At 40.9% G+C, this 53,368-nt stretch overlaps 1 protein-coding gene across 1 annotated transcript; it reads left to right on the top strand.

Annotated features, from left to right (window-relative positions):
* The first annotated feature begins 14,632 nt into the window (after positions 1-14,632).
* On the top strand, positions 14,633-47,040 carry TXNDC8 (thioredoxin domain containing 8 (spermatozoa)). The gene is made up of 5 exons (XM_010843559.1): positions 14,633-14,724; positions 18,010-18,114; positions 25,214-25,273; positions 29,008-29,073; positions 46,937-47,040. The coding sequence occupies exons 1-5, from the start codon at positions 14,701-14,703 to the stop codon at positions 46,997-46,999; spliced, it is 318 nt and encodes a 105-aa protein (XP_010841861.1). The 5' UTR covers positions 14,633-14,700; the 3' UTR covers positions 47,000-47,040.
* The last annotated feature ends 6,328 nt before the right edge of the window (positions 47,041-53,368 follow it).

Genomic DNA, 53,368 nt, shown 5'->3' with positions numbered 1-53,368 from the left:
AGAAATCTGAGCACTGAGGAATTGATGCTTTTGAACTGTGGTGTTGGAGAAGACTCTTGAGAGTCCCTTGGACTGCAAGGAGATCCAACCTGTCCATCCTAAAGGAAATCAGTCCTGAATATTCACTGGAAGGACTGATGCTGAAACTAAAGCTCAATACTTTGGCCACCTATTGAGAATAACTGACTCATTAGAAAAGACCCTGATGCTGGGAAAGATTGAAGGCAGGAGGGGAGAAGGGGATGACAGAAAATGAGATGGTTGGATGGCATCACCTACTTAATGCACATGAGTTTGAGCAAGCTCTGGGAGTTGGTGAAGGACAGGGAAGCCTGGCTTGCTGCAGTTCATGGGGTCACAAAGAGTCGGGCATGACTGAGTGACTGAAGTGAAAGGAGATAAAATCCCTTCCCTGGTGGCTCAGATGATAAAGAATCTGCCCACAATGCGGGCAGTGCCATTGTTGCAATAATCTAGCATAATGATTGCCAAAGGGCACTGCCCGCATTTCCAACATATTATGAAATTTGTGTAAGAGATCCAGCTCTTTTGTGACAAAATTCCCCTGAGACTCTGCTCCCCAAATCCTCCTGAATGTTTGGACCATGAACAGGGCTGGAGCCTCTGGGTTCCTGCTAGTTTTGTGATGGTCAAACAGAGAACCAAAATTAGCCCAAAATTCAAGACTGAATACTGAAGTAAGGTCAGTAGCCATCACCTTATACTCTGATGAGATGGGCTAGATCACCCTGGAGGGGTTGTCTCCAAGACCTAGAAAGGATGAGGGCAATTTGACCCTTTTCCTCCTCCTACATAAACTGATGATAGGGACCTCCCAGGTGGAAAACCCCCATTGGAGTTTGTCCTGCATGGGACTTGGGGAGAGTGGAGGGAAGCGAAGATCACCTGTAAGTCAGAGCACATGACCAGTAATCACAACTGGATTCTCCATCCACGGATTGATGGACCAAAAAAAAAAAAAATGTTTGGGTTCTCCTTGGGAATTATTGTAGAGAAAAATGATGAGGACAGTCTTTTGGGTTTAGTTATGGTGAGTTGAGTGGAAAAGGGGTATTCCTGTAGCCCACACAGTAGGAGAAAATGTTCCCATTTTGATCAGTGATATTAGTAGCTCAGACGGTAAAGCATCTGACTGCAATGCAGGAGACCTGGGTTCGATCCCTGAGTCAGGAAGATTCCCTGGAGAAAGAAATGGCAACCCACTCCAGTATCTTTGCCAGGAAAATCCCATGGACAGAAGAGCCTGGCAGGCTGTACAGTCCATGGGGTCACAGAGTCGGACACGACTGAGCAACTAACACACATTACTAGTATAAGGCTCATAACAGTGGCATCCTCTCTTTCTTGTCCCTTGTAGACCTAGAGTATATAGAAACAGTAAATATCTGTTGAGCCAGTGCCATCATATTTATTTTACATATGGAGGACACATTGCCTTCTGCTCCATCGCACTCTTATAAAATTTCTAATTCTACTATAGATGAATTTCTATAATTCCCAACATGCTCCTCTGAATCAGTGTCTCTGCCTTTAGCCTGTATAGGATGCATGCTCTGTCACTTCCAACTCTTTGTGACCCCATGGACTGTGGCCTGCCATGGAGGGCCATGGGATTTTTCAGGCAAAAATACTGGAGTGGGTTGCCATTTCCTCCTCCAGGGGATTTTCCTGACCCGGGGATTGAATCCCTGTCTCCTGCACTGGCAAGTGATTCTTTACCACTGAGCCACATAACATTAGTATAAAAATCCTCCCTAAAGTATGCTTTTCCACCATCGCTGTTTCTTCTCAAGAACCTGTAATGTTCTTCTTAGCTGCTTATTAACATCAGACTCTTCTCTGTGAAGTCCCTTTGTAATCTGACCACAGTCTACCTATCCAGTCACTTTTCTTACAACTCATCTCCAAGTTGCTCTACATAGAGGGATACAGTGGTCAAACATCTTTTATACAACTTTTATACAACTCACATTTCCACTTCATGTATTAACACTCTATTGTCCTTCATGTGCAAAAACTATTTTTTTTTGCTTTCTTTTTATTTAATGTAAGTATAGCTGATTACAATGTTGTATAAGTTTCAGCTACCAGCAAAGTAATTCAGTTATACATATTTTCTGAAGATTCTTTTCTATTATATTTTATTACAAGACACTGAATATAGTTCACTGTGTTCTACAGTAGGTCCTTGTTGGTTATCTACTTTATATGTAGTAGCATGTTTATCGGAGAAGGCGATGGCACCCCACTCCAGTACTCTTGCCTGGAAAATCCCATGGACGGAGGAGCCCGGTAGGCTGCAGTCCATGGGGTGGCAAAGAGTCGGACACGACTGAGCGACTTTACTTTCACTTTTCACTTTCATGCACTGGAGAAGGAAATGGCAACCCACTCCAGTGTTCTTGCCTGGAGAATCCAGGGACAGGGGAGCCTGGTGGGCTGCCGTCTATGGGGTCGCACAGGGTTGGACACGACTGAAGCGACTTAGCAGCAGCAGCAGCAGCAGCATGTTTATGTTAATCTCAAACTCCTAATTTATCCCTCCCCCACCTCTTTCCCCTTTGATAAAGGTAAGTTTGTTATGTTTGTGGGTCTGTTTCTGTTTTGTATATAAGTTCATTTGTATCATTTTTCTTTAGATTGCACGTATAAGTGATAATGTATATTTGTCTCTGACTTATTTCACTTGGTATGATAATGTCTAGGTCCATTGGTATTGCTGCAGATGACATTATTTCATTCTTTTTTATGGCTGAATCATAGTCCTTGTAGAAATATACCATGCCTTTCTTATTCCTATTTATCCTTTTTCTGTTGGTGGACATTCAAGTGACTTCCGTGTTTTAGCTATTGTAAATAGTGCTTCAGAGAACATTGATGTGGCTGTATTTTTCATTATAGTTTCCTTTATATGTATTCCCAGGAGTAGGATTGCTGGATCATATGGTGGCTCTATTTTTACTTTTTTAAGGAGCTATTTTTTTATATAACTTAACAGCACAAATTTTTTTCCAGACCTCTTTTTCTTTTCTTTTTCTTTCTCATTGATTTACAGTAGTTGATTTACAATATTGTGTTAGTTTCAAGTGAACAGCAAAGTGATTTATTGATATATACATACATACATATATATTCTTTTTCAGATTCTTTGTCATTGTAGGTTATTATAAGATATTTAATGTGGTTCCCTGTTCTATACACTGGGTCCTTGTTGTATATCTGTTTCATATGTAGCAGTGTGTATCTGTTAATCCCAAATTCCTAATCTATCCCTACCCCACCCTTTTATTCATATCTAAGAAAAGTTTACAGTGGAAAAGTAATACGAGTTTTTGTATTTTAATTAAATGTGTGATGAACACATGTGGGTCTGGTACAAGAATAAATACATAAAGCAGTGGTAGAAAAATAGAAATGCTTAAACGTGCCCTGTCAGATATTATCCCAATAATATATATATATAACCAATAGGTTATATAGGAAACATCATATAGCAAGGGAGAAAGATGGACATTCCATAAATCAGATCAAGGAAAATGTAAATATATCCTCATCTGTTCCTCAGCAGCAAAAGAAATGGTGAAAGTATTAAAAAGCAAAGTGTACATGGACACGATGGGGGAGGAATATATGTGATATTCTGTTCGTTGAAGGATGGGTACATCCTTTGTCCTTTATGTATTATGATTGTCATGGGTTTTTATAATTAGTGTTTTCATCATTTTTGTTATCAGGAAAATTATGAGTATTCACTAATAACCACAAAAAGAGGGTATCTTTCCTAGTATACAATCAGTGGAGCAATGGCAAAATACACGATCGACAGATTTGACTAAAAATTTAATTTCTATGCCTAAAAAAAATATTAATTACCAAAAAACCTAAAACATAAAGAGACTCTCACAAATTAAAAATCAGACATCCTAATAAAAAATTAAATACTGAATGCTGCTAAGTCACTTCAGTTGTGTCCGACTCTGTGCGACCCCATAGATGGCAGCCCACCAGGCTCCGCCATCCCTGGGATTCTCTAGGCAAGAAGACTGGAGTGGGTTGCCATTTCCTTCTCCAGTGCATGAAAGGGAAAAGTGAAAGTAAAGTCGCTCAGCCGTGTCCGACTCTTTGCGACCCCATGGACTGCAGCCCACCAACCTCCTCTGTCCATGGCATTTTCCAGGCAAGAGTACTGGAGTGGGTGGCCATTGCCTTCTCCAAAATACTGAGTAAGTTTATATAAAAAATAGAAATATGTTCAACCACATTAGTAATCAAGGAAATACAACTTTAAACTATAATGAAATAACATCTTATCTATCAATTTACCAGAAAGTAAAGTCATAAAAATCAGTACTGATAATTAAAAAATGGTGAGATGAGCAAATTCATGGACATGGTGATGTAAGTTACTTACTGGCACAAGCACTCAAGAAGGAAGTTTTGCATAACAAATCGAGATTCCTTAAAATAGTACATTCCTAGGAAATTACTCTCAGAAAATAAAGAGTTTTCACAATTACTTATTGGAAAGACACTCATCACAGTTTTATGTGATGCTTTGTGACTGTGAATTTGTAAAGACCATAAGAAAAAATCAATTAAGATACAGCAGAAACTAGCACAACATTGTAAAGCAAGTATACTCCAAAGTAAATTTTTTTTAAAAAAACAAACCAAAAAACACACAATGCACCCAAATGATAGAATGGTATGCAACAATTGCAAATTATACAGTCTGAGTTCATTAGATAATCAGGAAATGTCCCTAGCATAACATTAAGGGAGAGAGCAGAATGCAGAACCACACAGTAATAAAGTGGTGATTTGATTAAACTAAATCGTGTGTGTGCGTAACATCAAAATATAAACAATGGTGGTAATACAATCTTGGAAATAAAACCTCCATTAATTATTTTTCTAGTTTCCTGTTCTCAGTATTTTGAAATGTTTTTTTTTTTTTAATAAAAAAGCAATCAGAAATAAACAAGTAACTATAGATTTTACAAGAAGCTTTGGGAAGTGTGGGAGGACTGTAAGCCACCTGTGGACATGAGAGAAGTAAATGAAGACTCCAGTGTTCTCTGAAATAAGGAAAACAAAGGGATCTTTCAGTAGGAAAGAAGCTATGGCAACGTTTTGGTCAGTTCTTTTCCTTGGCGATCCCCTGTGCCTCAGTTTATCCAAGAGAACACTGACTTTTCTTTTCTTCTTACAGAACGTTTGCTGATTCAAGCAGATGGTTTGTTTTCTAAACTGACTCCCTTGTAACTTCTCCCTCACTCCAAGTAACAGGCATTTCCTTGACCTCAGCTTGTGTTCCAGCTCTTTCCATGTCTGAAGGAAAATCCAAGGACTTTTAGGATCCAAATCTAAGGAGTTTGGGGTAATGATGTACGTGTTTTCCCTTACTTTTACCACAGTATCACATATCTCACACCCATGTACTGCAGCCACAGCCCACAAAAGTCAGAGGCACGAGTTTGCCCCAAGCTGGCAGAAATTGCCCTGTGATGGTTATATTAATAATTACCCTAATGCTAAACAACTCACCTTTGTGAACACTTTGCCTTTGGCACAGTTTTTGATACCTACAATTTCATTCACTTCCCTGAAGGCTTGTTGTGGGGGGGTTAAGAGATGCTTGAAAATTTTCTGTCTTGGTCTTTCTGTGAGTCCTTGGCCTCTTGCCTTTCTTTTTCTCCCCACTATCTGAGCTCTGTACTATTCACACTACCCGCCATTGTGACTCTGGCCCCATAATCTTGAGCCAGTACCAAGTGCCTCTCAAGTAACACAGCTCCTTCCTGCTCTGTCCCATAGACTAGCCCTCAGCCTAGGGACCTAGCAGAGTTTTGCTTACTTCTAGTAAAGGGATCAGGCTTCCCTGGTGACTCAGATGGTAAAGAATCTGCCTGCAGTGCTGGAGACCGGGGTTTGATTCCTGGGTTGGGAAGATCCCCTGAAGGACGGCATGGCAACCCACTCCAGTATCCTTGCCTGGAGAATCTCCATGGACAGTGGAGCCGGGAGGCTACGGTCCATTGGGTCACAAAGAGTTGGACACATCTGAGCCATTAAGCACAACACAGTTAAGGGATCACAGAAGGTTTTATTCCTTTCTCAATGTGAAAGCTCCAAGCAAATATTCCTCTTGGTAAATAACAACTTCTGAATGTTACAATTGCCCTGGATATCTGGAAAGAGCAGTTGTTGCATTTTTCATCAATATCACGAGGCTGATCCTTAGTTGATAGGTGCAGGAATGGCTAGCTGAACCAGTTGTTAAACTATTGGAATGTGTAGGCTAATAAGCAGCCTCTGCCCTCATGTCCCACTTCATTGAGGTTGCCCCAGTCCCTCCCCTAGGACACCTGGATCTCCCTACAATCCAGCAACTTGGTTAATACAATCCAGTATTAACCAACGGGTTAATACTTGGCCAGGCACCAGCTAAGCTGATACAAATTTTGATTGATCAGTGGCCAAGGCACTCAGGGTGTAAGTTTCGTTTGTTTGTTTCCATTCTTTTCCTTTGTTTTGCTGCCTCTCACAGCTTATGGGATTTTAGTTACCCTGATAGAAGTCCTAACCACTGGATAGGCAGGGAATTCTCAGGGTGTGACTTTGATTGCTGCTGCTTCATCATCGGGCTTCCCTGGTGGCTCAAACCATGATACATCAGATGCATGGTTAGTCACTTGGGTATATCTGACTCTTCGTGACCCCAGGATCTGTAGCCCTCCAGGCTCCTCTGTCCATGGGCTTCTCCAGTCAAGAATACTGCAGTGGGTTGCCATTCCCATCTCCAGAGGATCCTGGATCCTGACCCAGGGATTGAATCTGCATCTCCTGCATTGCAGGCAGACTCTTTACCAGCTGAGCCACCTGGAAAGCCCAATACACCAGATCATATAAATCAATCCCTTTGTTACAAAGAACTTCTAGCCAGCTTGAGCACCCAGCAGAATCACCTGGAGGGCTAGTTAAACCACACATCTGGGCCCTACCCTCAGAGATTCTGATTCATTAGGTCCAGGGTGGGGCCTGAGAATTGGCATTTGTCACAATTCCCAGGCAACCCTGAGGCTGATGCTCCCGGTCCTCTGTTCCACAGACAGCTCCCTGATCGAAAAGGATCTCTAGAGCAGCTTCTCAAACACCAATGTGCATAAGAACCACCTGGGGAATCTTGTAATCCAGATCTTATTCGGAACATCAGGGATGGAGCTTGACATTCTGCTTTTCCTTTAAGCATCCCAGGTGATGATGCCACTGTCTGTATGACCTTGAATAGCAAGGTCTTCTAAAGAGAATTCATACTTCTCATCCACATAATGAAAGTCCTCCCTTACAAATCCTTTATCCTTTCTGTACACAATTCCCTTCCCATCCTTCTTTCATGTATTACTCTTTGTAGTTCCTGCAGCTTCTTTCATTCTTTTCTTCTTTAATGACAAATTCACGGGTGATGCTAATACTGTTAGTCTGAGAGCATCCTGGAGAGTAAGACCCTAAAATGGCTTTAATTCTAGGCCTTGGTTGCAGAGCCCTTCAGAACAACCCCTTCTTCCTCTCATGTTGTTGTTTAGTCGCTAAGTTGTGTCTGACTTTTCTGTGACCTCATGTACTGTAAGCCCACCATGCTCCTCTCTCCATGGGATTTCCCAGGCAAGAATACTGGAGCAGGTTGCCATTTCCTCCTCCAGGGGATCTTCCCAACCTAGGGATTGAGCCCAGGCAAAAAAAAGAAGTCACTCTTGCTTGCAAACGTATCCTTGAACTTCTCCTCACCACTCAACTAAAACCAAAATCAACTCAAAGAAGGTATCACCCACTGGAGTGTTTGGTAAGAGAGAATGTGATCTTTTTTTCCTTAGGATAAAACTAACCATGATCTGAATCTTATATTAATACTAAATAGTCCTTCACATGTTGGCATGTCTCTGTAAGTTCTGAGGTGGATTGCAAGTCATGTATATCAATGATTTATCTCTTTATTCTTATTTTTTAGTTATCCTTTTAAAAATTATTTTCTCTTGGCCCTCTTTTGCTCTTCTTTGCTCCCTTTTCCTCTCACTGACTTTCTTTTCTTTCTTTCTCTCTTTACTTTTCTTCCCACTCTGTTTTTTTTTTTCTTGTTAATATTTTTAAGATTTTAAATTCTCAACCAATGCTTAGGATTCCATCCCTGGATAATTTTTTTTTTTAATTTTAATGCAACCCCAGGTACTCAGAAAGAGACTCCACCCAGACTGTTTTGGAGCTTCATGATTCCAACAATGAGGTCAGACATGGGTCTAGGAAAATACATGTGAGTGTGTGTTGGGGAAACAAAGAAGACAGTCAAGTACAAAAGGCAAAGCTAGAGCGCCCTTTTCCAGAAAGTGCTTGACTGAGAGCTTTTATCCAGGATTAGAAACTTGTACTTCTTACCAACTAAGTACTTTTTCTGCAAAACATAAAAAAGATGTGTTTTTATGAACTTGATCATTCATTTCCTGGACCTTATAATAGTGCTTAATTCCAGTTGGATATAAACAGACTTCTGAGATCCGTCAGCTCCTACTCTCCCTGCCCTTGGGCTGGGCAAGCTGCTTTGCTGCAAATTATATGGAAAAATCTGCAAGCCCTAATTCCAAAAGGCAGAAGTCCTAGCCCAATCTTGCTCCACTTCTGGGAACCCAGGGACATGGCAGGAGTTTGTTGGTTTAGTAGCTGTGCCTAAGAGTTACATCTGTGCCATCTCCTATCCAAGTGCAGTGGAAGGAAGTTCAAGAAGAGCTAATTCCATAAGGAAAAGGATAGTGGAGATGGTAGATACCTTATTGTTGTGGGGAAAAAAAGAAATTCACTGCATTCAGTTCATCCAGTACTAACTAGCTCACTAAGAGACCTGCAGATTCGTCAGCTGACCTTATGTTCCTCCCTGTCTGACAGGTAACCGAGACTTGAATTCAAAATTAATTCTGGCTAAAATAAGTTATCTAAGCTTGCTGCTGCACCTTGATGATCTCATCTGTAGAGTGGACACAATCACCTTAACTAGGAGAGTATTTGTAAAATAACAAAGTGATGCCAAGAACAGAGTCCATACTTTGAAACAGCGTTTCTCAACAGGGGGCTTGGAAGATGTTCAATATGTACCAATATCTATCTTTTCTTCTTGAATAAAAAAGGAAAAAAAGAAGGAGAGATAATGGCAGGATCTTCAGTGGATAACCATGAATAAAATTCTGGGCTGTGATGCTAAAAGCATCAAAATCAGCAGGCTCAAACTCAAATGCCAATAGAAGCCAGGCAAGTAATATTAATAAGCAAACCACCCCCAGAACAACAACAACGAAAAGAATACAGCAGATACTGGACAGGGACATTAGAAATACTTCAACTACCTATTGTCATGGTAGAAGACAAATAGCTGCACCCCTCAACAAAAATGACATCTTTCTACTCCACCTTGGGTTCGTGGAACAATGGAAGATGATGAGGACAGGACCCAGCTGGAAAGAGCATGCTCCTTCTAGCAGGGCAACCACTGCTCTTCGTTTGACAGTCGAGGCCCAGGGTTGCCAGATCTTAGGACTCCTTGCAAGATGAGTAAGAGGCTTTGTTTATTCCTAAAGTATTCCAGTTTGTAAATGTTGGTCAACCCTATGATATGACCAACAGTGGGCCATCAGGGGCTTGTGGACATTAATTTACAACCCACGTTGCTTCTCCTTTTCAGAGATCTGCCAGCTCAGAAGGGAGCATACTGACTTGCAGTTTGCCTTTTGTCCACTAAGAGGTAAGAAAACCCTTTCTGAAGTAGAAACTTGGAAGGCCAGAGTGATACATGCCTTTGCTGACTTGAGATAGGAGCTCTTTTTCATATCTGTTTATATCTGTTAATTATCTTGTATAATTATAAAAGCATATATAATTATAAAGATATAAAGAAATAATCATTTTAAATATACTTCTTTATATCTGTTAATTATCATCATATCCCTAGGAGGTACTCACTAACTCCATTTTGCAGATAAAGAAATAGAAGCTTAGATAAGCTATCATTTGCTCAAGAGCTCAAAGTAGCAGCACTCAGATTTGAAACCAAGTTGTTTCATCCAAGTCTGGTGCCTCTCATGTATTGCAAAGTGGAAAAATAACATTTGTCTGAGTCTAAAGCTTGTTTTCCTTCCACCTTCTCCCTTGATAAATATTAAGCAGTTAGGGAAGCTCAGAAAGAAACTTAGATGACTGGAATGCCAGTTGGTAAATAGTTATTTCAGAGTGGCAATGAATATTTTGAGTCTGGACATATTGCAGGACAGAAATTAGATTCCTCAGTTCTAAAGTTAGATTTTGCTCTACTGTTGTATATCTTGAATGAGAGATTTTTTAAACAGCAGTGGCAATGTTGAGTCACAGTTCTTGCAGTTTGACCCAAATGGAGAAATTTCTATAATACCGTATCTGAGTGGTTCAGATCAGATCAGATCAGTCGCTCAGTCGTGTCCGACTCTTTGCGACCCCATGAATCGCAGCACGCCAGGCCTCCCTGTCCATCACCAACTCCCGGAGTTCACTGAGACTCACGTCCATCGAGTCAGTGATGCCATCCAGCCATCTCATCCTCTGTTGGCCCCTTCTCCTCCTGCCCCCAATCCCTCCCAGCATCAGAGTCTTTTCCAATGAGTTAGCTCTTCTCATGAGGTGGCCAAAGTACTGGAGTTTCAGCTTTAGCATCATTCCTTCCAAAGAAATCCCAGGGCTGATCTCCTTCAGAATGGACTGGTTGGATCTCCTTGCAGTCCAAGGGACTCTCAAGAGTCTTCTCTAACACCATGGTTCAAAAGCATCATTCTTCGGTGCTCAGCCTTCTTCACAGTCCAACTCTCACATCCATACATGACCACAGGAAAAACCATAGCCTTGACTAGATAAACCTTTGTTGGCAAAGTAATGTCTCTGCTTTTGAAAATGCTATCTAGGTTGGTCATAACTTTCCTTCCAAGGAGTAAGCATCTTTTAACTTCATGGCTGCAGTGATTTTGGAGCCCAGAAAAATAAAGTCTGACACTGTTTCCACTGTTTCCCCATCTATTTCCCATGAAGTGATGGGACCGGATGCCATGATCTTCATTTTCTGAATGTTGAGCTTTAAGCCAACTTTTTCACTCTCCTCTTTCACTTTCATCAAGAGGCTTTTGAGTTCCTCTTCACTTTCTGCCATAAGGGTGGTGTCATCTGCATATCTGAGGTTATTGATATTTCTCCCGGCAATCTTGATTCCAGCTTGTGTTTCTTCCAGTCCAGCATTTCTCATGATGTACTCTGCATATAAGTTAAATAAGCAGGGTGACAATATACAGCCTTGACGAACTCCTTTTCCTATTTGGAACCAGTCTGTTGTTCCATGTCCAGTTCTAACTGTTGCTTCCTGACCTGCATACAGGTTTCTCAAGAGGCAGGTCAGGTGGTCTGGTATTCCCATCTCTTTCAGAATTGTCCACAGTTTATTGTGATCCACACAGTCAAAGGCTTTGGCATAGTTAACAAAGCAGAAATAGATGTTTTTCTGGAACTCTCTTGTTTTTTCTATGATCCAGCGGATGTTGGCAATTTGATCTCTGGTTCCTCTGCCTTTTCTAAAACCAGCTTGAACATCTGGAAGTTCATGGTTCCCATATTGCTGAAGCCTGGCTTGGAGAATTTTGAGCATTATTTTACTAGTGTGTGAGATGAGTGCAATTGTGCGGTAGTTTGAGCATTCTTTGGCATTGCCTTTCTTTGGGATTGGAATGAAAACTGACCTTTTCCAGTCCTGTGGCCACTGCTGAGTTTTCCAAATTTGCTGGCATATTGAGTGCAGCACTTTCACAGCATCATCTTTCAGGATTTGGAATAGCTCAACTGGAATTCCATCACCTCCACTAGCTTTGTTTGTAGTGATGCTTTCTAAGGCCCACTTGACTTCACATTCCAGGATATCTGGCTCTATGTCAGTGATCACACCGTCGTGATTATCTGGGTCGTGAAGATCTTTTTTGTACAGTTCTTCTGTGTATTCTTGCCATTTCTTCTTAATATCTTCTGCTTCTGTTAGGTCCATACCATTTCTGTCCTTTATCGAGCTCATCTTTGCATGAAATGTTCCTTTGGTATCTCTGATTTTCTTGAAGAGATCCCTAGTCTTTCCCATTCTGTTGTTTTCCTCTATTTCTTTGCATTGATCGCTGAAGAAGGCTTTCTTATCTCTTCTTGCTATTCTTTGGAACTGTACATTCAGATGTTTATATCTTTCCTTTTCTCCTTTGCTTTTCGCTTCTCTTCTTTTCACAGCTATTTGTAAGGCCTCCCCAGACAGCCATTTTGCTTTTTTTGCATTTCTTTTCTATGGGAATGGTCTTGATCCCTGTCTCCTGTACAATGTCACGAACCTCTGTCCATAGTTCATCAGGCACTCTATTTATCAGATCTAGTCCCTTAAATCTATTTCTCACTTCCACTGTATAATCATAAGGGATTTAATTTAGGTCATACCTGAATGGTCTAGTGGTTTTCCCTACTTTCTTCAATTTAAGTCTGAATTTGGCAATAAGGAGTTCATGGTCGAGCCACAGTCAGTTCCTGGTCTTGTTTTTGCTGACTGTATAGAGCTTCTCCATCTTTGGCTGCAAAGAATATAATCAATCTGATTTCGTAATTATTTGAAATTCCAACTTAATTTAGTTTAAACTATAAAGGGATTTGCTGTCTATGGAAACAAAAATTCCAGGCTTTGATTGAACTTCTGGCAGTATTTCATCCTGGGGACCGAAAAACCAAAAACCCAGGTTTCCTCTCTGCTCTCTGAAACAGTAGTAGTAGTGTTAGTTACTCAGTCATGTCCAACTCTTTGTGACTGCACGGACTATAGACCACCAGGCTCCTCTGTCCATGGGATTCTCCAGGCCAGAATACTGGAGTGGGTAGCCATTCCCTTCTCCAGAGGGTCTTCCCGACCCAGGAATCAAACCCAGGCCTCATACATTGCAAGCAGATTCTTTACCATCTGAGCTACAGGGAAGATCTGAAACATTGGTATTACACAAAGACTGGGTTCCTGCATGTTTTATGGTAACTGCCAATCAGCATCTTGTTTATATCTGGATAAAGAGGAAATTTCAGTAACTGTCACAACCGCTAGGAATTGCTTTCTCTTGTTTTCTTATCTTCTCTTGGGTAACCCTTGGTCTAAATATAGGATTGTTGGTTGGATTAAGATCATTAGGTCAAGGGAGTTCCCTGGTTTCCCAGTGGTTAGAGATCCATGCTTCCATTGCAGGGGCATGAGTTTGATCCATGGCCAGGGAACTAAGATCTCCCAGCCACGTGGTGTGGCCAAAAAATAAAAAATCATCAGGGTTGAACCCTGGATTTAGGGTTAGAGTAATCCCATATAAACTGCATAGCTGCAATAAAATGGGGGAGGGATAAATTTGCCCACAGAAAATCAGGGTATTTTTGGTAGAAAGAGGAAGAAATGGGTACTAGAAAGCAACTGACAAATATCTGCTACAAAAAACAATTTGGCTGAAGCTATACAAGAAATATTCATAGTTTACCATCTAGCATACACACACAGAAGAAAGGCGGATAATTCATTCCTGAGAGGCCTGAATGGAGGAATGGAAAAGCTAGAAAGAATAATTTTGCTGGTATTTCAGCTAGCAGTGGTGGTTGCTGTTGCTCTGAAGAAGGTTTAAGGAGTTGCTGCTGTTTTTATAAAGCCCAGCAGTTAAAATGTATCATATTATATATGAAATGAATCGCCAGTCCAGGTTCGATGCATGATACAGGATGCTTGGGGCTGGTGCACTGGGATGACCCAGAGGGATGGTACAGGGAGGGAGGTGGGAGAGGGGTTCAGGATGGGGAACACATGTATACCCGTGGCGGATTCATGTTGATGTATAGCAAAACCAATACAATATTGTAAAGTAATTAGCCTCCAATTAAAATAAATAAGTTTATATTAAAAAAAATAAGAAGAAAAATTACATTTTAAAAGATTGTGAAAACAAAGAATATGAACCAACAACTGCATGTTGTCCATAAAGCCCCCAATATTATCTGGTTCTTGACAGGAAAAGTATGCCAACCCCTGGTGCAGTCAGTCCATAAGAGTGAAATTTCACTACCTCCTAAATAATTAAGGCAAAATAACAAAGTTTAGGGAATCTGGGACTCAAAAGACCAAATTTACAAGAAGCACTATTTTAGAATTAAGGCTTTAGTATCTTTCTCAACTGCAAAATAATTCCTTCAGAATCCTAAATGAAAATAACTTTCATCTATTTAATACATGAATACCTTGCTTGTTTCTCATTTGGTGGTTGCCAGGACTGGGGGAGGGAAGGAGGTGCATAGAAATAGGTGGTAGGAGATTAAAAAGAGACAGACACATTATTGATTCTGCACACAAGGCCAGCAGTTGTCAGATTCTCACTGACCACATACTGACCAAGTAGTCATGGCATACAAATGAAATTAGCTCCATGTCTTCCAAAGTTCTAGGTTCTAAGATGTCATGTTCAGTGATGTCATAGAGAAGGTACCCTTATACTCCGGCCAGGATGCTATAATTGGTAAGAGACAGCTACAGTCTGCCAACTGAACCAACAGGAGAGCTTTGTCAGCAATTCCCAGGTGTAAATCATGGTGCAGAATATTAGAGACATGGCAAGTATTCATTTGGCTTCAAGAAGTATTTCAAAAGAGACCATCTTGAGAGCAGATTTGATTAGCTCTAAGTAATATTTCCTCCACGCAGTACATCTTTGTTGCTCCGAGGCGAGAAGAGTTTGTTTTTTTTAATGCTTTTTCTTCATGCTGTTTCTTGAGGGATGGCATTCTGTGGAGAATAGCCAAGAGCAAAGTTGATCAAAAAGAGTTTTGCCCCTTCCTGCTTCTCATTTCTTGCTTTTACTCTAGCTAGATCTAGACCAGCTTGTAACATATCTCATCCTATATCTGATCCTACCAATTTTACTTTGATTGTACCTGGAAATTTTTCTGGAAGTAAAACAGTCCACATTTTTCTCTTATCCTAGGAAAGAGAACCCCTGGACAGGGGGCATTAGTAATTGTTGAGGTGGTATTTCATAAAGCCACTTGCCATCCATTGTCCAGTGGTACCGCTGTAACAGACCTCAATACATGTAAAGGCCAGGGATAATTATTTACAAAGAAGAAAATTGCCTTTAAAAGAGTAGAGAGGTGAAGCAGGCATTAGCATCCAGACATTCTGATACCCACTCATTTCAGGGGACCAGGAGCTGGAGGGAAGGGGGAGGCGTAGGGCCTGGGTCTTCCCTCCACTAACACCTTCAGACTTAGACTTTTGACGCTTTCCCAAACATGCTTGTGTTTAAGATCACAAATATGAGACCAACCAGATTGAAAGAAGGTATGGCCAAGTAACTTTGGCTTAAGAAAATGTTTTAAATATAGCATATACTTGCTAATGATTTTACTCATTCTTTTCTTTTCTTTTTGGTTTCCTGGGAATCTCACAGAGAAGCCCTCTCCATCTCCTTCTTAGGTACCTATTCTGAGGACCTACTGTTTCCTTTATGCCTTTATTCAAATATTACATCGAGGTGGTCCTTGGCCACCCAGACTGAAATTGTAATCCAACTCTCATCCTTCCTTTTTATTTTATTCTTCTCCTTTTTTTCTTTGGGCTTCTCTGGTAACTCAGCTGGTAAAGAATCCGCTTGCAATCTGGGAGACCTGGGTTTGATCCCTGGGTTGGAAAAGATCCCCTGGAGAAGGGAACGGCTACCCACTCCAGTATTCTGGCCTGGAGAATTCCATGGACTGTATAGTCCATGGGGTCGCAAAGAGTTGAACACAACTAAGCTGCTTTCACTTTTTTTCTTTATTAACAGTGATCACAAATTTACTATATATTTAACTTATCTCACCGTTGCTGCTGCTGCTACTGCTAAGTCGCTTCCGTCGTGTCTGACTCTTTGCGACCCCAGAGATGGTTACCGTTGACTTTCCCCTAAATGCAGACTTCATGAAGGGAGGGGGTGGAATGTTTTGTCTTTTTGTCCATGCTGCATCCTAGCAGTGTGTCCAGTACCCGGCACAGAGTAGGCCTTAACTGGTACATGTGGGATCACTCTGTACCATGGAGTATTACCTACAGAGAACTTAGCCAAGTCAAGTTCGTGGGACCAACTAGGTCAGTTTATACCCTAATAACTACTGGGAAGTGGAGAGTTGGGGGTTTCTGAAGATGACATCTAACTTACAACTTCAGAAGCAAGTGAGAAGTGGAGGTGGCGTGGCTCTCTGAAAAGTTAATCACTCCTCTCTTGGAGGCATATTATTAAAGGAAGAATGTGTCTTCTTTGAGTTATCAGTTTCACCTCCTGAAAGGAAGTCAAATGACAGTGTAATTGTCAGGACTCCCCTGTTATAGAGTGTATTCCATCTGTATGGAATAAATCCCATCCCTATTTCCAGTGATAGGCCCCAATTGACTTAACTCAATTACTGATCCCAGCCCTCCATCTTAATTAGTGGTCCAGGGATGAGTGAATGATGGCATTTGGGCTAGAGAGAGAGAGAGAGAGTAAGCTCCATTACCATAAAGAACTCAGGAGGCAATTTTCTATAGTGGTTAAGGAAATGGACCTTGGAGTCAAACTAGTAAGGTTAGTAACCCCAACTATGACACTCACCAGCTGGTTGACCTTGAGAAAGTTTAAAAATGTTATTTTATTCATCTGTGAAATGGGGATAATAATGATAATACTGCATAGGGTGGTTGTAAAGATTAAGGAAGAGAATACCAGCCACAGAGTAAATTAGGTACTATTATTGCAATTCCAGTGAGAAAAGGAAAAATAAATCCTTAACAGAACACTGTGTATTAGCAGATTATTCATCTAGTCAACTAAATGCTCCCTGAGTACTTACCATGTGCCACTTAGGGGCCATGAAGGCACTGAAGTGAATCAGGACTGGGCTCTGTGGGGGACTTGTTGGAAAGTCGTGAATGAAATAAGTACTGTAGGACATTGTTCACAAAGCAGTCAAGCATAGATACCATGACATGAGGTCCCAGAAGGGAAGTCTTACTTTATTTAGATGATACAGATAGCTGATAGAAAATTCACTTAAGACATTCAGCAAGAAGCATGTCTTATCCTTAAATGTATGGTTTTAACTATAGCTTTAATAATGATCAGCCTCCCCCCCAAAAAAAAACAAACAAAAACAAAAAATGATTAAAGGTGCTGAATTAGCTTCTGTTTAGATTTCTCTGTTAATGCATGTTTAGGTCCTTGTTTTAAAAAATTATATGTAGGTATCCACCTTGAACACCCATTCATCCTCACCCTCTACCCCTCATCTCTCATTGACCAGTCTCAGTCTCTTGCCAGAGGTATCCAGCCATTATCAACCATCATTACCAATCCATCTGGTAAATAGAATCCTAAAGTTTTTGTGGGGTTGCAAAGAGTTGGACACGACTGAGTGACTGAACTGAACTGAACTGAAAGTCTTTGGCACCCCACTCTAGTACTTTTGGCTAGAAAATCCCATGGACAGAGGAGCCTGGTGGGCTGCAGTCCATGGGGTCACTAGAGTTGGACACGACTGAGCGACTTCACTTTCATTTTTCACTTTCATGCATTGGAGAAGGAAATGGCAACCCACTCCAGTGTTCTTGCCTGGAGAATCCCAGGGACAGAGAAGCCTGGTGGGCTGCCGTCTATGGGGTCGCACAGAGTCAGACTCGACTGAAGCGACTTAGCAGCAGCAGCAGCAGCAGCATGTATACTTAGGAAGATAAATATATATATGCCCTCAGGGACATTTAGGAAAGATTGGGTTCCCTGGAGAACAATGGGGTGGGCACCATAACTATGCTGTCATTTTGTGCCTTGCATGACTATATGAGATTCAGTGACTGTACACATTTCCTCATTTATGTTCTGGTCTCAGGATGAATTAAAAGCATTTTTGAAAGCTGCTGGAAACAAACTCGTGGTAATTGAATTCTCAGCAAAATGGTGTGGGCCTTGCAAAAGGATTTATCCTGTTTTTCATGTAAGTATCATCAGCGTCTATTTCACAGTTTTTTAGAAGGAATTTAAAGTCCTGGAATACTTTTCCCAATAAATCTTAGAAGTTTGGCAGTTACGAGCCATTATGGGGTGATAGTTTTTCCCCCACTTAGTGCCCACTTCCTTATTACTATTGTTATTTTAATCTTTAAAATGTTATTGATGGATAGTTGATTTACAGTGTTGTGTTAGTTTCAAGCATACGGCACAGTGATTCACTTAGATGGATAGATAGGGGTATAGAGACAGAGATATTTTTTTCATATTCTTTTTTCTTATAAGTTATTATAAAATATTGACTATAGTTCCCTGGTCCTTGTTGGTTATTTGTTTTATGTATATCAGTGTGTATGTGTTAATCCCAATAAATAATCCCAACACAAACTTCCTAATTTATCCCTCCCCCTCCTTTCTTTGTTAGTAAGCATAAGTTTGTTTTAAAATAATTGTACTACCCAAGGCAATCTACAGACTCAATGCAGTCCTCATCAAATTGCCAATGGCTTTCTTCACAGAGCTAGAAAAAAATTTTTTTAATTTGCATGGAAACAAAGCAAATAGCAATCTTGAGAAAGAAAATTAGAGTTAGAGGAATCAGGCTTCCTGACTTCAGACTATACTACAAAGCTACAGTAATCAAAACAGCATGGTACTGGCACAAAAGCAAACATGTAGATCAATGGGACAGGATAGAAAGCCAGAAATAAACCCACATACCTATGATCAATTTATGAAGATCAGTTTATCAAGAGGCAAGACTATAAATGGAGAAGAGACTGTACAGTCTCTTCAGTAAGTGGTGCTCAGAAAACTGGACAGCTAGATGTAAAAGAATGAAATTATAGCATTCACTAGCACCATATAAAAATGGTATTAAAATAATAATCTAAATGGATTAAAGATCTAAATGTAAAACCAAATACCATAAAGGAAAATATAGGCAGAACACTCTTTGACATAAATTGCAACAATATCTTTTTAGATCCATCTTCTAAAGTAATGAAAATAAAAACAAAAATAAACAAATGGGACCTGATTACACTTAAAATCTTCTGCATGGAATCATAGTTTTTTTTGGAAGCGTCCTGCTTAACCTGAAGATAATTTAGTGAGATCTAATTAGATCATTAGTACACACACCAGATTAATACTGTTTATTTGTGGATAATTCTACAAGGATCATCAAAATGTGCGAAAGAGTACAGTTGTATAAAGGAATGGATTATTCATAATAATGACATTTTACCAAAGTTCTAGAGTTCAGAACTTCCAAATATTGGAATAGATTACAGATGAACATGGTATTTTTTAAACTATAATAAAAAAGAGTAAACTACCCCCAATCTTTCAACCCCATTATCAGAAGAAATCCTATGTCTTACTTATTCCTTTCATATCTGAGCTCCTTTATAAAATTTCTTTGTAAAATATTCCACTTAATTGTAATCATATGTTTATATTCAGGTCTTTTTCCATCTACACATTGGTTTATATTTTTATCAACTCTCCAGATTATACTTTCCATGTCCATACAGTGTTTCATCTAGTTAATTTTTCTGTTACCCCATTTAAGTGTTTACACCATTTGGTGGGGGGAGTGTACAACATGCTGCAGAAAGAAACTCAGGACATTTTCTTTTCATTTCTCCTTCTGCACAGAAGTTTCACATTTATGGTCCATTTTGTGCAATTTCCTACTTCAGTTATAAAGTTCAGATTTCTCTACACAACCGAAAATATATTATTTTTCAGCAGGGTTTCTAACATTTCAATTTTTTGACTTAAACTCTTAAATCTACTTGAATTCATTCTAACCAGTCATAAACTTTGATATTTAAAAGAAACATATTCAGATAACGAAATTCGCTACATGACATCAGTTCAGTTCAGTCATGTCCAACTCTTTGTGACCCCATGGACTGCAGCATGCCAGGTTTCCCTGTCCATCACCAAATCCTGGAGCTTACTCAAACTCATGTCCATTGAGTCAGTGATGCCATCCTACCACCTCATCCTCCGTCATCCCCTTCTCCCTCCACCTTCAATCTTTCCAGCATCAGGGTCTTTTCCAGTGAATCAGTTCTTCACATCAGGTGGCTGAAGTATTGGAGTTTCAGCTTCAACATCAGTCCTTCCAATGAATATTCAGAATTGATTTCCTTTAGGATTGGCTGGTTAGATCTTCTTGCAATCCAAGGGACTCTCAAGAGTCTTCTCCAACACCACAGTTTGAAAGCATCAATTCTTTGGCGCTCAGCTTTCTTTTTACTCCAACTCTCACATCCATACATGACTACTGGAAAAACCATAGCCTTGACTAGATGGACCTTTGTTGACATAGTAATGTCTCTGCTTTTTACTATGCTGTCTAGGTTGGTCATAGCTTTTTTTCCAGGTAACAAGTGTCTTTTAATTTCATGGCTGCAGTCACCATCTGCAGTGATTTTGGAGCCAAAAAAATAAAGTCAGCCACTGTTTCCATTGTTTCCCCTTCTGTTTGCCATGAAGTGATGGGACCAACTGCCATGATCTTAGTTTTCTGAATGTTGAGTTTTAAGCCAACTTTTTCACTCTCCTCTTTCTGGCTCTTTAGTTCTTCGCTTTCTGCCATAAGGGTGGTATCATCTGTATATCTGAGGTTATTGATACTTCTCTTGGCAATCTTGATTCCAGCTTGTGCTTCATCCAGCCCAGTATTTCACATGATATATATAAGTTAAATAAGCAGAGTGACAATGTACAGCCTTGATGTACTCCTTTCCCAATTTGGAACCAGTCTGTTGTTCCGTGTCCAGTTCTAACTGTTGCTTCCTGACCTGCATACAGGTTTCTCAGCAGGCAGGTCAGGTGGTCTGGTATTCCCATCTCTTTCAGAATTTTCCACAGTTTATTGTGATCCACACAGTCAAAGGCTTTGGCATAGTCAATAAAACAGAAATAGATGTTTTGCTGGAACTCTCTTGCTTTTTCCATGATCCAGCAGATGTTGGCAGTTTGATCTCTGGTTCCTCTGCCTTTTCTAAATCCATCTTGAACATCTGGAAGTTCACAGTTCACATATCAACATCTATTTTGTGCCTAAAATTATTGGAATATCTACAGCACATATTTTAATATCTGGCAGGCCTCTCTATTCAGACACTTAAAACTTAAGGGTCTCCAATGTTTAGCTTTAGGAGTATAAATATCCTTACCTGCCACAAAGTCAAAGCTGATCAGATTTTATTTCCCAACAGGCATTTTAGGCTCAGGCTTAGTAACCCCTTCTTCCCTTCATACCTTTAGGCCCTGAGAATGGCTGGGGTTGTGTCCAGGCTCTCACAGCTCCTCCACACCCATCCTTAACTTTACAGTTATTTATAGTTAGCCCTTTGGTGATAAACTTCCCTAAATTATCCTAACTTGAATGTGCTGTTTTCTGTTGGAATCCAGACTAATGTACACACAGTTTAGTTTTGTTTTGTTTTTTTTTAATTTGGGTGTATCCACACTCTGAAATACTATTCAGATGATAAAAAGAGTCAAGTAGACCCATACATAATGATGAAATTCTCTCCAAGACAACATAGAATTAAGTAAAAAGAGAACAATATAGGAAAATTTATGGATATAGTACCATTTATGTAAAGCAGAGATAAATATCCATATATATATATACACACCAGGGCTCCCTGGTCGCTCAGACAGTAAAGAATTTGCCTGCAATATGGAAGACCTGGGTTCAATCCCTAGGTTGGGAAGATCCCCTGGAGAAGAGCACAGCAAACCACTCCAGTATTCTTGCGTGGAGAATCCCATGGACAGAGGAGCCTGGAGGGCTACAGTCCATGGGGTCACGAATGAGCGACTAAGCATGCAGACTGTATCTGTGTGTGTATATATCAGTATGTATGTAGACAAAGAGGAGCAGAAGATGCATAGCAAATGGTTTTTTTTCTGTGAAAGGGAGTGAAAATTGGAGTAGGGTTGAGAATAGGGAAATTTCATATTTTGCTTTATTTTTCTTGTGATGTTTGAACTTTTACAAGAGAATGTATTTATGTATTCTGTGTCATTTTTTTAAAACCCACAGTACCTAATGGATTTGGAGAAAAGGCTTTTATTACTCTAGGGTACTGTATCAGTCAGAGCTCAAAAACTGGAAACAGGAACCAAATTAGATAGAAAAAAACTTTAATACAAGGAATTAAATGCTCATAAAATCATTATAAGGCTGGATGAATGGGCTCCAGACTGGAACCCCAAGAATGACTCAAGAGCACCACAGACCCATTTGAGGGGATCCTAACTTTGTCATAATGAGATATGAGAGGAGATGAGAGGCCACTACTGGGAGAAAACAACAACAATAGCAGTTGGGGAGTCAGAACCAGAATCTGGAAGCTGGTGCTGGGGCACTGGATCCTTTAGATCCAGCAGCATGGAGGTAGCATGATCTTGCTCTCCAGCAGGAACATCCAAAGACAAAAAGAAAGTAGCTCCGTCTCACTTCTGCCTTCCCAGTCTTACCTGCATGAGTCTCATTGGTGAAACCAGTTTGCATCCAGAACTCTAGCTGCAAGGGAATCCGAGGAATCTTTCCCTTTTCCCTTTTCCAGGCTCTGCAGGAAGGTGGAATGGAAGTGAGCTGACAACACCGTTACTCTAGGTGGGGAAGAATCCAAGATATTTTCAAATACACAAAAACTGAAAGTTGACCACCCAGAGTCTCTACTAAAGGATGTCTGGTAATAAGAAAAAGTAAATCATAACCGAAAGTGGTTTTTAAGAAGTGATTTAAAGCTTTTAAGTCTTAAGTGAATTCCATGGTCCCATTTGATCTGGGCCTTGAGGACTGAAAGCAAGGGCCAGCAACCTTGTCTGTAGAGGTTAAAGACAGTCAATATTTTCAGGTTTATGGGCTGTATGGTCTATAGTATATATACTCAGCTTTGGTGTTGTAGCACAAAAGCAGGCAATGGCAATATGCAAATGAGTGGGCAAACGTGTTCCACTAAAATTTTGTTCATGAGACCATATGGAGTCCTGGATTTGGTGTATAGGGTAAAGATTGCTGACTCTGGGCTAAGAGAATCACCAGGCATAGATCCCCAAACAGAGCATTTTTGAGAAAAGGGAGATTATAAATTTGTTGAGAAATTGTATGGTTTGATCATGAGAAGGCATGTACTCTGTGAGGCTCGTTTTCAGTTTATACAGTGGAAGTGGCAACCCATGAGCCTTGAAAGAAAGCTGAGCCCAGAGGGGAAAGACCCTTGTGTTATAGCTTAATGAGCTGCTGTAGAGTCATAACAAAGAAGCCAATGGCGCACCACTCCAGTACTCTCGCCTGGCAAATCCCACGGACGGAGGAGCCTGGCGGGCTGCAGCCCATGGGGTCACAAAGAGTCAGACCCGACTGAGCAACTGCACTTTCACTTTCCACTTTCATGCATTGGAGAAGGAAATGGCAACCCACTCCAGTATTCTTGCCTGGAGAATCTCAGGGACGGCAGAGCCTGGTGGGCTGTCGTCTATGGGGTCGCACAGAGTCGGACACCACTGAAGCGATTTAGCAGCAGCAGCAGAGTCATAAAGAATGTTAAGGGTTTTGCAATGATCAGCTGTGAATTGGGGGGAAATACATTTGGCAGTTTGTATAAGAATGGGCTAGAAAGGCTGAGGTAGGTAACCCAAGTTTAACAACAATGTCAGTGATGGATTTATCAGAACTAGGGTGGTGGTTTGGGGAGAAAAAGGAAAGATCAAATTCAGGAGACAGTTTAGAGTGAAGATCAACAGAATAGGTGACTAGATGGTAACAGATTGTATGGGAGGAAGAATAGAGCAGAAGGAGGAGTTTTTGTTGAGGACAGAGGATGGTCTGTTGTGGATGGTATGGCATAGAGAGGGAAGGAAGTGTTCATAAGGGACACCAGTCAGTCTAGCAAGAAACCCACATCTGTACCAGGTCTTCTGGCTACTACTCAGTACAAAAATGACAACCCTATCTATTTCCTGTCAGACTTGGGAAACTCTGAAAACTTCATCAATAGAACCTGACTCTGGAATCAGATGTCCATATCTGTCCAATCCATTTCCCTACCTGACTGCTACCAGGGAACATCCACATATCTTAAACTTGAAAAGCACAAGTCAGTTTCCCCAGAGTTCCTGGGCATCACCATCTTCCTGCCAGGCATGGAGATGCTGCCAATCAAAATCAGCGTCTATTTTTTAATCTGAAAAGTACTCTAAAATGCCAAAGGCCTTCATGTTTATCATCCAAGAATTTCCCCCTAATTTCCCCATCTTGATGAACCACTGAAGAAAGAACTCCCACTTAGGGCACATTCTATGGACATACAACTGGAGAGAATCCCTTCAACAGAGCTCTGCACCTACCGTCCACCTAATCAGTTCATGTCATGCTGCTTCCTGCCTGTCCGTGGGTGCAGCCCCCAGTGACAGCTCTGTCTGCTGTTACCTCCACTTGGTCATGCTCCGGAGACCTCACACCACCGTGGAAGAGAGGTTTCATTTGAAACAGCTCGATGGGAATGCTTGAGATAGGATGTAATGCAAACAAATCAATATCCCATTAAGTACCTTTACAGAATAAGCACAGCTGTCTGGAAAAAAAGAATATCCCAGGAGCTGACATTTACAGGCTGCTTCTGCATCCATTACCGTACGCCCATTATACCACCACCATTATCTCCACCACTGTCAAAGATGCTTCCAGAACGTCTGGAACAGAAGCAGAGAAGAGTTGTTTTTCCCTATTCCCATTTTCCATTTTCCTGCAAATGCTTCCCATTGGCAGAACCTAACAGGAAGACAACTGGCAGAGTATTCTGGGAAATCTAGTTTTGATACATAACACAGACTTTAGACTCTGGTTCTGCCATTGATCTTTGCTTGACTTTGGCAACACCCAGCCCTTGACTTCTGTCCTTAAGATTCTAGGCAGTAGTGCCAGGATGATGCTTAGCTCTCTTTTCTCAGCTCTTTTATTTGGTTCTTGCTCTTGCTAAAATACACTGCTAGTGTGTGATTTAATCTTAACATTAAGCTAATGGGAAATTTTTATTCTTTTGAAGGCAATGTCTGTGCAATACCGAAGCGTCATGTTTGCTAATGTGGATGTGGACAATGCTCGGGTAAGAATCTTAAATCCCTCCTTGTAGATTCATAAAATCCAGTGTGATGTTGAAATGCTGTCTCAGTGATTATACAAGCAGTTTAAAGTGTAATGAAGCAGTAAATGCCTTCATAAGGTTCTTGTATGTTTTGTATTCTTTAAAAGACAATAAATATGTGGCTCTCCTGCACACAGCAGGTAGAATTCACTGCACACACACTATGGTAGAATTCACTGATCAGTCCAGTGTTTTTCATCAATTTCTCTTGACTCTGCCCCACAGTCCTACCCAACAGAGTTGCTCTAGACAGACAATACCAGTTGGTTAGGGTTGGGCTCAAAGTGAAAAATGATTTTCACCCCTGTTGTTGTTCTTCAGTTGCTAAGCTGTGTCTGACTCTTTGTGACCCCATGGACTGCAGCACACCAGGCTCCTCTATCCTTCACTATCTCCTGGAGTTTGCTCAAATTCATGTCCATTAAGTTGGTGATGCTATCTAACCATCTCATGCTCTGCTGCCCTCTTCTCCTTTTGCCTTCAATCTTTCTGAGCATCAGGGTATTTTCCACTGAATCCGCTCTTTGCATTAGGTGGCCAAAGTATTCAAGCTTCAGCATCAGCCTTTCCGATGAATACTAAAAGGGTTGACTTCTTTTAGGATTGACTAGTTTGATCTCCCTGCTATGCAAGAGACTCTCAAGAGTCTTCTCCAGCACCACAGTTTGAAAGTGTCCATTCTTCAGTGTTTAGCCTTCTTTATGGTCCAGCTCTCACATCTGTATATGACGATTGGAATAACCATGTGTGGCTAGTTGCTCAGTCATGTCTGACTCTTTGCGGCTCCACAGACTGTAGCCTACTAGGCTCCTCTGTCCATAGAGATTCTCTAGGCAAGAATGCTGGAGTGCGTTGCCATGCCCTCCTCCAGGCAATCTTTCCAAGCCAGGGATTGAACCCACATCTCCCACACTACAGGCAGATTCTCTACCATCTGATCCACCAGGGAAGCCCAAGAATACTGGAGTGGGTAGCCTATCAGTTCTCTAGGGGAAAGTTCCTGACCCAGGAATCGAACCAGGGTCTCCTGCATTGCAGGAGGATTCTTTACAAGCTGAGCTACCCGGGAGGCCCAGGCCTTTGTCAGTAAAGTGATGCTTCTCTTTTTAATATGCTGTCTAGGTTTGTCATAGCTTTCATTCCAAGGACGAAGCATCTTTTAATTTCACCCCTGTAATAGATTATTAATAAATTTCTAAAATCCAATTCTGTGCGTTACAGACATTTTTACGTACCTTGCTTTCCCCTTTCTATAGCTTATACTTTTTGTGGAGTTCTGTTTGTGTGTGTGTGTGTGGAGTTTTTTAAGCATCACAGGGAATTCCAGGAAACCTTTCCCTTTTTTCTCTAGAGTCTTTCTTCCTCATCCCAGCCCCACCCCCACCGCCAAATAATCAGCCTCATGTTTTCAATCAACATGTGCTTATTAATACATACAATGTGTCTAAAAACTTATTCTTCCTAGTATTTGTTATTTTAAAATGAAGAAAAATAGCAGTAATAAGTGGCCTGTGTATACATTGGATTGAATTTAAGCTTTATAATTAAACAATCTATTATTTACCCTTACTGCCCTTTAACAGTTTTGTGACCACTTATCTGTTAACCTCTATAAATGTCAGTTTCTCTATATGTAAAACAAAGTAACAATATTTAACAGAATATGAAAAAACATTATGGCATTATACCCAGAATGTAATAAAAGTTCCATTTTTCTATTTCCCTCAAAGTGTGACAGTGTTTAATTGTCCTTTACGCTGAATCGTGTGCCGTGCATTCAGAATAAACAGCTAGGATTATTATCTGTCAGATATTCAAAGACTTGTGCAGCTATCAGTACAATCAATTTTAGAAGGTATTTACAACTCCAAAAAGAAATATGCCCTCGTTAGTAGTCATCCCCCCTAGTTCCCTGTATCCACCACCTCAACCCTAGGTAACTGCTAGTCTCCCTTGTCTGTAGACTTGCTTATTCTGGCCATTTCTTATAAATGGAATTATAGAAAATGTGGTCTTTTGTGACTGGCTTCTCTCACTTAACATAAGTTTGCAAGATTCATCCATGATGTAGCATGTATCAGTCTTCCATTCCCTTTTATTGCTGAATAATTTACTACCTCTTTTTTATCCATTCATTCTTTTATGGACATTTGGTTTGTTTGCAACTTTTGTGTATTATGACTAATACTGGCACAAACATTTAAGCATATATTTTCATTTCTCTTGGCTATATATCTAGGAGTGGGATTATTGGGTCATATGATAACTCTATATTTAACTTATTGAGGAATTTATAAATTATCATACAAAGTACTGTACCACTTTACATTCCCACCAGCAAAGTAAGAGGTTTCTTATTTCTCCATATCCTCAGCAGCATTAGTTCCTGTTCACTTTTTGATTTTTATAGCTCTTTGTTTCTCAAGGTGAGACAAAATGCAGTTTTCTTTTCTAATAATGTATTCATTGTTGTCATTACTGTGGTCATGAAAATTATAATTTAGTGTGTATTGGGAGTAGGGGTGGGCAGTAGGGGAAAGATTTGTTTTCATGGCAGCCATGAAATTAAAAGACGCTTGTTCCTTGGAAGAAAAGTTATGACCAACCTAGACAGCATATTAAAAAGCAGAGATGTTACTTTGCTAACAAAGGTCCATCTACTCAAGGCTATGGTTTTTCCAGTAGTCATGTATAGATGTGAGAGTTGGACTATAAAGAAAGCTGAGTGCCAAAGAATTGATGCTTTTGAACTGTGGTGTTGGAGAAGACTCTTGAGAGTCCCTTGGACTGCAAGGAGATCCAACCAGTCCATTCTGAAGGAGATCAGTCCTGAATATTCATTGGAAGGACTGATGCTGAAGCTGAAACTCCAATACTTTGGCTACCCGATGTGAAGAACTGACTCATTTGAAAAGACCCTGATGCTGGGAAAGATTGAAGGCAGGAGGAGAAGGGGATGACAGAGGATGCGATGGTTGGATGGCATCACCGACTCAATGGACTTGAGTTTGAATAAACTCCGGGAGTTGGCAGTGGACAGGGAGGCCTGGTGTGCTGCAGTCCGTGGGGTCACAAAGGGCAACTGAGCGGCTGAACTGAACTGTGGGTGGCTAACTTTTGCTTGACTCTTAAACAAGATAAACAAAAAAGTGATACTTGAAATCAGATTGTAATGGATTAGAACAGTTGGGATTCTGATATATTTTCTTATCTCATGGCTACAAAATCTTTTACAGAAATGGGCAGTGAAAAGGTGTAAGGCATATAAGAAAGAAACACATAAGCCTTAAAATGCACGATATACCACTCCATGTCTAAGTGTGAGTTGTAAAGAGACCTTTACTCATTCTTACTTCTTTGCAATATACTCTTTCCATATTGGGCTCTGCTGGGGCCTTCTGCAGTCTTTCACAAGCTCTTTTAAATAGAGCTCATTTCGTTCCTCAGTCCTTCTGCTTTGGCTCCTACAGCCCATCAGTGAGAAAGCTCAGGAATGCTGGAAACAGTCACTTTATGTTTTAAGATTCCTGGAGGCTTTGAGGATATGTTAGGAAAGTTCTTGGCAAGAGAATGTGTAAAGTATCAGCAATCCCCGGGCTCTCAGACATGCCTCCTGAGATGTCACCAAGTACCATTCTTGGTCCAAAAAGAGGATATGAAAATGATGACTTCATTCCATTTCTTTTCTTTTCTAGGAGTTGGCCCAAACTTACCACATCAAAGCAGTACCCACATTTCAGTTGTTCAAACAAACCAAGAAGGTATGTTTCTATTGTAGCTGGCAGGTTGAAATAGATCATAAAGCCATCAGAGTCTAAAAAAGGCCTGAGGTATCCTCGATGGATGAAACAACTGTACTTATTTTTATAGCAATGCAATTCTTAGTTTCTTTGCACTTACATATTGGCAAGGAGTTAAAAAAAAGGGGGGATGAACTGTGAGAAATCTCCCATTCAGACCATTTGAAGTGTCCAAGTCTATACGAAATACCCCACTCTTACCTCTCTCTGGGGGCATGACCGTTAAAAAATAACCTTACAACAAAAGACATGGTGAAATTCTAGCACAAATATATACGCATTTTTAACAACACTTGAGTGAATGTCAGTCAAAAGCAATCACAAGGTAATATGGCCTACTGGTTGACCAGGCAGGGTCTGGATTCAGATTTCTGTGGTTCAAAAACCAGTTCTTCCATTTCCTAGCAGTTTACTTACTAAGCTCTTGGAATCTTAGTTTCTCTATCTGTAAAAACATGAATCATAGCAAGTTTCCCCTTCCCTTATAGGATTGTTTTGAAAATGAAGTGAATTAACACAACTAAACTTTTTAGACCCTTCCTGACCCACGGATATGTTATGTTAGTTGTTATCTTGAAGATATTAATGGAATGAAGTGTCTCAAATACTTTGTGTTATGAAACTAGTAATAATGTATATGACTGGGAGCACGGACACCTGTGTGTACCTTATGAAAGGTGATTTTGCAACATACTTAAGAGGAATAAACTGTTCATTCCCTTTCATACACCATCCAATTTGGGGGAACTTTTGCCGATGAAAATACCTCATGGAAAAATAAAATCTAAGTGCATGGTAATTGTAGCATTATTTCTAACAAAATATGGAAGCAATGTAAATGACTTTTTTTAGTCAAGTGGCTAAGTGATTTATGATACATCTTGTCTATGTGTGTGCTGAGTTGCTTCAGTCATGTCTGATTCTTTGCAGCCCTGTGGAGAGTAGTCTGCCAGGCTCCTCTGTCCATGGGATTCTCCAGGCAAGAAACTGGAGTGGGTTGCCGTGCCCTTCTCCAGGGGATCTTCCTGACCCAGGGATCAAACACGCACATCTAACGTCTCCTGCATTGGCAAGCGGGTTCTTCGCCACTAGGACTACCTGGGAAGCCCGTCTAGTCTATGAAAGAGTATACAACTAAAAAGAGTTGTGAATAGAAAAGAAGCAGACTCACAGATATAGAAAACAAATTAGTGGTTCCGGGTAGGAGTGCAATATAGGGGCAGAGGAGTGGGAGGCACAAACTGTTGGGTGTGACAGGCTCAAGGATGTATTGTACAACATGGGGAATATGGCCAATATTTTATAATAACTATAAATGGAAAGCAATGTTTCAAAATTATAAAAATGTTTTAGAATTTTTTAAATGTGTTGAAAAGATTCAATAAAATAAAAAGAGTTATAAGGAATACATATAAAGTAAAAAATTTCATACTTTACTTTTTTAAAAATTATGTCTACAGTATAAAGAATGAGATCATTTGATATGCTAGCTGTAGAATTTTATTTTCAATTTCTGCTTGTCCATATGTGCTTGCTGTAACATAATTGAGGCAATAGATTTAAATAATTCTTCCCCCAAAAGATAACACTACCTGTTTCCTCTCTTGAGTTTTTACTTGAAAATTGAAACAGTTCAACACATGCCTTCTCAACTCCGCTTACCTACATTATCAAATTGTTTGTGTGTCATCTTTTATTGTCTTCTCTTCTCTTCCATCTCAGAAATGAAGATGCTTCCTCCTTTGAAGTCAGTTCCATCTGTCTCTTGACCGCATCCCTCCCATCTGTGCCCTGCCTTTATCCATTAGTTATCCTATTTCAAACCTGGTCATTGGACTCTGTTGTTTGCTACCCAGCTACCATTCTCCATTCCCTGTTAGCAGTTCTCTGATTTTCCTCCAGGAAACCAAGCCCTTTCTAGTCCTTAGTCCATGTACTTCCTTAGGGGTCCATCTCTAGGTGTAGACCAGTCAGTGAACTCCATCACCATCAGGAATGGGCCCTTCACTCCAGTCAAGCCAATCCAAACCCAACCAGAGCTAATTCCAGGACTTTGCTTAAGCAACTCGGTAAAAGTCTCTTATTTTGATTGCACTGAATTTGAACTTGGAAAGATATAGTGCTAAAGCTCCTATAGCTGGGTTGCCACCACAGGGAACCTAAAAATGAAGCTACCATACAGAGGAATGCAGAATCAGCCCAAGGAGTGCCCATGGCATTGATGGAACCCTGAATCTATGTATGTCTGAAGCCTGAACTACCCCCATAAATTCTTCAGTTATATAAACTTTGGGTTGCTTTTTCTGTCATTTGCAACCAGAACATTTCTAATGAATATGTCTGTTCTCTCAGACTATTCTCTTTTATTCATAATCTAACTCTTAAAAGAATTAGATGTATTCACCGCTTCCAAGTCTCATTTTCCACTCATTCCCTCATTTACGGTCTTGAAAGTTACCAAGGATCTTCTTGCACCTAGTTTAAATTCCCGTTTCTCAATCCTAGTACCCCTTGCTTACACCAAAGTGCATTAACTGATCAGCTTCTATACCCTGGAAACTTCCTCTTCTTTTGGCTTTGATCCCTGATTCCTCCCCAGGTTTTCCTCTGGCTTCTTTATCTCCAGCTGTTCTCACATGTGTTTTCCAAGGCTCTATCTTTTTTCCATTCTACCTTTCTCCATTAATAATTTCATCCCCCAATTCTAATTCTAGCTATAAATATCTTTAACTGAAACAATAGCCTCAAGTTCACACCAAAGCTCTTGTTTTCTTTTCCAAATAATTCCTTGCTCCATGTATGTTATCCTCTTATTTAAATTTTTATACCCCTCCTCTGCCGTTACCTATAGAATCAAGACTAGACCCTTGTATTCCAGTCTGAGTCGAATTTCTCCATGATTTTAACCCAGCCTATGTTCCCAAGCCCATTTTTTGTGTGACTCAGATCTTAACTTCGTACATTATTCTCATTCTCTTCCAATTACTTGGAGTTGTTCATGTCTGATTTGAAACCCCAGTGCCTAGGAGAATCCCCCCTCTATAGAAAACACACACTTTGTGTTTGATGGTGACTCAGTTGGTAAAGAATCCATCTGCAATGCAGGAGATCCAGGTCTGATCCCTGGGTTGGGAAGATCCCCTGGAGAAGGAAATGGTAACCCACTCCAGTACTCTTGCCTGGGAAATCCCATGGAGAGAAGAGCCTAGCGGGCTACAGTCCATAGGGTCACAACAGTCAGACACTACTTAGTAACTAAACCATCACCAATGAGTGAGCAAATGAATGAATGGGTGAACAAGTGAATCTTGCTGTCTTTCCCCTGCATCCCCCCACCAGCTTTGTCTCCCTTCCTGATTTTATCCTTGTATTAATCAGACTCAGAGAAATTTTCTCTCCAGCTCAGAACAGCTTTCTGGTTTCCTTCTCTTTACAGATGATATTGCTTGATGGCTGCTGCTACTCAACAGTTTTTTCCCTGTTTTATAAAAATAAAACTTTGGATTCTCAGTTGATTCTGTATTTAGGCTCTGGAGCAAATCCATAGCCATGCTTTTGAGGAAAGACTTGGTCCCGTTTGACCTCAGTTCTACTGGAGGTAAAAGAGCCCTGCCCTAGGGGTGGAGCAACCTCTTATCATCAAGTATTTCTTAACTGGTGTCTGTAGGGTGTGGATCCCTTTTGAATTAATGGAACAGGATACCTGTATTCTAGGGATCACTAAGGAGCTTCAATTTGAATTTTATGCTGATTAGCTAATGGAAAATAAAGTCAAATGACCCTGTCCACTAAGCTGATCTGCCTCCCTGTATTCTAACTGCAGAGTCATCCAGCAAGCCTTTGATTATCACATGGATATTTATCTCCCAAGAAATTTTCTTGAGACTAGAATTTCTTGTTGAATAGCACTAAATTAGCATGCTGATTATGGAGTTAATTTTTAAAACTTGGTATGTTATGTCATGATATCAAATGTTCAGATGCTAAGTCATGTCCGACTCTTTGCAACCTCATAAATTGCAGTATGCCAGACTTCCCTGTCCTTCTGTCACGCGCAGTTTGCTCAAACTCTTGTCCATTGAGTCAATGATGCCATCCAACCATCTCATCCTCTTTTGGCCCCCTTCTTCTCATGCCCTTGATCTTTTCCATCATCAGGATCTTTTCCAAGAGTCAGCTCTTCGCCTCAGGTGGCCAAAGTATTGGAGCTTCAGCTTCAGCATTAGTCCTTACAATGAATATTCAGGACTGATTTCCTTTAGGATTGGCTGGTTTGATCTTGCTGTCCAAGGGACTCTCAAGAGTCTTCTCCAGCACCACAATTCAAAAGCATCAATTCTTCGGTGCTCAGCCTTCTTCATGGTCCACCTCTCACATCGTACCTGACTACTGGAAAAGCCACAGCTTTGACTATATAGACTTTTATTGGCAAAGTGATATCTCTGCTTTTTAATATGCTATCTAGGTTTGTTACAGCTTTTCTTCCAAGGAGCAAGTGTCTTTTAATTTCATGGCTGCAGTCACTATCCACAGTGATTTTGGAGCCCAAGGAAATAAAATCTGCCACTGTTTCCATTTTATTCCCCATCTATTTGCCATGAAATGATGGGACCAGATGCCATGATCTTAGTTTTTTGAATGTTGGGTTTTCAGCCGGCTTTTTCACTCTCCTCTTTCACCTTTATCAAGAGGCTCTTTAGTTTCTCTTTACTTTCTGCCATATGGGTGGTGTCATCTGCATATCTGAGGTTGTTAATATTTCTCCCAGCAGTCTTGATTTCAGCTTGTGAGTCATCCAGCCCAGCATTTCACATGCTGTACTCTGCATATAAGTTAAATAAGCAGGGTGACAGTATACAGCCTTGACATACTCCTTTCCTGATTTTGAACCAGTCCATTGTTCCTTGTCCAGTTCTAGCTGTTACTTCTTGACCTGCATACAGATTTCTCAGGAGACAGGTAGGGTATTCTGGCATTCCCATCTCTTTAAGAATTTTCCATAGTTTGTTGTGATCCACACAGTCAAAGGCTTTAGCATTGTCAATGAAGCAGAAGTAGATGTTTTTCTGGAATTCTCTTGCTTTTTCTGTGATCCAGTGGCTGTTGGCAACTTGATCTCTGATTCTTCTGCCTTTTCTAAATCCAGCTTGTACATCTGGGTCATGGACTGTTGAGCCTGGCTTGGAGAATTTTGAGCATTACCTTGCTAGCATGTGAAATGAATGCAATTGTGCAATAGTTTGAACATTCTTTGGCCTTGCCTTTCTTTGGGATTGGAATGAAAACTGATCTTTTCCAGTCCTGTGGCCACTGCTGAGTTTTCCAAATTTTTTTGTTTGTGTGTATATGTAATCATATCTCCAGAAGGATTCATATCTGTAGCAATTGAGATATCATTTGAAAACCTGTGGAAAAGATTTGTAATGCTGGTTCCAACTGACAAAAAATGTCAATCTTCTGTGCAAAAGACAAAGGCATCAAAAAAAAATGGGGTGGGAGAGATATATAGACACAGTATTATAAATCTTTTGGGCTTCCCCAATGATCCAGCTGGTAAAGAACCCACTTGCCAATACAGGAGATACAAGAGACTCAGGTTTGATTCCTGGGTCCGGAAGATCCCCTGGAGAAGGAATTGGCAACCTACTCCAGTATTCATGCCTGGAAAATTTGATAGACAGAGGAGCCTGGTGAGCTACAGTCCATGGGGTTGCAAGAGTCAGACACGACTTAGCGACTAAACCACCACAACCACCACTGCCACCAGTGAATTTACCCCCACCTGTCAATAGGAAGGCTACCTGTAACATTCACCATTTTCCTGGGGTGGCGAAAAATTAAGTTCAGTTCTCTGAGACCACTTCCATAAATGTTCTCCTCTTTCTTCTGGCACGGCACAACTGAAAATTGACTTATTGAAGCAGTTAACTGCTACTTATCTAGTATTTTTAAAACCCCTAGAATTTAGCTGCTATGAAGAAATGTTATGAGAAATGTCTTTACATTTCTGGTAAAACATCTGGCAAAGAGCCACTGTCCATTAATGTCTTTTAAAATGTACACTGTATAAAAAACCTTATGGTAATTCCTCATAGGACTGAGAGTTAGGGGAATGTTTGCCTCCCTTGAAAATATGATCAGCTTCCTCTCATTAGACCAGAAGACTTAGGGAATCCCTTGGGTTTCTCTCTTTTCATTGCTGCCAAAAATCTCAGGATTACCTCTTCTACTCAAACACAGTAGTCTCCCTTACCCTCAGTTTCCTGGCGTTTCCTAACTGCCAACTCCACCCTGGATCATCCTTTAATGGTTTTGTTATATATTTTTGGATACTTTTATTTATTTTTGGCTGTGCTGGGTCTTTGCTGCTGTGCAGGTTTTTTCCTCTAGTTGCGGCAAGCGGGGGCCACTCTCTGATCGCTGTGTGTGGGCTTCTCGTTGCGGTGGCTTCTCGTTGTGGAGCACAGACTCTAGGGCAGGCAGGCTTCAGTAGTTGTGGCATGGGGCTCAGTAGTTGCAGCTCCCAGGCTCTAGAGCACAGGCTGTATAGTTTTGGCACACAGGATTAGTCCCTCTGCTGCATATAGGATCTTTCCAGATCAGAGATCGAACCTGTCTTCCCTGCATTGGCAGGCGGATTATTTACCACTGAGCCACCAGGAGAGCCCCTGGTTTTATTATTTTAGCCTCTTGAGTCTTGCTCATTCAAAATATTCACAAAGCGCATAGACTATTCACAAAATAAAAATTTAAAAATCTAAATCAAATGAAGCTACATAACCATGACCTAGGGTTATGGTGGATAATGGGCCTTCCCTGCTGCTGAAAGTTTCCATGCAGAGGTTGGGTGAACATCTGGCTGGGATGTGCTGTAAACAACAGCTATAATTATTTCACAGTTTTAGGCCAAAGGCCAGCCAAAGCAAATTCCAGGTAATAAATACAGTGGGATTGTTCTTTCCTGCTCTGCCCCTGAGTGTTTTCATCTAGGCCATCATAGCCTGTTCCAGTAAGATTCACTGTGGTTAAAAAAAGAAAGAAAGATAGCATGGAAACATATACACTACAGTGTAAAATAGATAGCCAGAGGGAATTTGCTGTATGACTCAGCGAACTCAGACTGGGGCTCTGTAACAGCCTAGAGGGATGGGGTAGGAGGTGGGAGGGAGGTTCAAAAAGAAGGGGACATAGGTGTGCCTATGGCTGATCCGTGTTAATGTGTGGTAGAAACCAACACGATATTGTCAAACAATTATCCTTCAATTAAAAATAAATAATTTTAAAAAAAACTAAAAAGAGAAAGAAAACAAAAAATAAAAATGCATTCCTCTGGTGTCTTTCAGATGGGACACCCAAAATCTTGGCTGATTTTTGTGACCAGAAGAATATTACACTATATTCTGTTAAGGGTAGTTCATAAACTTGTTTATAGACCCTCTTAAAATCCAATGGAGACTATAAATTCTTTCCATAAGAATATATGTATGCACCTAAATTGAAATGTGCATATATTGCTAGGCTATTCGGTGAGCCTGTGAAGCCAATCACTAGATCCCCTATGTTTATAACATTGGTTCCAGACTGAAATTGGTAGAAGTCTGTGAAGTAGAGAAGGAAGAGTAACAGAGATTTGCCAGGTCTTAGTCAACTGCTTAAATATGGGCCAACTCTCAAAAATTGGTTCCATCTTTTCATCTTTTGGGCTTCCCTGATAGCTCAGTTGGTAAAGAATCTGCCTACAATGTGGGAGACCCTTGTTCGATTCCTGGGTCAGGAAGATCCCTTGGAGAAGGGATAGGCTACCCACTCCAGCATTCCTGGGCTTCCCTTCTGGCTCAGCTGGTAAAGAATCTGCCTGCAATGCGGGAGACCTGGGTTCGATCCCTGGGTTGGGAAATCCCCTGGAAAAGGGAAAGCCTACCCACTCGAGTATTCTGGCCTGGAGAATTCCATGGACAGTCCATGGGGTCACAAAGAGTCAGACACAACTGAGCAACTTTCACTTTAACTTTTTCATCTTTTGATATGAGAGTAAGATGGTTTCCCAAAGCACTTAGGAAAGCTGAGAGTGAAGGGATGTAAGTACATATATGCTAATAAATGAGTTATTCACAAATGAATAATTCAGAAGAACTGAGCTCTCATTGTAAGTGAGAGGAAGATCTTGCCCTTATGGGTGTGAATTGTGGGCTCCAGCTGAGGACACGGACGTCATTTTCAGCAAGCGCCCTCCTTGAAGGAGGCACAGAAATGAAAAGAATCCCAAGTGGGCAGCACCACTGGGTGCCGGAAAGAGGATAGGGTTGGAAGCAGTGGTCACATACTCAGCGTCTTCAAGGGCCAGGCAGGGACAATAGATGAGATAGTAGAAGTGAGGAGAATGGTGGTCCCTGGAGAATCACCCTCCCAAATGGTCTTTGTTCATCTTCATAAAAATGTTAAAATGTATGACATCAGATTTCAAATACATTATTTTAATGCATTTGAATGTGGTTATTTAAACAATGTATTGATGGACTTATTGGATATTGCTGGGGGAGAAGAAGTTTGCAATCACATAACTTTATTCCAAATAATAAAATTGTCACTTTATTTGTATTAAAAAATATATATATATATATATGCTGCACCCTAAAAAAAAAACCAAAAAACAGCATTGACCCACCACTCCAAAAAAATGTCTGTGGCTGACTTGCCGTCTTTGGAATCAAATGATCGTAAGTTAAATTCCAGGTCTGCTTCTTGTTAGTGAGGATCTTGGGAATGTACCTTAACCACCTTTAGGCTCAGTTTCATTCTTCATAGCGACAACATCATGTGTCTTTGAACCTTGATCATGAAAATTTGTGACAATGTAAATAAAGTACCTCACGCTAGACTTGGTGTATACTATGAAGTGTAGCTATTATTCGAGCCCTAGGACCTAGCTGTGTACCTATCTCCCTGAAAATTTATATGTAAATAGAAATATAGAAATAAAGGTTATTGGAGGGCTCTAAAGCTCTTTGAGTAACTACAGTATGCATTTAAGCTAAGTCATCTTAGTATTCTGGAGTTACCTACCCCGTGGTTTCAGTCTTAATAGATTGTGGCTTCTTAGGTGGCCAGAGAAGTGAAGAACCCACCTGCCAATGTAGGAGACATGCACGATGCAAGTTAGATCCCTGCGTCAGGAAGATCCCCTGGAGGAGGGCATGGCAATCCACTCCAGTATTCTGGCTTGGAAAGTCCCATGGACAGAGGAACGTGGTGTGCTCCTGTTCATAGGGTTGCAAAGAGTTGGACACGACTGAAGCAACTTAGCCCACACAGTTACAGAGGCATTCTGCATGAGGGGAAAAAGTAAAGAGCTTTCACATGGTCTTCAGGGCTCTGAGAGGTGTCAGTGCCTAGAAGGGGTTACGTATCAGCCCCATGAGCATCTAATGTGTTGGCAGAGATTAATTGACTGGAGGAGGCAAGAACTAAGTGAACATGAAGGGAAAGTCAGAGAAGTACAGCAACTATTTACCACCATTTAGCAATCTTGCTAAAGATTGCTAAAGATACAGCTCTCAGCTTTAGCAACTTAAAGGCAGTAATTATTTGTGTAGTATGTCTTTTCTCCAGGGCAGGGTTTTGGGTGAGGCAAGATACTGCACTTACTGGGTGGAAACGTTTCTTCATTTGAACTTTTGATGTTTTGTTTATCATGGTTTTTTTTGCATTAAATTTTAATACTTTTTTTAAAGTACTAAGATATTATTTATCTTCATTACTAACATTTTTTGGCACCCCTTAAATTTTCCACCCTAGTCCCAGCCCTGTTCTTCTCTGAATTTTAAATTTGTTGAAATTATAGGGAGTGTTTGATTCAGTGATTCACAAAAGTTTTAACAAGACTCAGTAAATAGCATGTTATATTCATAGCTAAGATTTATTACAGCAATAAACATAGAGTTAAAGCAACAAGGGAAAAAAAGATAGGCATTGTTGGAGTCTAGAAAGGTCCAGCACGAATTTCTGATGTTCTTCCTTGTCCAGGGCTACTTAGCAGTACCTAAGTTTCTAAGTACCCCTGGACAAGCACTCCCTAGCAGGAACTTCAAGGATATGTGTGGAATATCTATGCCTAGGGATGCCTTTTTGAGTCTCTGGGTCTGAGTTCTTTTATATGGGGACTGGTCACAATGACATAACTTGCTAAGCAACCATTGCTTCACAACCAGCCATAACAATGGAAACTCAGCAGTAAAACTAGGTGCTCATCATCATTATAGATGTTTATGCAAAGCAGCTTAATAAGCCAGCAATGGCATAGTCCATTGCTCTAGAGATATATACTACAAAATCATCCATCACTCACGCAAGAAACACTTGGAGGACCACAGTCCCCAGGACTTAGTGAAGTCATGGTTCTCTTGGAGACACACCAGGAATAAGCAACCAGCCCTGTTACATTAACCTTTGTTCTCACATGGATTCATGTGGAAAATTGAAGTGTCACCTTTATTAAAAGTAATAAAGTGCTAAATTGTGGTAATTGAAGAACATGGCTTAGATCCATGTCAAAAGACTTTGCACTAGATTCTTGGAACCTAGACCTTGAGATGACCCATCTATGGGTGAATCTGGAACTGCAGAGGACACAGTTAACCCACCCAGGTGGAGGAAATACTACTGTTTTTGTAATGGTGAAAAAAAAAGTGTTAGTTATTCAGTTGTGAACGACTCTTTGAGACCCTGTGGACCGTAGCCTGCCAGGCTCCTCTGTCCATGGAATTCTCCAGCCAAGAATACTGGCATGGATAGCCATTCCACCCTCCAAAGGAATCTTCCCGACCCTGAATGAACCTGGGTATCCTGCCTTGCAGGCAGATTCTTTACCATCTGAGCCAAAGGGAAGCTGCTTTTTGTAACTATTTAGCCCCCAAAGGGAGGGTGATAGCTTTTCAGAGCTATCTTTAAAAGGCAGATATTAGGCTTACTTCCAACATGCTTTCCAGAAGGAGACAGACCTGTCCCTTGAGTAGACGCTCCTAAAAGGAAGAGGAGGACAGGCATGAGCTCATTCCTTTGTCTTGGCTCAGCTGATAAGCTTACCTTTGAACTTAGGGAGAAGAAAGTGAAGGAATATAGTGAACAGGTATATTTTCCCAATGCTGGACAGTTGAGCAGATTGCTTAATAAAAACATAAAAACAATAGTATATGCCATTGAAAGGAATGGCTCCAAAACTATTTTTATCCCCAAGAACAAAATTCCCTCCCACTCTTCCAGTAATGGGCAGGATAACATTTTCTCTGGCCAGAGTCCAAAATCACTTGTCATACTTTCAATGTAGCTTAACATAAATTCCTACAACACTAGGTTCATGCCTCTTTTTTCCCCTCCAACAGAAAGCCACCTTATCCTGAGTGACTGACTTTCAGGCAGCTTCAGTTGATGGCATAGTTATTCACAGTTGGCAAACTATGGCCCCAGGGACAAATCTGACCCTCAGTTTTACTGGGACACAGCTATGCCCATTTGTTTAATTATGTACAGCTACCTTTGCACTACAATAGCTGTTTTTGTTGCAGGAAGGGGGACCCCTTCCAGGGCCTGAGAGTGGCCTCTTGTCTAACACTCGGAAATGAATTGTCTGAGGAGATGCATGTGTTGAAAAGCAAAAGATTTGATTGGGAAGGGGCGCCTGAGCAGAGAGCAGGAAGGTAAGGGAACCCAGGAGCACTGCTCTTTGATGTGACTCACAGTCTCAGGTTTTATGGTAATAGAGTTAGTTTCCGGGTTGTCTCTGGCCAATCATTATGACTCAGAGTTTTTCCTGGTGGCACGTGTATCTCTCAGCCAAGATGGAGTCAGTGAGAAGGATTCTGGGAGGTTGGTAGGACATATGAACTGGCATCTCTTCTCTCCTTTAGACCTTTCCCAAATTCTTCTGGCTGATGTAGCTTGTTAGTACCCCATTCCTTACCAGGACCTCCTGTCATAAGGTAACTCACCCAAGTTGTTACTATCATGCCTAGCCAGCTGGGGTAGTTTTAGTCAGTGGTTCTCCTAATAACTTGAGTAGATTTTTCTTCAGTAAAACAAAGTTTATTGCTGCATTATCATTATAAAAATTATACTGTATTTTCAATATTATATACTTTATAGATTTATAGAGAAAAAAAATGTAGATTTACATAAAAGTTGCAGATAGTACAGAGAGTTCATTTAAGTAGTTTCGACAGAGACCATATGGCCCGTAAAACCTAAGATGGGTATTACCGGGTCCCTCACCGAAAAAGTGTTCACGCCACCAGTGTACTGAGAAACAGGTGCATAGGCAGTTTCTAACTCTACTACAGGAAAATGAAAGTGAATTAGTATGTTATCAAAATCTCACTACTGGAACAAGTTGAGAAAAGGGCCAGTATAGATTAAGGAAAGATTAGCTAACAGATTACTTTATATGCTTTTTTCTTAAATTCAGGTGCAAGTAAGTTCAAGTTGTGTGAAACAGACTATTTCAAAGAGGCTGTGTCTTCTTGGTTAGATTTTGCTCAGCTCCAAAAACCTTAATTTACCTGCTTGCATTTGCAGAGTCTGCCCTGGGTGTTGTGAAAGTGAAAGAGGAAGTGTGCAAATACCTGCAATAAGATGCAGATGGTTCTGAGGAAAGAATGTGTGTGGCTGGAGTCAGAGAGTCAGAGAAAAAAGCCAAGATAGGAACCAACTGTAATTAACCCTATCCACCTCTCAGTAGAAGGCTGAGGTACTTTTAAACATTCCTTTGTTGGATATACCCTTTTCATTTTATTAATCACATATAATGTCTCAGAAGAAAAAGAGTATCATGCTATTTCAATTATAAACTTGTTTTGTTCATACAAGTATTTCTACAGCCCATCCCCCAAGAAGTATCTTGTGTGGGTTAGTTTGGTTGGGCTTTTTGGTTTATGTTGGTTGTTGCTGTTGCTTTGAGAATTTTATGCTGCTGCTATTGTTTCTAACTAGAGATGTCTGAAATTGTTGAACTTTCACACAAGTGGTCCAAATGTAACTTCAGTATTCATTCAGTTGTGTATCAACTGATCAAAGTATTTTATACTTATTCTATAAGGACATCACTAGCCAGACTCTTTGATGTATATTCTTAGAAGTCACTGCCTCACCAGCACCCTTACATTTTCCCAGTGGCAGGAATAAACTCTTTATAGGTGATTGCTTGTCTTTGGCATAAAAAACTGCCTCTGGTTGCACCTGGGTGGTGGGTAAATTGGGGGGGGGGGGGTTCATGTTATTATTCTCTATTTTTGTATATGTTTGAAAATGTCCATAACGGAAGTTTGGGTTTTCTATTTATTTATTTATTTGGCTGTGCTGGGTCTTAGTTGAGGCACGCAGAATCTTTAGTTATGGCAGGTAAACTTTTAGTTGTGACGTATAGAATCTACTTCCCTGACCAGGGATGGAACCTGGGCCCTCTGCATTGGGAGCATAGAGTCTTAGCCACAGGACCACCAGGAAACCCTGGGGTTTTTCTTTGCACTGATTGTTGGATGTAGTTGGTGGTTCTCTAATGCATGAACAACCACCACATATTCCACTGGTCTTTGCAAACTGGAGCTTGAAATTTTCATTAGCAGTCATTACTAGGGTGGCAGCTGTACAAGAAAAATGAAGACGTTGAGAAGACCAAGGTTAACACTACTTCTTAATGCTTCAATGTAGAGCATGCTTTGAGAGGTACAACTAAACATTCAGGTTAAAATGAAAAAATATTTTGGGCAGAAATTAGATATTAATGGCCTTGCAAATATATCCCTTCAAAAGAAAGCTACTTGTGAAATGAGCCCTTATCAGTAAACGGCTCCTCATCTGTTACCTACATTTATTAAACTCCTGTATGCAAAGACCTGTGCTAGACAGGAAGACACAAAGATAATGTTTGCCTTTGTCAGACTGGACAAAGAAAGAATAAGATAGGTAACACCTAATCCCTCAAACTTAGCACTGAGTCTTGGACCCGGCCCTCAAAGACCAGGATTCGACTTAGCTCATTCACTTCAGGGTTAATACCATTCTAATAGAGCCCCTACTCTGGGTAAGGTTCTGAGCTAGATACTAAAACTGTGGAGGAGAAATATAGTCCCCATCCTTGGTCTAGCGGAGAAGATGGGTAATAAAATCAACTCTTGGATTCTGGAATTGCACTGGCTACTCTGAGATGACAGAAAAAGACTTCAGAGAAGCCTTCATGAGTTAAATCGTAAAGGATTACTAAGTTTAGCAAGTGATTAAAGATGAGCAGAAGCAGAGACTTATAAAGTAGCTCTGGTATGAGGTCAGGAATTATTTGGTAATCATACACCAAGAGTATTTAATTATCGCTAGAATATGAGCTCTGTGGTGGGATTTTGTCTTGTTTTGGTCATTGTATGTCTGGATCGAGTAGGCACTTGTTAAGTAACAAATCCAGCTGTAAAGTTTGGCTTGAGTCCAGTTTATGGTAGAGAGCGACTGTGGAGGTGGGAAAGGTAAAATCAAGGAATCCCTGTAAGAAGCTTGAATTTTATGATGATGGAAAAACACTCAAGAATTTCACAAAGAAAAATAGCATGGCAGGATTTGTGTTTTTGAGCTTTGAGGGGAAGAAGTCTCAGGGGCATAAGACTGGAGAAGGAAACAAAGTGTTCAGTTCAGTTCAGTCGCTCAGTCGTGTCCGACTCTTTGCAACCCCATGAATTGCAGCACGCCAGGCCTCCCTGTCCATCACCAACCCCTGGAGTTCACTCAAATTCACGTCCATCGAGTTGGTGATGCCATCCAGCCATCTCATCCTCTGTCGTCCCCTTCTCCTCCTGCCCCCAATCCCTCCCAGCATCAGAGTCTTTTCCAATGAGTCAACTCTTCGCATGAGGTGACCATGGTATTGGAATTTCAGCTTTAGCATCATTCCTTCCAAAAAGCAAAGTGTAAGCTGTTGCTAAAATCCAGGGGAAAGTTGATTGGGTAAAAACCATGGGATTCAGACACAAATTCAATGTCACCTAAAGCCACCAAATGGTTAGCATGAAGAAGACTGGCAGTACCAAGTGCTGTCAAGCATGTGGGGCAAGCAGAACACTTATCCCCTGCTGGTGGAGTTTACACTGATGCAATCTCTTTGAAAACCTGTTGGGTAACTCCTATAAAAGCTGAACTCAGTAATCCCCCCCTTTCAGGTAAACTACAGAATGCAACAAGAATGGGTGTTCATATGCCCCCAAAGATGTCTGCACAAAGGATGTTCCTAGCAGCACTCTGGGTCATAGCCCAGGTGGATAAACTGTGTTATAGTCATGCAATAGAATACTAAAAAAAAAAAAAAGCTGAAAATGAATGTATGGCCGTTACACAGATAAATCTCAGAAACATCATGTTGAGTAAGAAGCCAGGTGCAAAAGAACACACACAACATACTATAGAATTCCATTTATAAAAGTTCAAAGACAGACCAAGCCCACTTGTGGTGAAAAATCTGGAGTAGACTTTGGCTTTGGGCACAGGGCAATGCCTGGGAGCGAGGAGCTAAGCTACATCTACATCTTGATCAGGACATTGTTACACGAGTGGGCTCTCTCTTGTAATAACTCGCCAAGCTGTATGCTGTCATTTGTGCGATGTTCTGAATATATATGAATATTTTAAGTGGCCTCGGTTTCCTGGCTCAGATGTCTGGGTAGGTGATGGTGGCCCTGTATTAGATTCAATGTATCTAGAAGAAAGAGGAGTCAAATTCCATGGTTGCCAAGGCTCTTAGCACATTTGTGGCTCTGGATGCCCAAGTCATAGCATGGGCATACCACAATCCCTATGGTCATGGAAATCACCCCTCCCTGGAAATCTCCCTTTGAGGTGAGCCCTCCTGCTTCTAATACCCCTACGGATTGTGCCACCCCTCTATTCAGGGAACTCTCATCCAAAAAGAGAAGCCCATTTTTAGGGGCCCCCAAACTCTTTGGCTCCATGCTGCTTTTTGGCAGTGGGGGAGATCCTAAAATAAGGAGTCAGAATCAGATCTACTAGAATCATTGCCCTAAGAATGATAAAACAGCATCTTCTAGAGCACCGGGGGTGCGGGGCACTGTCTAGAATTACGTGGCAGCGGACATGGGGAACAGACACACCTTGGGAACTTCTCATCCCTTCTTTGCCAGCGCCTTTCTTCTGCTCAGCTATTACGTGTGCCTTCACTGGAGTCAAGCCACTCCTGAAGCAGAGGAGTAGAGGATAGAGACTCAGGAGGAACCTTGGACAGAAGCCACAAGGAAGGATAAGTGGGAGCCACTGCAAACATAGTTAAAAACAGGGGGAAAAACAGACTGAGACTGGAGTGAACCCCAAGCCTCTCCCACCCCGCTTTCCACCCCAGCATCGGTTAGAGACCAGGGACAAAGTTCCTTTCTGACCAGATTGAGCTGTCTAGGAAGTCCTAATATCCCCAAGTGAAAAGAGTGAAAAAAGCATGCCCAAGCTCCCAGCTCCCAGCCCCCCGCTTCATGGAGCATGCCAAGCAGGCAAAGGCTGGCTTCCTTTGCCTCATCTTGACCAGGAGTTTCCTGGCAATGGGTTCAGTACTTTGGTCAGTTGGCTAAGCTTACCATCCTTTTTCTACCCCTGGCCAAGCTGGTCATTCAGGTGACCAAGTCCTACCTATGTTACTGCCAAGACTTCTTGGCTTGGTACCTCCCCTAGCCTGAGAGGAGCATGAGACTCCCATCATGCCCTAGAGGCTCCATCCAGCTGCCACTGACTCTTAAGAAAGAGCCTTTTGCAGATCCTTTCTGACACCTTCCTCCCCTGGTGGCCAAGGCCGAGAGAACTAGTTATAGAGGAGATGGCTACAAACCAGACAACCCAGATAAAACATGAAATTCTGCACCCACACTTAGGTAACCCTATTCTCGAGAATCAAAAGAGCAATTTGCTGTTATAGAAGTGGATCCCTGAGCGAGCCGGTAAGTGAAATGGGATCAAGACAGAGGCACAAGAGTGGGGTTGACTTTCAAGAAATAGAATGAACCATGATGCCCACAGGTGCCATGCTGCTACCTGGGAAGCAGAATCATTAGATGTGGGCGTAGTATCTTCCCTGTTGCACACTGAGCACTGAAAGTAGTTCTAGACTTTTCTAACCCCTACCCCCAAAGTCCTAACACCATTTCTGGCTGCTGAAACCTCCCTCACTAGAAACTCAAGTCTTCACCAAATCTCAGCTTCAGTTTACCCACACTCTTCCTTTTCTCCAACCCACCTCAAGCAATTGGTACAGAACTGATCATGAAGAGTAAGGGTCTTTAACTTCCATATTTCATCAGATATAAGGTGTTCATTGATAGATGCACCATCCTAGTTCAGAGATGTGAAAAACTGAAAAGAAAATGTGCTTCTTAGAATCATTATTATTACCTGAACTAAAGTCAGGGCATGGGAAATCACAAGCTATTTAACTTTAGGGGATCATGTATATGAATTAGCAAGCCCTCAAGATCAGTGTATAAATGCCCTGAGAAGTTTCAATGATCAGCTTTCCTCATTTCCAGCAACATGATATATTTTAGATCTTAGTTTAGAGGAATATCATGGAAAATTACATAAATCTGTTAGCATAAGCAATTTTGAAAAGGTGCCAAATAAAACATCAGAAATTTAGTGTCTTAATGTGTATTTCTATCTAAAGTTTATCTAATTTCTATCTTGCAGATGATGGAAATGAGTAGTGGATAAATTTATAAACAGGAACAAAATTCCACAAAGCTCCATCTTTGCCATATTTGAACCAATAAATATTTCACCTTTGTGTATTTGTGAACAGATTTTTGAACTTTGTGGAGCTGATGCTAAAAAACTGGAAGAAAAGATTCGAGAATTCATGTAAGCTGATCTCCAAGACAAAATACACTTGCAGTGTTTTAAAAGGCCACAGTGAATGTGTTGTGTTTTTATTTCCAGCAAACATTGTGGTGTTCTATTGATCGCTCTCCTGATGCTTTACAGGTTGAATTCCATATCGCAATCTCACTGCAAAAATCGTCAAAACTCTTGTGCTGTCAGAGATCGTGTCATTTCCATTCTTTTAGCCTTGCACAGCTAAGTAATACCACTTCAGTGAGAAGGTTTTCCAGAGATGGCAGAAGACGGGATCTATCATAGCAATCAAGAAACATATAGAAGTCTTATTGGCTTGATGCACTCCAAATATATAGCAGACTCTTCCCAATTGAGCCATTGTTTGTGGTACAAAATTCTTCTCCAGTGCATCACCTTGTATTGGAACCATGTCATTGCATAAAAGAAAGCAAGGTGTATACAGCTATGGTTACATGTATAAATACTTACTATGTGCTAGGCAACATGCCAAGCCTGTAGCTGAGATTTGGCCTCTGTACACCAATACCAAATGAAACCTTAGAGACAGAGTTTTGGGTGAAGCAGGAAAAAAAAAAAAACAAAAAACTGCTTTATTGCTTTACCAGGCAAAGGAGGCCATGCCCTCAAAACTATGCATCCTGACCTGGAGAGGGTAGTGAGGAATTTTATAGTAATTGTTCAAAGAGGAGGGTGTGATCAGCTCATGGACATTCTTCTGATCGGTTGGTGGTGAGATAATTGGAAGTCAGCATCATCAGCCTTCTAGTTGCAACTGGCCTGGGGTCTTTGTGCTTGTGGGCAGCATACAGTTAACTTTTCCCACCTGGTGGGGTTTCAGTATCTGTAAAGCAGCTCACATTGCTGTGTGTATCCCTTGAGGGGGAACCAGGACCCTGCCCCAAGGCTGCGCTCTTGTTTCTTGGCTGCTCCTCCCTTGTCTCTTTCCCTTATTAGCAACTTTTGAACCTGCCGTTTGGAACTCAGGAGAGGGCATGGAGGGTGAATGAAGCCTATTTCCTACAAACAAGAAACAGGGGACACAGAAACGTTTTTGTGCCCAGGAGCCCCATGGGATCCTGCTCAGTTTCAAGTCCTTTGCATCCGTCACCTCATTTAACATTTGCAACAATCCTGTAAGTAGACATGTATGAGTAAATGTTTAATGGGCTCCCTGGGTGGAAGAAGTTTGTAGTGATTGCCAGTTTCTGAGGTGTAAATACTTGGTAGATTTCAAGCTACCAGCATGATGTTGAAACTGTTTAACTATGTTTGGGACTTGAACCCACAGTCCTTTAACTGGGATACGGACTTACTGAAGCTCAGACTCTTGGTGTCTCCTCACAGAAAGAATTTAGTAAGAGATAAAGTGATAGGTAAGAAGTGGTTTTATTTAGAGAGAAATACTTCAGAGACAGAGTGTGAGCCATCTCTGAAGGTGAGAGCAGCATGAAAGCATAAAGTTGTCAGTTTTTATGGGGGTGGGTAACTTCAAAGGCTAATGAGTGGTAGGAGTATTCCAGCTACTTTGGAAAAGGGGTGGGGATTTCCAGGAATTGTGTCACCACCCACTTTTTGATGTTTACGGTTGACCTTGGATCTGTCATGGTGCCTGTGGGTGTGTCATTTAGCTTGCTGATGTGTTACAATGAGCATATACTGAGGCTTAAGGTCTGATGGAAGCTGTTTGCCATGTTTTACCTATTTGGTTCTAATCAGTTTATGTCATGTCCTTGGCTATACCATTCTTAAGCCCTGCTCCCTTCCCTCCTGTTTCACCTTCATGGGTCCCAAATGTACATCCTCCTGCTGTGTGTTCAGGTCGTTCTGCATCTATAATAACTTTTCACTTCAATGCTGACAGTGTATTCTTTTAAAAGACATTTTAAACTGCAATTAAAAACTCCTAGGGCATCAACAATGCTTCTATTCAGGTGACCACACATGAACAGCTCCGGCCAAGTCTGTGCACACGCAGTGACAATCCAAGTCAGACCTGCCACCTGGTCCACTAAGATTATGAGATGCCACTTCTTGTCAGAGACATATCCATTTCAAAGATGTTAAAATGTACGATGATGTAAACCTGGAATACTAGGCCTCCTTGATCTCCCAATTAAATGTTAGCTCAAGAGCAAAAGGTTAAAAGCACTCATAAAAAGATTGTTGTACTTCTTCTGAATGATAAGTTGATCTCAGTCCCTTGAAATGCAAGTACCAACTAAGGAAAGGACAAACAGGAGAAGGATAGCAGAAGGGAGCGGTGAGGGGTACCAGCTTTCTTGATCTCTGTTGAACCTTGAGTTGCTTATCTTGACCCTTACAGTGTTTAGGCTGAAACATTTCCATAGGATGGGAGCATGTTATCTTTCTCACCTCTAATTCTCTGACATCCAGCCCAGGGCACAGACCAGAGGAGACCCACAAGACACGAAGCTAAATGCAACATGGTACCCTGAATGGGAGCCTAGAGCAGAAAAGGGGCATAAGTGGGAAAAATGATGAAGTGTAAGTAAAATCTGGGGCTTAGTCCACAGTAACATACCTGTGCTGGTTTCTCAGTTTTAACATCAGTTCAGTCACTCAGTTGTGTCCGACACTCCACAACCGCATGGACTGCAGCATGCCAGGCTTCCCTATCCATCACCAACTCCCAGAGCTTGCTCAAACTCATGCCCATCAAGTCGGTAATGCCATCCAACCATCTCATCCTCTGTCATCCCCTTTTCCTCCTGCCTTCAATCTTTCCCAGCATCCGTGTCTTTTCAAATGAGTCAGTTCTTTGCATCAGGTGGCCAAAGTATTGGAGCTTCAGCTTCAGCATCAGTCCTTCCAATGAATATTCAGGACCAATTTCCTTAGGATGGATTGGATCTCCTTGCAGTCCAAGGGACTCTCAAGAGTCTTCTCCAACACTGGACAGCTTCCATACTAGAACATGGAAGCAACCTAGATGTCCATCAACAGTAGAACATGGAAGCAACCTAGATGTCCATCAACAGATGCATGGATAAGGAAGTTGTGATACATATACACAATGGAATATTACTCAGCCGTAACAAGGAACACATTTGAGTCAGTCCTAATGAACTGGATGAACCTAGAACCTATTGTACAGAGTGAAGTAAGTCAGAAAGAGAAAGATAAATATTGTATTCTAATGCATATATACGGAATCTAGAAAAATGGTACTGAAGAATTTATTTACAGGGAAGCAATTGGAGAAACACACATAAAGAAAAGACTTATGGACATGGGAAGAGGGAAGGAGAGGGTGAGATGTATGGAAAGAGTAACATGGAAACTTACATTACCACGTGTAAAATAGATGGCCAACGGGAATTTGCTGTATGGCTCAGGAAACTCAAACAGGCTCTGTATCAACCTAGAGGAGTGGGATGGGAAGGGAGATGGGAGGGAGGTTCAAAAGGGAGGGGATATATGTATACCTATGGCTGATTCATGTTGAGGCTTGACAGAAAACAACAAAATGCTGTAAAGCAATTATCCTTCAATAAAAAAGTAAATTAAAAACTATTTTTAAAAATTACTATGATTTTTTGACTGCACTGAGACTTCGTTGCTGTGTGGGCTTTCTATAGTTATGGCAAACAGGGGCTACTTTTTGTTGGGGTGCAGGGGCTTCTCTTGTTTCGGGGCACAGGCTCTAGGCATGCAGGCTTCAGTAGTTGTAGCCCTTGGGCTCAGTTATTGTGGCTCATGGCCTTAGTTGCTCCACGGCATGTGGAATCTTCCCAGACCAGGAATTGAACCCATGTCCCCTGCATTGGCAGGCAGATTCCTATCCATTGTGCCACAAGGGAAGTATTGCCTATTAATTTTTATGTACACATAAAAATAAAATTAAGGGGTTTAAATTGAACAGCAAAAAAAAATAGCATTCTCCCTGTGTCAAAGCTATTTAATACCACATTCCCCATACCACCCCAAATCATCAGAAATTACTACTTGAAATTATCTCTCATGGTCTCATGGGTCTGTGGCTTCCATTTTGTGAAAATGTAACCAAACTCTGATTATATGAAAGAAAAAAAAAACAAGAAGTGGAATGGTTTCCTGTTGACGGCAGAATGAAATTGTGAATCATTCATCTTTCTGCCAAAACCCTCATGATCTGGCCCTAATGCTCATGTTTGCCCTCCTCCCATTGTCCAAGGACTCCAGGCATTATCATTATGTCAAGCTCTGTAGTCTTCCCTGCATTTGAAATTGCCTCCTTGCATCTCTGCCTGCCAAACATTCTTCAACATCATTAACAAACACACTATTCCTTCAAGTGAGTCCACACAGTCATGTGAAGCCTCCCTCCACGATCCCAGACAGGGAAGAGCATTCCTTCTCTTGAGTGTCTATGGAGCTTTGTACGCACAGCCATTAGAGCCGCCATCTTTTGTGGGGTGTGGTGGATTTTTTTGTCTGCCAAGGGTGCCAGATAATATACATGGTGCCTAGTAAAATCTGAATTTCAGATTTTTTTAGTGTAAATATGTCCCAAGTAATAGTTAACTGAGTGCCATGTATTTTTTATTTGCTAAACCTGGCAACCCCATGTCTGTCTCCAGTGAGACTTAGCTTCCTAAGACAAAGGTAGTGGCCCTCCATCCCTGTGTGTGCAGTGCAACTAAGACTAGGAATACGTCTTTATTCCTGCCTAGAAATGCAGGTTTGGAACAGGGAAAGATAACATGCTCAAATCTAATACATTCCTAATCTACAGACTAGACCCACTGTTGACACTACTCTCTAGCTTGTCTTTAACACACATAATAACAAGTTACAGGCTGCATGGCTTCTACTGACATTTCTAGTCTATAGGTGTCTCCCACACAGATCACATTGTGAGGGTGAGAACTTGGTCTACTGAATCCAAAGTCAGGCATGATAAATAGCAGCTGCAGCCAAGGACAAATCTACTCCATGTTGGGGCCAGTTCTGTCCCTATTAATCAGGTGGGCAATGAATCATGGTGTTTTGCTTTCAGGCATTCCTGTGAGGGCAGCGTGCAATGGTAGAAGAAATCACAGGCTCTAAAGTCAAATAAACTTTCATTTGCAGGTCTGACTCAGCCACTGCCAGGCCAGAGGTATCTCTGGAGCTGTTTTCTCATCTGTAAACAGGGCCATCGTGGATACCTCCAACAGGTCAATGTGAGTATTAAATATAATAATATACATGAAGCATCTCTAGGGCACCTCTCCACAGCATGTATTCGAGTGATGATAGGGATAAGGATGATAATGTTTTATGTCTACTATTCCAGCCAGAATATAATCTCTTTGAACACATGAACTGACTTATTTATAAACTTCTTTTGTATTGTCCAACAGCCTCTAGTACCATAAGCAGTGTTTTTCCTCCTATAGACCTCCAGAGAGACCAGAGTGTTTCAGATGTTCAGTGTTTTAGTGCCTTTCAGAAAATTGATAGTGTTTAACAGAAATCCCTTGCATTCCTATACACTAATAATGAGAAAACTGAAAGAGAAATTAAGGAAACAATTCCATTCACCATTGCAACGGAAAGAATAAAATACTTAGGAATATATCTACCTAAAGAAACTAAAGACCTATATATAGAAAACTATAAAACACTGGTGAAAGAAATCAAAGAGGACACTAATAGATGGAGAAATATACCATGTTCATGGATTGGAAGACTCAATATAATGAAAATGAGTATACTACCCAAAGCAATTTATCTATTCAATGCAATCCCTATCAAGCTACCAACGGTATTCTTCACAGAGCTAGAACAAATAATTTCACAATTTGTATGGAAATACAAAAAACCTCGAATAGCCAAAGCTATCTTGAGAAAGAAGAATGGAACTGGAGGAATCAACCTACCTGACTTCAGGCTCTATTACAAAGCCACAGTTATCAAGACAGTATGGTACTGGCACAAAGACAGAAATATTGATCAATGGAACAAAATAGAAAGCCCAGAGATAAATCCACACACATATGGACACCTTATCTTTGACAAAGGAGGCAAGAATATACAATGGATTAAAGACAATCTCTTTAACAAGTGGCGCTGGGAAAACTGGTCAACCACTTGTAAAAGAATGAAACTAGAACACTTTCTAACACCATACACAAAAATAAACTCAAAATCGATTAAAGATCTAAACGTAAGACCAGAAACTATAAAACTCCTAGAGGAGAACATAGGCAAAACACTCTCCGACATACATCACAGCAGGATCCTCTATGACCCACCTCCCAGAATATTGGAAATAAAAGCAAAAATAAACAAATGGGACCTAATTAAACTTAAAAGCTTCTGCACATCAAAGGAAACTATTAGCAAGGTGAAAAGGCAGCCTTCAGAATGGGAGAAAATAATAGCAAATGAA

The sequence above is a fragment of the Bison bison genome, unplaced genomic scaffold (assembly GCF_000754665.1).
Source record: "Bison bison bison isolate TAMUID 2011002044 unplaced genomic scaffold, Bison_UMD1.0 scf7180017864183, whole genome shotgun sequence".
Classification (NCBI taxonomy): Eukaryota; Metazoa; Chordata; class Mammalia; order Artiodactyla; family Bovidae; genus Bison; species Bison bison.
Note: the sequence above shows the minus strand (reverse complement) of the source record. Positions and strands in the feature narration are given on the sequence as shown.

Excerpts from the sequence above, each read along its gene's own strand:
- TXNDC8 (XM_010843559.1), top strand. The coding sequence starts at position 14,701 with ATGGTGCAGAATATTAGAGACATG. Across the intron at positions 14,725-18,009 it reads TGCAGAATATTAGAGACATG|GATGAATTAAAAGCATTTTT; the intron begins GCAAGTATTCAT and ends TTCTGGTCTCAG. Across the intron at positions 25,274-29,007 it reads TGGATGTGGACAATGCTCGG|GAGTTGGCCCAAACTTACCA; the intron begins GTAAGAATCTTA and ends TTTCTTTTCTAG.